General features: G+C 42.5%; 1 protein-coding gene and 1 non-coding gene across 7 annotated transcripts; one reads left to right on the top strand and one right to left on the bottom strand.

The window, feature by feature from the left end:
• Positions 1 to 21,869: 21,869 nt before the first annotated feature.
• On the top strand, positions 21,870 to 25,745 carry LOC123188770 (transcription factor PHYTOCHROME INTERACTING FACTOR-LIKE 13). Of its 6 annotated transcripts, none has more exons than XR_006495196.1 (9): positions 21,870 to 22,131; positions 22,217 to 22,604; positions 22,724 to 22,822; positions 22,897 to 22,962; positions 23,062 to 23,127; positions 23,215 to 23,496; positions 23,608 to 23,735; positions 24,807 to 24,913; positions 25,003 to 25,745. XR_006495196.1 is itself a non-coding variant. In XM_044601014.1 (8 exons), the coding sequence occupies exons 1-7, from the start codon at positions 22,085 to 22,087 to the stop codon at positions 23,701 to 23,703; spliced, it is 1,044 nt and encodes a 347-aa protein (XP_044456949.1). In that variant the 5' UTR covers positions 21,870 to 22,084; the 3' UTR covers positions 23,704 to 23,735; positions 25,003 to 25,745. The 6 variants fall into 6 exon arrangements, 3 of the variants coding, with proteins under 3 accessions (XP_044456949.1, XP_044456948.1, XP_044456947.1); XR_006495194.1 differs by having other exon boundaries at positions 23,575 to 23,735; XR_006495193.1 differs by having other exon boundaries at positions 23,215 to 23,510.
• A 375-nt stretch (positions 25,746 to 26,120) lies between these two features.
• TRNAV-AAC (transfer RNA valine (anticodon AAC)) lies at positions 26,121 to 26,194 on the bottom strand. Its single transcript has one exon. It is a non-coding gene; the product is annotated as a tRNA-Val (tRNA).
• Between the last annotated feature and the right edge of the window lie 45,895 nt (positions 26,195 to 72,089).

Raw genomic sequence — 72,089 nt, 5'->3', positions numbered from 1 at the left:
ATATGAGGAGAAACTTGTCAAAAATCTCGAGTTTGCCAGTCGAGTTACTCGCAGCAAGGTTATCAAGTTTTGCAAAGTTCAGTGGAGCCACCATACCGAGGATTAAGCCACCTGGGAAAGAGAGGATGATCTATGCAAGGACCACCCACACCTATTTTCTAGCCAACCCGAATCTCGAGGGCGAGATTCATCTTAAGGGGGGTAGGTTTGTAACATCCCAAATTTCCAATTTGGAATGTTATACATAGGTCATTCATGCATACCATATTTTATTGCATTTCGTGTTGCGATCCTGGAAATTCTAAGCAACTCAAGGACCTACAAAGAGAGTTGGGGATTTTACCGTTTTCATATTTGAATTTTGTCAAATATCGCAACAAGGATCATTTTGGTTTTAATAATTTCTCTCTCCGAAAATATTTCATATTAAAAATATATGAGAGGCGATAATATGACTTCTCCAAAATAAATGAAATATTGGAGGAAAAATACTAAAAATCAAATAATGAGTTTTATTTGGATTTTATCACTATTTTATTTGAATTAGGAAAAATACGTGTTTTTCAAAATTGCATTAGAGGCCCAAATAAATGTTCACTTTGTCTGGAATATTCTTAGAGGACCGTGAAAATTTATTTTGGGATTTTTGGAGTCCGTTTAGTATTTCTTTCATTAGTTTTTCTGCGCCAGGATTTTTTTTTAAAAAGGTAACCGACTAACCGGGCGTGTCCGGCTAGGACACTTCGCCCGGCCGGCTTTAAAAGCCGAGGCCCGCGACCCCGACAGCCCAAGCCGCGCCGCGCCCCGCCGAACCCTAGCATCGCCCGCCTCCCGTCGCCACCCCGCCATTCCGCGCCGCCGCCGCCGACCTCGCCGGAGGTAGCCGCTGCCGTCGCCGCCGTTCGTCGGTTTCTCAGAAAACCGTTCGGTTTTTTCTAGATCTCGTTTTTTTATATAGATCGGTTCATCCAGTTTTCCGTCGGTTTATTTATTTAGCGGGTGTTCGTCCGTATGTTCGTTTTAACGAACGCTGTTCGTCCGTTAGCCACAGACAGCGAACGTTCGTTCGTTAGCCTGTTCGTCAGTTTTTTCTTTTTCCAGGGTTTTTCCGTGATTATTTCGATCACGATTTCTGTCATGATCTTTGTTTTAGTTTATCTTTTCGCTCGTTTATTCAAATCAGGTGAAACAAGCGCCTAGGTCTTTGTCTTGAAGCCCTCTTTCTGTTTAACCAACTTGAACAGGATTTTGACACAGTAAAATTTGACTTTAGTCCAGATTTGTAATCGGATCTTGTTTCTTTCGCAGTTTGAGTTTCGTTGCTTCGTTTGATTTGATTCTTTTTGCAAACCCAAGTTCTTCAGTTGAACTTTCTGGTTAGATCTTCTTATTTGAGTTTTACCCATGCATCTTTGCTTGATTGCTTATGTATGCTATTGCTTGTTTGCGACAGAACACCCGGAGTGCGAAGCTTGCTACTACGAGTCACTAGGTTTTCCGGATCGTCAGCAAGGCAAGTAACACATTGATCATACTCTTTCATACCCAGTTTTTATGCATTACTTACAATCCTCAAACACTGCATGATTAGGATGTGATTAACATGTGGGTATTGGGAAGTAATTGATGAGGTAGAACCTATTACCTGTTTCATTATCAAACCCTTGGGAGTTACTTCTACGTTATGCTTATAACGCTATGCTATGCTAGTAGACGTGGGTTGGGTTTGAGTGTATCCATGATAGATGTGAGTTTGTTAATTAATGGTTCAATTCTAAGGTGGCAACTTTAATACACATCTGGGTGGATTGTTGGTTTTGGGCACCTGGGGTTATACCAGTGTTGTCCTAGGAGATCCCGGGGTTATACCGTGTGATCCTCCTATGGTCCGCCACCCAGGCTCAAAGGGATCATAAGATTATTCATGCTAGAAACTTCCGTGTGCAGCCACAAGCTACTATGGGCTCTAGCATAGTGGAGTAAGTTGCATGACCTCTTTCAGTGGTAGGCTAGCAGATGTAGGGGATGTAGGTTGGTACTGTCTACCCGGGGTTAGAGTTAATGCTTGTGAAAAATTGTGTCTCGGTCATCCGTTTTTCAAACACCAAGTAGTGCGAGAAATCCAATGGAGGAGATCGAGTCTTGTGGGGAGAAGTGCACAAACCTCTGCAGAGTGTACAAACTAATCATGGTTAGCCGTGTCCCCGGTTATGGACAACTTGAGTATCTGGTTCTTGGATTATCATATGGATCTCATCACTCTAAATTAATCTGTTGGGTTGATTATTACTTTTAATTGGGATTGAGATGGGGGTACCATTCTCAATGTTTCTACTACCATGATAGTTAAATAAAATATATTCCTTTGTTGTAGGGAAAAAATGGCTTTTCGCAAAAACATTATAACCATAGAGCCTCCACCAGCCAAATATGCATGTAGTGATAGTATTTATCTGTTCATTGCTCTACTGTGTTATATTGCCAGCATATTCCATGTGCTGGTCCATTTTCGGGTTGCAACATATCATGTTGCAGACTTTTCAGACGAGGAGTAAGATGTCATAGGTCGTTTGTCATGCACTCAGCTATGTCGTTGGAGTTGATGGACTCACTCTATCTTCCAAGCCTTCCGTTGTTATCGTTTTTAGATGGCCTTAAGCCATATTTATTGTAATAAGTTCTCTTTTGAGACATTCGATGTAATAAGTGTGTGATTGCTACTCTGTTATAAATCCTTCGAGTACTGTGTGTGTCAGCATTACCGATCTAGGGATGACACTGAACATAGAGACTTGACCATCTGAGGTCAGGTCACTACATATTGACTCATGACGATCTGGAAATACAAGTTGCATATTTCCTAATAGTGTGAATGTGACCACTGATACGTCTCCAACATATCTATAATTTTTGATTGCTCCATGCTATTATATTATCTATTTTGGATGTTAATGGGCTTTATTTTACACTTTTATATTCTTTTTGGAACTAACCTATTAACCTGAGGCCCAGCCCGAATTGCTTTTTTTTGCCAATTTCAGTGTTTCGTAGAAAAGGAATATCAAACGGAGTCCAAACGGAATGAAACCTTCGGGAGCGTTATTTTTGGAAAAAACTGTTGGGGAACGTAGCAGAAATTCAAAATTTTCTACGCATCACCAAGATCAATCTATGGAGTAATCTAGCAACGAGGGGAAGGAGAGTGCATCTGCATACCCTTGTAGATCGCTAAGCGGAAGCGTTCAAGTGAACGGGGTTGATGGAGTCGTACTCGTCGTGATCCAAATCACCGATGATCCTAGTGCCGAACGGACGGCACCTCCGTGTTCAACACACGTACAGCCCGGTGACGTCTCCTACGCCTTGATCTAGCAAGGGGAGAAGGAGAGGTTGGGGAAGACTCCATCCAGTAGTAGGACGACGGTGTGGTGGTGGTAGAGGAGCGTGGTACTCCAGCAGGGCTTCTCCAAGCACCGCAAGAGACGAGGAGGGAGAAGGGTAGGGCTGCGCCAAGAAGGAGATTGAATCGTGTCTCTGGCAGCCCAAAATCTCAAGTATATATAGGGGGAGGGGAGGGGCTGCACCCCCACCTAGGTTTCCACCCCTAGGGGTGGCGGCCAGCCCTAGATCCCATCTAGGGGGGCGGCCAAGGGGGGAGAGAGGGGGCGCACCACTAGGTGGGCCTTAGGCCCATCTGAGCCTAGGGTTTGCCCCCTTCCACTCTCCCTTGCGCCTTGGGCCTTGGTGGGAGGGCGCACCAGCCCACCTGGGGCTGGTCCCCTCCCACACTTGGCCCATGCAGCCCTCTGGGGCTGGTGGCCCCACTTGGTGGACCCCCGGACCCCTCCGGTGGTCCCGGTACATTATCGATAAAACCCGAAACTTTTCCGGCGACCAAAACAGGACTTCCCATATATAAATCATTACCTTCGGTCCATTCCGGAACTCCTCGTGACGTCCGGGATCTCATCCGGGTCTCCGAACAACATTCGGTAACCGCGTACATACTTTCCCTATAACCCTAGTGTCATCGAACCTTAACTGTGTAGACCCTACGGGTTCGGGAACCATGCAGACATGGCCGAGACAACTCTCCGGTCAATAACCAACAGCGGGATCTGGATACCCATGCTGGCTCCCACATGCTCCATGATGATCTCATCGGATGAACCACGATGTCAAGAATTCGATCAATCCCGTATACAATTCCCTTTGTCTAGCGGCATTGTACTTGCCCGAGATTCGATCGTCGGTATCCCGATACCTTGTTCAATCTCGTTACCGACAAGTCTCTTTACTCGTTCCATAACACATCATCCCGTGATCAACTCCTTGATCACATTGTGCACATTATGATGATGATGTCCTACCGAGTGGGCCCAGAGATACCTCTCCGTCACACGGAGTGACAAATCCCAGTCTCGATTCATGCCAACCCAACAGACACTTTCGGAGATACCCGTAATGCACCTTTATAGCCACCCAGTTACGTTGTGACGTTTGGCACACCCAAAGTATTCCTACGGTATCCGGGAGTTGCACGATCTCATGGTCTAAGGAAATGATACTTGACATTAGAAAAGCTTTAGCATGCGAACTACACGATCTTGTGCTATGCTTAGGATTGGGTCTTGTCCATCACATCATTCTTCTAATGATGTGATCCCGTTATCAATGACATCCAATGTCCATGATCAGGAAACCATAACCATCTATTGATCAACGAGCTAGTCAACTAGAGGCTTACTAGGGACATGGTGTTGTCTATGTATCCACACATGTATCTGAGTTTCCTATCAATACAATTCTAGCATGGATAATAAACAATTATCATGAACAAGGAAATATAATAATAACTAATTTATTATTGCCTCTAGGGCATATTTCCAACAGTCTCCCACTTGCACTAGAGTCAATAATCCAGTTCACATCGCTATGTGATTAACACTCAAGGTCACATCCCCATGTGACTAACACCCAAAGATTTTACTAGAGTCAATAATCTAGTTCACATTACCATGTGATTAACACTCGATGAGTTCTGGGTTTGATCATGTTATGCTTGTGAGAGATGTTATAGTCAACGGGTCCGAATCTTTCAGATCCGTGTGTGCTTTACAAATCTCTATGTCATCTCCCAGATGCAGCTACCACGTTCTATTTGGAGCTATTCCAAATAACTGTTCTACTATAAAAATCCAGTTTACTACTCAGAATAATCTGGATTAGTGTCAAAGTTTGCATCAGTGTAACCCTTTACGACGAACTCTTTTACCACCTCCATAATCGAGAAAATTCCTTAGTCCACTAGTTACTAAGGATAACTTTGACCGCTGTCCTGTGATCCATTCTTGGATCACTCTTGTACCCCTTGACTGACTCATGGCAAGGCACACTTCAGGTGCAGTACACAGCATAGCATACTATAGAGCCTACGTCTAAAGCATAGGGGACGACCTTCGTCCTTTCTCTCTATTCTGCCGCGGTCAGGTTTCGAGTCTTACTCAATGTTCACAACTTATAACACAGCCAAGAACTCCTTCTTTGTCGATCCATTTTGAACTCCTTCAAAATCTTGTCATGGTATGTATTCATTTGAAAGTACCATTAAGCGTTTTGATCTATCCTTATAGATCTTGATGCTCAATGTTCAAGTAGCTTAATCCAGGCTTTCCATTGAAAAACACTTTCCAAATAACCCTATATGCTTTCTAGAAATTCTACGTCATTTCTGATCAACAATATGTCAACAACATATATTCATCGGAAATTCTATAGTGCTCCCACTCACTTCTTTGGAAATACAAGTTTCTCATAAACTTTGTATAAACCCAAAATCTTTGATCATCATCAAAGCGTATATTCCAACTCCGAGATGCTTACTCCAGTCCTTAGAAGGATTGCTAGAGCTTTGCATACTTGTTAGAATCTTTCAGGATTGTTAAAACCTTCTGGTTGTATCACATACAACCTTTCCTCAAAAAAAAATCGTCGAGGAAACAATGTTTTGACATCCTATCTGCAAGATTTCATAAATAATGCAGTAATCGCTAATATAATTCCAACAGACTCTTAGCATCGCTACGAGTGAAAGTCTCATCGTAGTCAACTCCTTGAACTTGTCAGAAAACATCTTAACGACAAGTCGAGCTTTCTTAATGGTGATACTTACCATCATTGTCCGTCTTCCTTTTAAAATCCATATGTACCTAACAGCCTTACGACCATCAAGTAGTTCTTCCAAAGTCTACACTTTGTTTTCATATATGGATCCTCTCTCGGATTATATGGCCTCGAGCCATTTTGGAATCCAGGCCCACCATCGCTTCTCCATAGCTCGTAGGTTCATTGTTGTCTAGCAACATGACTTCCAAGGCAGGATTACGTACCACTCTGAAGTAGTACGCATCCTTGTCATCCCACGAGGTTTGGTAGTGACTTGATCTGAAGTTTCATGATCACTATCATAAGCTTCCACTTCAATTGGTGTAGGTGCCACAGGAACAACTCCCTGTGCCCTGCCACACACTAGTTGAAGAGACGGTTCAATAACCTCATCAAGTCTCCACCATCCTCCCACTCAATTCTTTCGAGAGAAACTTTTTCCTCGAGAAAGGACCCGATTCTAGAAACAATCCCTTATTGCTTTCGGATCTGAGACAGGAGGTATACCCAACTGTTTTGGGTGTCCTATGAAGATGCATTTATCCGCTTTGGGTTCGAGCTTATCAGCCTGAAACTTTTTCACATAAGCGTCGTAGCCCCAAACTTTTAAGAAATGACAGCTTATACGGTGTCATCTCATCGGAATTACGTGGTGCCCTATTTAAAGTGAATGTGGTTGTCTCTAATGCCTAACCCATAAACTATCATGGTAATTCGATAAGAGACATCATGGTATGCATCATATCCAATAGGGTGCAGTTATGATGTTCGGACACACCATCACACTATGGTGTTCTAGGTTGTATTAGTTGTGAAACAATTTCCACAATGTCTTAATTCTGTGCCAAACTCGTAATTCAGATATTCATCTCTATGATCATATCATAGATATTTTATCCTCTTGTCACGACGATCTTTCAACTTCACCCTGAAATTACTTGAACCTTTCAATAATTCAGACTCGTGATTCATCAAGTAAATATACTCAACATCTACTCAAATCATCTGTGAAGTAAGAACATAACGATATCCACTACACGCCTCAGCACTCATTGGACTGCACACATCAAAATATATTACTTCCAACAAGTTGCTTTCTAGTTCCATTTTACTGAAAACGAGGCTTTCAGTCATTTTGCCCATGTGGTATGATTTGCATGTCTCAAGTGATTCAAAATCAAGTGAGTCCAAACGGTCCATTTGCATGGAGTTTCTTCATGCATATACACCAATAGACATGGTTCGCATGTCTCAAACTTTTCAAAACGAGTGAGCCCAAAGATCCATCAACATGGAGCTTCTTCATGCGTTTTATACCGATATGACTTACGTGGCAGTGCCACAAGTAGGTGGTACTATCATTACTATCTTATATCTTTTGGCATGAACATGTGTATCACTACGATCGAGATTCAATAAACCATTCATTTTAGGTGCAAGACCATTGAAGGTATTATTCAAATAAACAGAGTAACCATTATTCTCCTTAAATGAATAACCGTATTGCGATAGACATAATCCAATCATGTCTATGCTCAACGCAAACACCAATATCGATGGTAGAGGGAGCGTGCGATGCTTGATCACATCAAGCTTGGAAAAACTTCCAACACATATTGCCAGCTCACCTTTAGCTAGTCTCCGTTTACTCCGCAGCCTTTTATTTCGAGTTTACTAACATTTAGCAAATGAACCGGTATCTAATACCATGTGCTACTAGGAGTACTAGTAAAGTACACATTAACACAATGTATATCCAATATACTTCTATCGACCTTGCCAGCCTTCTCATCTACCAAGTATCTAGGGTAATTCTGCTCCAGTGGCTGTTCCCCTTATTACAGAAGCACTTAGTCTCGGGTTTGGGTTCAACCTTGGGTTTCTTCACTAGAGCAGCAGCTGATTTGCCGTTTCATGAAGTATCCCGTTTTCCCTTGCCCTTCTTGAAACTAGTGGTTTCACCAACCATCAACAATTGATGCTCCTTCTTGATTTCTACTTTTATGGTGTCAAACATCGTGAATATCTCAAGGATCATCATATATGTCCCTGATATATTATAGTTCATCACGAAGCTCTAGCAGCTTGGTGGTAATGACTTCGGAGAAACATCACTATCTCATCTGGAAGATCAACTCCCACTCGATTCAAATGATTGTTGTACTCAGACAATCTGAGCACAAGATCAACAATTGAGCTTTTCTCCCTTAGTTTGCAGGCTAAGAAAATCGTTGGAGGTTTTATACCTCTTGACGTGGGCACGAGCCTGAAATCCCAATTTCAGCCCTCGAAACATCTCATATGTTTCGCGACGTTTCAAAATGTCTTCGGTACCTCAACTCTAAACCGTTTAACTGAACTATCACGTAGTTATCAAAATGTGTATGTCAGATGTTCGCAACATCCACAGACGACATTCGAGGCTCAGCACACTGAGCGGTGCATTAAGGACATAAGCCTTCTATGAAGCAATGAGGACAATCCTCAGTTTACGGACCTAGTCTGCATAATTGCTACTATGAACTTTCAACTAAATTTTCTCTACGAACATATCTAAATAGTAGAACTAAAGCGCGAGCTACGACATAATTTGCGAAGACCTTTTGACTATGTTCAGGATAATTAAGTTCATCTTATGAACTCCCACTTAGATAGACATCCCTCTAGTCATCTAAGTGATTACATGATCCGAGTCAACTAGGCCGTGTCCGATCATCACGTGAGACGGACTAGTCATCATCGGTGAACATCTTCATGTTGATCGTATCTATCATACGACTCATGCTCGACCTTTCGGTCCTCCGTGTTCCGAGGCCATGTCTGTACATGCTAGGCTCGTCAAGTCAACCTAAGTGTTTCGCATGTGTCCCGAGGCCATGTTTGTACATGCTAGGCTCGTCAACACCCGTTGTATTCGAACGTTAGAATCTATCACACCCGATCATCACGTGGTGCTTCGAAACGATGAACTTTCGCAACGGTGCACAGTTAGGGGGAACACTTTCTTGAAATTTTAATGAGGGATCATCATATTTACTATCGTCGTTCTAAGCAAATAAGATGCAAAAACATGATAAACATCACATGCAATCAAAAAGTGACATGATATGGCCAATATCATTTTGCTCCTTTTGATCTCCATCTTCGGGGCTCCATGATCATCGTTGTCACCGGCATGACACCATGATCTCCATCATCATGATCTCCATCATCGTGTCTTCATGAAGTTGTCTCGCCAACTATTACTTCTACTACTACAGCTAACAGTTAGCAATAAAGTAAAGTAATTACATGACGTTTATATTGACACGCAGGTCATAAATAAATTAAGACAACTCCTATGGCTCCTGCCGGTTGTCATACTCATCGACATGCAAGTCGTGATTCCTATTACAAGAACATGATCATCTCATACATCACATATATCATTCATCACATCCTTTGGCCATATCACATCACAAAACACTTGCTGCAAAAACAAGTTAGATGTCCTCTAATTGTTGTTGCAAGTTTTTACGTGGCTGCTATAGGTTTCTAGCAAGAACGTTTCTTACGTACGCCAAAACCACAACGTGAATTGCCAATTTCTATTTACCCTTCATAAGGACCCTGTTCATCGAATCCGATCCGACTAAAGTGGGAAAGACAGACACCCGCCAGCCACCTTATGCAACTAGTGCATGTCAGTCGGTGGAAACAGTCTCACGTAAGAGTACGTGTAAGGTCGGTCCGGGCCGCTTCACCCCACGATGCCGCCGAATCAAGATAAGACTAGTAACGGCAAGATAATTGACAATGTCGATGCCCACAACTACTTTGTGTTATACTAGTGCATAGTAACTACGCATAGACCTAGCTCATGATGCCACTGTTGGGGAACGTAGCAGAAATTCAAAATTTTCTATGCATCACCAAGATCAATCTATGGAGTAATCTAGCAACGAGGGGAAGGAGAGTGCATCTACATACCCTTGTAGATCGCTAAGCGGAAGCGTTCAAGTGAACGGGGTTGATGGAGTCGTACTCATCGTGATCCAAATCACCAATGATCCTAGTGCCGAACGGACGGCACCTCCATGTTCAACACACGTACAGCCCGGTGACGTCTCCTACGCCCTGATCCAGCAAGGGGAGAAGGAGAGGTTGGGGAAGACTCCATCCAGCAGCAGCACGACGGCGTGGTGGTGGTGGAGGAGTGTGGTACTCTAGCAGGGCTTCGCCAAGCACTTCAAGAGACGAGGAGGGAGAAGGGTAGGGCTGCGCCAAGAAGGAGATTGAATCGTGTCTCTGGCAGCCCAAAACCTCAAGTATATATAGGGGGAGGGGAGGGGCTGTGCCCCCACCTAGGTTTCCACCCCTAGGGGTGGCGGCCAGCCCTAGATCCCATCTAGGGGGGCGGCCAAGGGGGGAGAGAGGGGGCGCACCACTAGGTGGGCCTTAGGCCCATCTGAGCCTAGGGTTTGCCCCCTTCCACTCTCCCTTGCGCCTTGGGCCTTGGTGGGGGGCGCACCAGCCCACCTGGGGCTGATCCCCTCCCACACTTGGCCCATGCAGCCCTCCGGGGCTGGTGGCCCCACTTGGTGGACCCCCGGACCCCTCCGGTGGTCCCGGTACATTACCGATAAAACCTGAAACTTTTCCGGTGACCAAAACAGGACTTCCCATATATAAATCTTTACCTCCGGTCCATTCCAGAACTCCTCGTGACATCCGGGATCTCATCTGGGACTCCGAACAACATTCGGTAACCGCGTACATACTTTCCCTATAACCCTAGCGTCATCGAACCTTAAGTGTGTAGACCCTACGGGTTCGGGAACCATGCAGACATGGCCGAGACAACTCTCCGGTCAATAACCAACAGCGGGATCTGGATACCCATGCTGGCTCCCACATGCTCCACGATGATCTCATCGAATGAACCACGATGTCGAGGATTCGATCAATCCCGTATACAATTCCCTTTGTCTAGCGGTATTGTACTTGCCCGAGATTTGATCGTCGGTATCCTGATACCTTGTTCAATCTCGTTACCGGCAAGTCTCTTTACTCGTTCCGTAACACATCATCCCGTGATCAACTCCTTGATCACATTGTGCACATTATGATAATGATGTCCTACCGAGTGGGCCCAGAGATACCTCTCCGTCACACGGAGTGACAAATCCCAGTCTCGATTCGTGCCAACCCAACAGACACTTTCGGAGATACCCGTAATGCACCTTTATAGCCACCCAATTACGTTGTGACGTTTGGCACACCCAAAGTATTCCTACGGTATCCGGGAGTTGCACAATCTCATGGTCTAAGGAAATGATACTTGACATTAGAAAAGCTTTAGCATGCGAACTACACGATCTTGTGCTATGCTTAGGATTGAGTCTTGTCCATCACATCATTCTTCTAATGATGTGATCCCGTTATCAATGACATCCAATGTCCATGGTCAGGAAACCGTAACCATCTATTGATCAACGAGCTAGTCAACTAGAGGCTTACTAGGGACATGGTGTTGTCTATGTATCCACACATGTATCTGAGTTTCCTATCAATACAATTCTAGCATGGATAATAAACGATTATCATGAACAAGGAAATATAATAATAACTAATTTATTATTGCCTCTAGGGCATATTTCCAACAAAAACATGATCTAGGGGACTTGGAGTGGATGTCAAGAAACAATCGAGGAGGCCACGAGGCAGGGGCGCGCCTACCCCCCTGGGCGCGCCCTCCACCCTCGTGGGCCCATCGTTGCTCCACCGACCTACTTCTTCCTCCTATATATATCTACGTACCCCACAAACATCCAGGAGCACCACGAAAACCTAATTCAACCACCACAACCTTCTGTACCCAAGAGATCCCATCTTGGGGCCTTTTCCGGAGCTCCGCCGGAGGGGGCATTGATCACGGAGCGCCTCTACATCAACTCCATGGCCCCTCCGATGATGTATGAGTAGTTTACTTCAGACCTTCGGGTCCATAGCTAGTAGCTAGATGGCTTTTTCTCTCTCTCTTTGGATCTCAAAACAAAGTTCTCCTCGATCTTCTGGGAGATCTATTCGATGTAACTCTTTTTGCAGTGTGTTTGTCGAGATCCGATGAATTGTGGGTTGATGATCAAGTCTATCTATGAACAATATTTGAATCTTCTCTGAATTCTTTTATGTATGATTGATTATCTTTGCAAGTCTCTTCAAATTATCAGTTTGGTTTGGCCTACTAGATTGATCTTTCTTGCAATGGGAGAAGTGCTTAGCTTTGGGTTCAATCTTGCGGTGCTCGATCCCAGTGACAGAAAGGGAAACGACACGTATTGTATTGTTGCCATCGAGGATAAAAAGATGGGGTTTATATCATATTGCATGAGTTTATCCCTCTACATCATGTCATCTTGCTTAAGGCATTACTCTGTTCTTATGAACTTAATACTCTAGATGCATGCTGGATAGCGGTCGATGTGTGGAGTAATAGTAGTAGGTGCAGGAAGGAGTCGGTCGACTTGTCACGGACGTGATGCCTATATACATGATCATACCTAGATATTCTCATAATTATTCGCTTTTCTATCAATTGCTCGATAGTAATTTGTTCACCCACCATAATATTTATGCTATCTTGAGAGAAGCCACTAGTGAAACCTATGGCCCCTGGGTCTATTCTCCATCATACAAGTTTCCAATCTATTTTATTTTGCAATCTTTACTTTCAATCTATATCATAAAAATACCAAAAATATTTATCTTATTATTATTATCTCTATCAGATCTCACTCTTGCAAGTGGCCGTGAAGGGATTGACAACCCCTTTATCGCGTTGGTTGCGAGGTTCTTATTTGTTTGTGTAGGTACGAGGTGACTCGTGCATGGTCTCCTACTAGATTGATACCTTGGTTCTCAAAAACTGAGGGAAATACTTACGCTGCTTTGCTGCATCACCCTTTCCTCTTCAACGGAAAACCAACGCATGCTCAAGAGGTAGCAAGAAGGATTTCTGGCGCCGTTGCCAGGGAGATCTATGCCAAGTCAAGACATACCAAGTACCCATCACAACTCTTATCCTTCGCATTACATTATTTGCCATTTGCCTCTCGTTTTCCTCTCCCCCACTTCACCCTTGCCGTTTTATTCGCCCTCTTTTTCTGTTCCCCTTCTCTTTTCGCTTGCCTCTTGTTGCTTGTTGCCCTTATGGCTTTACCAAAAGGAGTTGATCCTCACCTTAGAAGGTTGGAAGAAATCGAAAACAACGTTAGAAGTTGTATGTCCTTGAAGTTTGAGCATAATAATTTCTTTAGAAACGAGCTTAAAGAACAAAAAAGTTTTATCGGTTTCATGAATAAAGAGCTCGATGATATGTCTAAGGAATTTTATGGTTTGAAATCTCAGCTTGCTCATGTTGAAAAATTAATTGCTAAAATCTCGGATAAGTAGGCCACCTTAGTTAATAAGATGGCCGCTAAACCGGAAAGTTTTCATGATAATAAAGATGATGATCTAAAAGTGATTGATGTGTCCCCAATTAAATCCTTGTTTTGCAATATGAATATTGATAATGATGGGCTGAAGATGAGTCAACTTTAGTTAGAAGGCGTCCCAATGATTCAGAGTTTTTAGATCTTGATGCAAAATTGATAAAAGTGGGATTGAAGAGGTTAAAACTTTAAATAGAAATGAACCCACTATCTTGGATTTTAAGGAATTTAATTATGATAATTGCTCTTTGATAGATTGTATTTCCTTGTTGCAATCCATGCTAAATTCTCCTCATGCTTATAGTCAAAATAAAGCTTTTACTAAACATATCGTTGATGCTTTGATGCAATCTTATGAAGAAAAACTTGAGTTGGAAGTTTCTATCTCTAGAAAACTTTATGATGAGTGGGAACCTACAATTAAAATTAAAATTAAAGATCATGAATGCTATGCTTTGTGTGATTTGGGTGCTACTATTTCCACGATCCCAAAAACTTTGTATGATTTGCTAGGTTTCCGTGAATTTGATGATTGTTCTTTAAACTTGCACCTTGCGGATTCCACTATTAAGAAACCTATGGGAAAGATTAATGATGTTATTATTGTTCCAAATAGTAATTGTGTGCCCATAGATTTCATTGTTCTTGATATAGATTGCAATCCTTCATGTCCTATTATTCTTGGTAGACCTTTCCTTAGAACGATTGGTGCAATTATTGATATGAAGAAAGGGAATATTAGATTCCAATTTCCGTTAAGGATAGGCATGGAACACTTCCCTAGAAAGAAAATTAAATTACCATATGAATCTATTATGAGAGCCACTTATGGATTGCCTACCAAAGATGGCAATACCTAGATCTATCTTCGCTTTTATGCCTAGCTAGGGGCGTTAAACGATAGCGCTTGTTGGGGGGCAACCCAATTTTATTTTTATTCCTTGATTTTAGTTCCTATTTAGTAATAAATAATTTATCTAGACTCTGTTTTTGTTATGTTTTTTGTGTTTAACTAGTGTTTGTGCCAAGTAGAACCGTTGGGAAGACTTGGGGAAAGTCTTTTTGATCTTGCTGTAAAAAACAGAAACTTTAGCGCTCACGAGAATTGCTGCCATTTTTTATTGGGGAGTGATATTTAGTTAATTCTTTTTGCAGATGATTAAAAGATAAATTCCTCACGTCCAGAAATTTATTTTAGAAATTTTGGGGTTCCAGAAGTTTGCATTAGTTACAGATTACTACAGACTGTTCTGTTTTTGACAGATTCTGTTTTTCGTGTGTTGTTTGCTTATTTTGATGAATCTATGGCTGGTAATGGAGTTTATAAACCATATAAAAGTTGTAATACAGTAGGTTTAACACCAACATGAATAAAAAATGAGTTTATTACAGTACCTTGAAGTGGTGTTTTGTTTTCTTTCGCTAACGGAGCTCACGAAGATTTTCTTTTAAGTTTTGTGTTGTGAAGTTTTCAAGTTTTGGGTAAAGATGTGATGGATTATGGAACAAGGAGTGGCAAGAGGTTAAGATTGGGGATGCCCAAGGCACCCCAAGGTAAATCAAAGGACACCAAAAAGCCTGAGCTTGGGGATGCCCTGGAAGGCATTCGCTCTTTTGTCTTCGTTCATCGATAACTTTACTTGGAGCTATTTTTTTATTCACCACATGATATGTGTTTTGTTTGGAGCATCTTGTATGATTTGAGTATTTGATTTTTAGTTTACCACAATAATCCTTGCTGTACACACCTTTTGAGAGAGACACACATGAATCGGAATTTATTAGAATACTCTATGTGCTTCACTTATATCTTTTGAGCTATATAGTTTTTGCTCTAGTGCTTCACTTATATCTTTTAGAGCATGGTGGTGGTTTCATTTTATAGAAATAATTGATCTCTCATGCTTCATTTATATTATTTTGAGAGTCCTTTAGAACAACATGGTAATTTGCTTTTAGGAATAATAAAAACTTTCATATAAGTGCATTGAATACTATGAGAAGTTTGATACTTGATAATTGTTTTGAGATATGGAGATGGTGATATTAGAGTTATGCTAGTTGAGTAGTTGTGAATTTGATAAATACTTTTGTTGAAGTTTGTGATTCCCGTAGCATGCACGTATGGTGAACCGTTATGTGATGAAGTCGGAGCATGATTTATTTATTGATTGCCTTCCTTATGAGTGGCGGTTGGGGACGAGCGATGGTCTTTTCCTACCAATCTATCCCCCTAGGAGCATGCGCGTAGTACTTTGTTTCGATAACTAATAGATTTTTGCAATAAGTATGTGAGTTCTTTATGACTAATGTTGAGTCCATGGATTATACGCATCCTCATCCTTCCACATTTGCTAGCCTCTCTATTACCGCACACTTTTCGCGGGTATTATACACCCACCATATACCTTCCTCAAAACAGCCACCGTACCTACCTATTATGGTATTTCATAGCCATTCCGAGATATATTGCCATGCAACTTTACACCGTTCCGTTTGTTATGACACGCTTCATCATTGTCATATTGCATTGCATGATCATGTAGTTGACATCATATTTGTGGCAAAGACACCTCTCTTAATTTCCATACATGTCACTCTTGATTCATTGCACATCCCGGTACACCGCCGGAGGCATTCACATAGAGTCATATTTTGTTCTAATTCTTGAGTTGTAAGTAAAAAGAAGTGTGGTGATCATCATTATTAGAGCATTGTCCTAGTGAGGAAAGGATGATGGAGACTATGATTCCCCACAAGTCGGGATGAGACTCTGGACGAAAAAAAGAGAGAAAAAAGGCCAAAAAAAGAAAGAAGGCCCAAATAAAAAAAGAAAAAAAATGAGAGAAAAAGAGAGAAGGGACAATGTTACCATCCTTTTTCCACACTTGTGCTTCAAAGTAGCACCATGATCTTCATAATAGAGAGTCTCCTATGTGGTCACTTGCATAAACTAGTGGGAATTTTACATTATAGAACTTGGCTTGTATATTCCAATGATAGGCTTCCTCAAATTGCCCTAGGTCTTTGTGATCAAGCGAGTTGGATGCACACCCACTTAGTTACTTTTGTTGAGCTTTCATACACTTATAGCCCTAGTGCATCCGTTGCATGGCAATCCCTACTCACTCACATTGATATCTATTGATGGGCATCTCCATAGCCCGTTGATATGCCTAGTTGAGGTGAGATTATCTTCTCTTTTTTGTCTTCTCCACAACCACCATTCTATTCCACCATAGTGCTATGTCCATGGCTCATGCTCATGTATTGCGTGAAAGTTGAAAAAGTTTGAGAACATCAAAAGTATGACACAATTGCTTGGCTTGTCATCGGGGTTGTGCATGATTTAATATTTTGTGTGATGAAGATAGAGCATAACTAGACTATATGATTTTGTAGGGATAACTTTCTTTGGCCATGTTATTTTGAGAAGAAATGATTGCTTAGTTAGTATGCTTGAAGTATTATTATTTTTATGTCAATATTAAACTTTTATCTTGAATCTTTTGGATATGAACATTCATGCCACAATAAATAAAATTACATTGAAAAATATGTTAGGAAGCACTCCACATCAAAAATTCCGTTTTTATCATTTACCTACTCGAGGACGAGCAGGAATTAAGCTTGGGGATGCTTGATACGTCTCCAACGTATCTCTAATTTTTGATTGTTCCATGCTATTATATTATCTGTTTTGGATGTTAATGGGCTTTATTTTACACTTTTATATTATTTTTGGGATTAACCTATTAACCGGAGGCCCAACCCAAATTGTTGTTTTTTTGCCTATTTCAGTGTTTCTAGAAAAGGAATATCAAACGTAGTCCAAACGGAATAAAACCTTCGGGAGCGTTATTTTTGGAACAAACGTGATCCAGGGGACTTGGAGTGGACGTCAAGAAACAATCGAGGAGGCCACGAGGCAGGGGGCGCGCCTACCCCCTAGGCGCTCCCTCCACCCTCATGGGCCCCTCATTGCTCCACCGACCTACTTCTTCCTCCTATATATATCTACGTACTCCGCAAACATCTAGGAGCACCATGAAAACCTAATTCCACCGCTACAACCTTCTGTACCCAAAAGATCCCATCTTGGGGTCTTTTCCGGAGCTCCGCCGGAGGGGGCATTGATCACGGAGGGCCTCTACATCAACTCCATGGCCCCTCCAATGATGTGTGAGTAGTTTACTTCAGACCTTCGGGTCCATAGCTAGTAGCTAGATGGCTTCTTCTCTCTCTTTGGATCTCAATGCATAGTTCTCCTCGATCTTCTTGGAGATCTATTCTATGTAACTCTTTTTGCGGTGTTTTTTTCGAGATCCGATGAATTGTGGGTTTATGATCAAGTCTATCTATGAACAATATTTGAATCTTCTCTGAATTCTTTTATGTATGATTGGTTATCTTTGCAAGTCTCTTCGAGTTATCAGTTCGGTTTGGCCTACTAGATTGATCTTCCTTGCAATGGGAGAAGTGCTTAGCTTTGGGTTCAATCTTGCGGTGCTCGATCCTAGTGACAGAAAGGGAAATGACACGTATTGTATTGTTGCCATCGAGGATAAAAAGATGGGGTTTATATCATATTGCATGAGTTTATCCCTCTACATCATGTCATCTTACTTAAGGCGTTACTCTGTTCTTATAAACTTAATACTCTAGATGCATGTTGGATAGCGGTCGATGTGTGGAGTAATAGTAGTAGATGCAGGAAGGAGTCGGTCTACTTGTCACGGACGTGATGCCTATATACATGATCATACCTAGATATTCCCATAATTATTCGCTTTTCTATCAATTGCTCGACAGTAATTTGTTCACCCACCGTAATACTTATGCTATCTTGAGAGAAGCCACTAGTGAAACCTATGGCCCCCGGGTCTATTCTCCATCATACAAGTTTCCAATCTATTTTATTTTGCGATCTTTACTTTCAATCTATATCATAAAAATACCAAAAATATTTATCTTATTATTATTATCTATATCAGATCTCATTCTTGCAAGTGGCCGTGAAGGGATTGACAACCCATTTATCGCGTTGGTTGCGAGGCTCTTATTTGTTTGTGTAGGTACGAGGTGACTCGCACATGGTCTCCTACTGAATTGATACTTTGGTTCTAAAAAACTGAGGGAAATACTTACGCTGATTTGCTGGATCACCCTTTCCTCTTCAAGGGAAAACCAACGTATGCTCAAGAGGTAGCAACCACACATGTTGTTGTAGTGTATTTGAATGATGCTCTCTCTCTCTGTGTGTGTGTCCTTAGTGGGTCTTTGGTACATGCATATCATTGTGAAGTGGGGATTTGAGGTATTACGGCGAAAAAAGCTATCTATCACCTTAGTGGATTGTTGGTACGAAGAATATTAGGGACCCCAAGAGTTTTAAGCCCCGTCCATGGGGAGACCCTTAATCATTGTCGCCTCAGCGACATGCATAAGGATGGTGGTTGCATGCGTGATACGGAGCTGCCACGGTATGTAAATGTCTTCATTTGGCTCCGCCTATACGCAAAGACATATAACATGGCTTTCATATCAAACCAACAGTTGTGTACCTACGCTACTATCTTAAATACTAGTAGTGATGAATCTGACCCCCCCCCCCCCCGAACGCCTTTATTACTGGAGCACATGTTAGCTTAGTCTTGTTTCTTTTTATTACTATTTTACCTTTCTATTCGTAGTTACTTAATTCCATTATTTACCATTTCTCCAGCAATCGATAAAGTAAACCATTTCCAAACTACGCTATGAGTGCGAACATAACTGCGCACATGGCAATGTAGTTGCGGGGCTAGTAGTTGCTTTCCTTGGCTCTCTTGGGTTCGATATAAAACTGGGTTGAAAATACTCCCCGAGAATTATGCTTGTCAACTAGTCATGTGCACTTGCAGGACATCGATGCCCATAGACCATGTAACCTTGCCCATGAGCTTCTACTCGCTTTCCTGATCGTGCCTTCAAAAGGAAATGACGAGTGATGTCGTGAACTGATGCCTATGCCACCATCTTCTCTGCTTTCGATGATGGGCTGCTGCCCATCAATCTCCTCCGATGAAAGATCTTTGTCTTCCTTGACGACGTGCACAGATATGCCATGGTGGTCTTTGCCAACCTAAGCCTTTTTGAGAATTCATGCATCCTTGGAGCTATCACGCCAAGCTGGCTTACTTCCGCCCTACCGCTTCAATTTCTATCTCTTTTAACAGAAGGAGCGCCTGAAGGCGCCATTCATTGAACTTTCATACACATCTTACATCATGGATACAGAATCCATTGTTTACAAAGTTGCTCAAAGCTAGCAATACTAGGCATTGCATACCCCTATGAGCTAGCTAATACGGTACATGATAGGAGGTATAGTAGAAAGCTTTTTCAGCGAGTCTTTTGCACAGTTACGAGCAACACCATTCAAATCTCCTTTGACATGATACACCTTTAACACGAGGGCCCTAGAACAAAGTATTCTACCATCTGTGAACGGATTTCCCAATGTCTCGGGTTTGAATATATTTCACTGGAAGCCGCAATTCTTGCAAGTACCTGATTGTCTGTTGAAATGGTGGCCTAATGTAGCTGAAGTATTTTTGCGATTTCCGAAACAAACAAAAGCGCCTTGGCATCAGTCGGAAGAGGAGAGCTCACAAGATCGTTGCTGCCCATGATCATGACATTGGTTTTAAGTTGTGTTTGTCCATTGCAAATGTATATGCCTATTCCTGCAGTAGGCTGGAGAGAGGGATGTTTTCATGTTGCATGTGTAAATATGTTTAAACCTACAAGATTCAAAGTCAATTTTGATTGTGCTTCCAAGAGGTTGAGACGAGATTAGGTTTATATTGAGATCATGCGCATCCTTGTTTTTGTCCGTGGCTGGCTGACCAACGAAACATGTAGCTCTGGGCTCTACTTGAAACCTTTTCATTATAGCTTGAACGGCTTGATGCACAACACTTACTCGTGGGAAGTACACATATACTGTTATGAAAAATACACTACAATACGTGAAAGTACACTTGGCATCAAAATGTTTGATAAAGGCTATCAACAATGGATCTAGTTTGTGAGGATGAAAGTGATTCATAGTTTGGAAGCTCAGTTTGAAAGGTACTTCACTGAAGTTCCAATCCTGAAAGGCCGTCCATCAAGACAGGGGAAAATCTTACCAAATGGATGTAAGGCGTCTGCCTTATTATGGTATATACGACTATGTAGAAATGATTTTGTTTTTAAGGACTAAAATTAATCTCCTCTACAAGCTATTGTTTGTTGTACGTATTGTCTTCATATGTGTCTACGCTACATCAAACTGTGTATCAACCGCTGTTCAACACGAGATGGCTAGAGAGGTTACAATATAATTTCTAGACCAGACCTATCACCTCCCTCACATAGACAAAGTGTCGCTGACTAAAACTTTATTATTGTTGATATTCGGTTTTTTTATCGGATAGTTCGTGTGTTAATGATAGATATGCAGAGGTCAGATGTTGTCAATCATGATTGTGTCCGCTAGATGCTATATATTTTTTAATTAATATAGAAGCTTCTTTTATCATAGTAGGAAAACACAAGTAGAGCAAGTGTGTTTTTAACACAGTACAAATGCAAGCGCTCATATACATGCGCATACACCCCTATGAGCACCTCTGAATGACTGAGCCGACATATCATCTTAAAAATTATGAAGTCACCGTAGGCACCTCGTCGTCGACAGAGACATCTCCTCCCACTGAATGCTCATCACCGAAATTCCTGAAATAATCCAGGAATAAATGCGAGCACCAGGACTTGAACCCTGGTGGACAGGGGATACCACAGTCCCTCTAACCATTTAAGCACAGGTTGGTTCGCACAGGTGGACAGGGGATATCACAGTGTTTGTAATCGTCGCTAGGTGGTTCATAGACCTGGTTGTAATTTTTGTTACCTTTTGTGTTCTCTGTACTGCCATGATTAATGAATAGATTGAAAATTTCTCTAAAAAAATAGAGCATGGAACAACAAAACAAGTAGAGCATGTGTTGTTCCACGTATCGCCATGGAATACCACGCGAGACAATGGGGTACGTTTTCGCCGGTGGTTACCTTTTTGTGAAAAAAAACTATACGTTATTATTTCTGTATTTTTTCTATTGATTTTTGATTTTCATGTTCAGTCTCTCCACCCTTGGAGCAAATACAGTATTTTTCTTGGTGGCTGCCGCAGATTCACAGTCACACGGCCGACAACGATGTCAACGGATCCTCCCCTCCATACAAACGAAGCACAACTCTTCTCTTTCTCCTCTCCTTTTATTATTCCCGAGAAAATCCAACCCAGCTAGACTAGCCCACCCTCCACAGCTCTTCTCCTTGTCTCCACAACACAGCTTGGCTCTCCGCCGGTTTCTGCTCAAGTGGAGAGGCCCGTCAGCTCGATCGGCTCCAGGATCATGGACGACGGCGCAAGACCGGCGCCCAACCACAAGAGGCACCTCCCGTAATTCACCAGCTGCTCTGCCCAATTGATTTGTTTCTTTTCTTGTGTGCTTGTTGTTCCTTGTGAGAGCCTTCTCGTGGCGCAGACTGCAGGAGGCGGGCGGCGAGCTCGTGGAGCTGCTGTGGCAGGACGGGGCCATCGTAGCGCAGGCGCAGGCCCAGACGCCGCACCGGCGGTGCCCCCAGAGCGGCGCGGCCAGCGGCGTCACCGCGGAGGATGCGTCCGCGTGGTTGATCCCGGACGGCGGCGGCGGCGGCAGGGACCTGTACTCGCACCTCTGGCACGGCGTCGCCGACGGGGACGCGGGCGCGCTCGTGGCGGGGAGCGGCGCCGGGACGAGCTTCTGCGGGAGCAACGCGGTGACGGCGCCGGCGCTGCTGCCGTCGCCGGAGGAGGAGCCGGGCTCGTCCTCGGCGGGAGGCCAAGCGCTACTGTCTAAGAGGGGAAGGGACGAACTGGGTAGCCGCCGCGAGGTTCTCTTCCTTTTCCCCTCTACCTCGTCGGCGGAGACGGCGACATTGCTAAGCACTTATTAAGTTTGTGTATAGTCTCGGCTGAACCGGTGACGGAGGGAATATTATGATGTTTGCAGGATGCCGACGACTGTGAGGCCGTCAATGAGACCCGGCCGCAGCGGCCGGCGGCAAAGCGAAGGACTCGTGCTGCCGAGGTCCATAACCAATCAGAGCGGGTAAAGCCCTGACGACTCGCCCATTCCAGTGTTGATCTGTTCCAAACCAGTCTTGTGATATTTCTGTCTTGCAGAAAAGAAGGGATCGGATCAACGAAAAGATGAAAGCATTGCAAGAACTCGTACCCCATTGCAACAAGGTATCAGAGAAGTTTCTGCGTTAGTACTTGTGTTCTTGAATCATTGTTACATTTGTAGTTTGGTGTGGATGGTTGATCCTAGCTAAAAATTAATTGCAGAGCGACAAGGCGTCCATCCTAGACGAAGCAATCGAGTACTTAAAGTCTCTGCAACTGCAAGTTCAGGTTCAAATTTCAAAATCACACCCTGAATTTCTAATTTCTCCTCAATCAAGCACGGTACTCGACTGACTGCCGTTGGCTTCGGTTCAGATCATGTGGATGGCTACTGGGATGGCGCCCATGATGTACCCTGGTGCTCACCAACTCATGCCGCCGATGGCCATGGGCTTGAACTCAGCGTGCATGCCCGCGGCGCAGAGCCTTAGCCAGCTGCAAAGAGTAGCACCGTTTATGAACCATCATCTCCCAAATCAAATGCCTAGGGTCCAATCTCCAGCTATGGATTCCCTCAATGTGGGAAACAATGGTGTCTGTGGTGAGCCAAGAAACCCTTTCCTGCATCCAGGCAACACACTAACAGCAGCATCTCAGGTTACTACAACACAGTTAGTCTCCTCCTGATCTATCAGACTTTTACTCCTGTTAGCTTACGGTGTCGATTCCTCACAGCTGCCTGATATGTTTCCCTATGCATCTCAAAAGGCACAACAAAACCAGAATCATCAGTTACTGCCTAACACTGACATGCCAGCTTCAGGACCCTGCTCGCCATCTTTTGCTGACGGAACTGGAACATAAGACCAGGCAGTTTCAAGCAAGATGATTTACTGGTCAGTATAATGTTATTTTTTATCTTTTTTTACGTAATATTTTTTTTACCAATTAACTGAAACTCCAATAGGCATGTACATATCAGTAGATGAATCTCCCAGTAATACAAAGTTTGCTATCGGTAAACTGAAACTCCAATAGGCATGTAGATCGGTAAATAATGTGCAGGCATGATTTTTATTGAGTTATCTATGAAATGTACTACATGCTGTCATTTTTTCCCACGCTTAAGCGCATGCACTTGGCGTATGGAACCTACCGAATTGCCGTCGCCGGATGGAACGGTTCTTGATATTTTGTTCCCCTTTGGCACCTTCCGGGTCCTGTCCAATCAGTAGATTAACTCTGATCGCGGCGGTTGTACATCCGTTTCACTCTTTCGCTGCTACATTCAATAGACTTTTTTGTCAGATTTGAAAAACAAGTCCCACTAGTTCACAAACAATTGGGTTGGGCATCGCTCTCTTGATGCAGACGGGACAAGGAATGCAACAAGGACTTGCATGAGATCAGCAACTACTGAAAATACTACTAGTAATACCCAGATGAGATCCTTGATATTATCCCAACAAGCAATTTATGCAGTGTTATTGCCGAAAATTATCGTCATGATACAGGATCATTGGACCGATGTAGAGGCTAATGATATACTAGTTTCAGATAACCCAGGACCTGTAGGACCTTATGTACTAATCAAGTTCTTTGGTTTATTTAGATTGATATCTTTATTTAGAGGCTAATAATATACTCTCTCTGTTTCAAATTAGTTGAAGTTCTAGGTTTGTCCTAAGTAAAGACGTCTTTAAGTTTTACCAAGTTCATAGAAAAAATATATCGACGCCAAATTAGTTTCAGTAGATTCTCTATAAAATATATTTTCGTACTATATATATATTTGATTTTGTAGATCTTAGCAGATTTTTCCATAGACTTGGTCAAACTTTAAAAAGTTTGACTTAGGACAACCCTAGAACTTCAATTAATTTGGAATGGAGGGAATACTTGCTCAGATATCCCAGGGCATCTAGGACCTTGTATACTAATCAAGTTCTATACTTTACTTTTTTTAGATTGGTCATCTATCTATATGATAATATAAGATGCCAAGGAAACACAGACATGTCTGCCACATCCCCAACCAACGGCCAGAATAACTCGCAGGAAGCAATAAAATACTGTATGACGATGCTAAGTTTAGCTCTTTCTTTCTTTCTTTTCCTTATCATCTTTGGCATGTTGCTGAATTTTTGTGTAATGACCAACCAGGGGGGGTGGATACAGGAGGTCAGAGCAAAATGGTCCTAGAAGAACAAGATATGATATGATACCAAGACGCTGTGTGCTGTAAGGCCAGGGGAAGATCATGCAACACTGAGCCTTCGTGGCACCACTAAGCAACCAACACGTATGGGCCCGAGATCATGCTGATAGCAGATACTATTCTTATCTGGAGAATAGTCTTGAGCATCAGCTTTCTGTTTATGGAAGGATTTGGTCCATGGGAGATGAACTTGGGCTTGACAGGGACAACAAAGATGCTTCTGCTGATATGCTGCAGATCTGGAGATGACATTGTTGGAGCCAGCATCCGCACAGGGATACAACTTGGGCAGTTCTGTTCGGCTTTCCACCGATGTAACTCCACTGGTGAGACCTAATAGGACTGTCCTGTTGACCTGCGGTCGACGATTGAGCTATCGATATAAACAAGGGCAGGCAGGAACTTGTGCTTTTCGGACACCATTGTAGATCAGGTTTGCATATGCCTTTGAGAATTCAGACAAGTGGCACATGAAGATCATTCTTCATTGTTCATCAGGATTGCGAGATTATCGGCTTATTTTGTGTGTCGCCCACCTTTTCGCCTTACCCTTAACCCTGGAAAGATTGTACCACATGTGGTGATGCCCTGTTACAAGTTCATCAGGACTGTGACGGTCATCATCCGTTTCGTCACAGAGTAATTAGTCTCTGAAATTATCAATGCAGCTGCATCTTTATTGTGCTAATTATGATTCAGCTTCAGTCGCCGTCAGTCGAGACTGGGACTTTGCTTTGCATTTATACGTCGAGATTTGGCTGTCATGCTCAAGTATTTATGCGTACTGCAGCGATTGATGTAGATGCTTGGCAATTTGGAGGACAGATATACACATTCTCTGCGTTTTGCTCTTGTTTGCATATATTTTTCTGTGGACAGCTGCAGATATAAATATCCAGTAAATCCTAGCTGGTCAAAATTTCCAACTTATGAAAAAGCAAAAAAAATAAATGGCTTCGCCGCGTTTGCAGATATTTTTCTGTCGACAATTGCACATATGAATATCTAGTAATAGCAGCTCAAAATTTCCCAGTTATGAAAAAGAAAAGCCAAAAAGAATAATTGGCTTCGCCCGGGTTTGAACCGGAGACCTTCAGTGTGTTAGACTGACGTGATAACCAACTACACCACGAAACCTCTTGCAGTATGTTTACATATTGAACATTTATGATGTAAGTATGCTCAGTTGATGAACCAAACAAACGGCGAAGGCGAAGATGAGAAGCGAAAGAGAAGGAGCATCGAGGAGAATGGACGTTCTGAACACACCGACCTCTGATGACTTCCACGCGGGATCCGAGGCCAAAAGTACTCCCTCCATAAAAAAATATAAAAGCATTTTAGATCACTACTCGCTTTTACATTTCTTTACAAGACAAGCGTGGAATACTATTCAGCGCCTTAAGCGTCACTTAACTTACAATATAATCCTGCTCAGTGTCTTAAGCATCACTTAACTTACTATATAAATGGGTAGGAAGATAGTGGTATCCCTAGCCCATCAGGTTCCAGTTCTGGTGTTCACATTTTTATGAATTTATTTCAGGATGACGTTTCTGTCAATTATGAGGCACCTTTGATGACTTCGTAAATCTCAAGATGATATGCCGGTTTAGTCTCTCGAAGATGCTCATAAAAATAGAGTGTGCATCATAGAGGTGAGCACTTGCATCTGTATTGTGTTCAAAAAAAACATGGAGTATAAATGGTACATGATGCCTGAAGTGGTCACAATGGGCCGGCCCATCTAAGGTAGTCCTAGTGGAGAAGCGCATCCTAGTTTTGGGAAGCTTTTGGTCGTTTCTTTTTCTTTTCTTTGTTTCAGTTTTTGGACTAGCTTTTGTTCGGTTTTGAGGGGTGTTTTTCATATAATTTTTGTTCAAACACGCGAACTTCTTTCAAATTCGCGTTTTTTATTTTTGTGAACTTATTTTCAAATTAGCAAAAAAAAATAAAATTTTGCTGACTTTTAGTTTCATGGATTTTTAAAAGTCCTAGTTTTTTTTTCAAATTTATGATTGTTTTTAAATTTTGTGAAGTTTTATTTCAAATTCATGAACTTCTTCAAATCCATGATTTTAAAAAATTTATCAACTTTTTCAAATTGAAAGAATTTGTTTGAATTTTTTTCAAACTCATGACTTTTTTTTAATTTTGAAGACTTCTCTAAAAGGCCAATGGTCGATGGAGCCCTGGATAGCGGTTAATAGTTGTCGTGTAAAACTGGGAGCCGAGTGAACCGGGAACTAATGAACTGAGCGAACCAACAACCGAACGAGAGCTCGCCTTGTTTATTGGGTAGGCCCACAAGCGAGAGGCATGTAAGCGCTCATTCCACAACTGGTGCATAGTAATGCACCAAGAGCATGGTTAATAGTATAGCCAACTACCGGCTATATGAAGTTGTCATGTCACATATAGTCGACCTAATAGCCAACACGTATAGTAGCAAGTTGCTAAGTAGTACTTTATTAATACATGGTCCATCTTACATCCTCACATTGTTTCTTGGAGCCCGTGCTACAGCTAACTGTTAATCTGCAGCCCGCTTCTCTTCTCTCTCATCCAACTCAACAAAAATACAATAGTTTAATCTTTACAGCCTGCTGACTGTACCTTATTATACTTGCTCTTAGGAGCACTCCAATAGAATACATAGCAATACACTGCGTGCATAGCCTTGATAGGACCACTATAATCAATTCTCTCACAAGGCATGCATGGGCCACACCTTGTCTGATGCCTCTTTTTCGGTGCTGATCGGTGGGCCGTGATGATAGAGAAAAATGAGTGCCTAGTCCAACCATAAGGGCTCTCTCAATGCATCCTCTCTTAGCATGATATCATAGGGGTATTAACTTAAGAGACAACTAGCCCAATGCACTGCTTCTTAGGGGTTGTATCTAAATTTAATGATGCCTCCTTCCCTGGCCCTCGTGTCGTCCTCCCGAGGGCGACTTGGGAGGGGGGCGACTAGGGTTCGAACGCCGCCACCCCTCCCTCCCCGCCTTTACCCTCACTGCCACCAGAGACTAACGCCGGGGAAGCCCGTGTGAACACCGATGAAGGTGATGGCGGGGCTCTCATCGCTCGGTTTCATACAGAGGGTTGCGGACGCCGCCGCGGAGGCCCTGGGTGGAGAGGCACAAGTGTCTTGCACATGCCATCCACGGTAGCTGGTGGCCAGAGCTATCGGCCGCGCGCGGCGAGGTCTTGGTAGGCGACGGTCGTGGCACGTTTCCTCCTCCGGGTGTATGCTCTAGATTTTAAGGTTCGGCAGCGCCTCTCCCCTCAGATCGACTCCTCCTCGCTTTCCTCAACGGCCATAGGTCGTGATTGTTGGTCTTCAAGCAGATGAGGTGCAGGTGGTGTAGGTTGGATCCCGGGGGGAACCCCTGTCTAGTTGGTCCGGCCACGACAGCGGCGACGCCCAAGGGCACTGTTTTCCTTCCTGGAGGAACGGCCGAGGACCCCTCTGTCCCACCCCAGACCATCCTCCGGAGTGGAAGCTCAAAATCCAATAGATTTGGCGGTGATGGCTTCATCCGCATCGTGTGCTCCTTGGAGACGCCGCCTGGGGTAGGCTGGTCTGGTGGAGTGGGCCCGGGGTGTGGAGCTGTTGGCGGCGTTGAGGTTTGAGGAACAGTGGTTTGCGATAATTTTCTACAGGTGGTGTCTTCTTCGTTGGCATACCAATGAGCCACCTTTCACCTCCCTGGTGGAAGGGGATAGACACTACTGCAGGAAGGTCCTAAGACGACACATGTATCGGAGACCATTCAACCAAACCGTGTGCAGTGCACAAATCACAAACGGTAACAAAATATACTCGTGTGCCAGAAAACAAAACATGTGCGATGGCTCATCCATGGGACACGATTTTGGTAGGCAAACTGTGTGCAATGACAGAACATGGGAAATTGTCCTTCTGCATGTGCGATAAGTTACTGTAATGCAGACCATTCCGGATTTGTAATTGTGGGCATTGATTGGCAAACACTTTTTAAAACGAAGTGTGTGCAATGACTTAAAGCATAGCACACTTCCGACTTCAAGATTATGTGTGTGTGATGAGTTTAAAGGTACATCGATGGGTTTTGAAGGACACTTGTGTGCGATAATTCTAGACAACACATACAACTTTTTGTTGCAAATTGTGTGCTCTACACGGCACACAATTGAAGAAACTAACTATGTGCGATCGTGTGAAAGATCACTGTCGATTCCGTATTAGTAGTCGTTTGCGATTAGATCAAAAGGGGAAAACATGTCAAATTGGTAACTAAATCAAGTGCGTTACGTATTAAGGTCGAAATATATAATAGCTAGAGAGAATCAACATAAGGAATTAATACGAGAGAACGGCAGCAGAGATATACAGTCTGCTTTAGTCCTTTCTCTTCTTGTCATTTTTGAATGGCCCCGTGACATCATCTTCGCGAGGATGCTTCTTGACGTTGGCCGTTGGCTTTTTGTTGTCGTTCATGTCCTCGCCCTCGTCCTTCTCATTCCACCATTCCTCCTCATCATCATCGTCATCGTCATCATCTTCCTCATCCTTCAGCGGCTCCTTGTCTGTTTGGTCATCGTCCGGCGAATCGAGCGGCGGCATCCCTTCCATGAACCGGATATAAACGAGGATAGGGCTCGACGCCAGACTCATGGAAGTCAAGTGCGAAGATCCCGATGTTGACCTTAGAGCGGGCGCCAGACTAGCGGAATTGTCGTCCTCGCTGTCGCTAGCGGAGAACGACATGGTTGCTCTAAGTACAAACCGCGAGAAAGCGAGATTGCAAAGTGTGTGTATAAGTGTGTAGTGGCAGGGGCGGCCGGCCGGGATGATGAAGATGGTGGCAACTGAAGTGGGGGATGAAGAAAAGAGCAATGGTAATTGAAGCGGGGGACTAACGGATTATATTGGTGCTGGAAGGTGGTTAGAATTCTGATATAATCAACCGCAATTATTAGTACCCCATCATCTAAATTCTTGTGGTTGCGCAGTTCTCAGTGTTATAATTACGCACACAGGTTGGAGCGTTCAAATGCGTGCAATATGCCAAATGTTTTCACACGATACATTTTAGCAATTCAGACAGTTCGCTAAATACATTATTTCAACTATGCACACGCTTATATGAAACACAACGTGTGTGAAACTAGAATTTAACATAGGACAGTTGGCAAGCAAGAGATGATCTATGCTTATTGATGTGTAGCCCATAATAATCAAACAAAAACCCTATTCATCATTGTAACCAGTGCATAAAAGATGGCTAATGCAACAACTACAACCACACATGCTAGTTCCTTCTTGTCTCTTGCTTTTATCTGTTGCCTATGATTGATTCTTTATTGCTTCATCGTAGTGATCATACACTCCAGATCAGTCAGTTTCTTCTTCAGCTTTACGTTATCTTCTGCAAGCTTGGTGATAACACTCCAAGCCGTACCATTGCATTCATCATCCAATATCCATGTGAATGTTCAATATTCAAGATCAATGGGGGCATTAATAACTCAACTTAAAGGGTGTTTTTATCATTTATGCCACTAGTTGTGTCCCACTACTCAATTTTGCCATTAGAAGTTACAACTGCTAAAAAATGCCATTGTTCCGTGAGATGGTGGAACCCACAAGTATAGGGGATCGCGACAGTCTTTGAGGGTAGTATTTCATCCAAATTTATTGATTCGACATAAGGGGAGCCAAAGAATATTTATGAGCCTTAGCAATTGAGTTGTCAATTTAACCACACCTGAAAATTTTACCTATGCAACAAAGTGTTTAGTAACACAGTAGTATGATAGTTTTGATAGTAGTAGCAATAGTAGCAATGGTAACAAAAACAGTAACAATAGAAGTTTGTGATGATTGTAACAGCAGCAACAACGAAAGTAACTTAGCAAAACTAGTATGAGAAATGCGTAGGCATTGGATTAGCGATGGATATTTGTGTTGGATGATATTCATCATATAACAGTCACAACCTAGAGCGATACACAATAGCTCAAATTCATCAATGTAATGTAGGCATGTATTCTGTATATAGTCATACGTGCTTATAATAAGAACTTGCATGACATATTTTTTCCTACCCTCCCGTGGCAGTTGTGTTGGGGAACACAGTAATTTCAAAAAAATTCCTACGCACACGCAAGATCATGGTGTTGCATAGCAACGAGAGGGGAGAGTATTGTCTACATACCCTCGTAGACGTAAGCGGAATCGTTATGACAACGCGGTTGATGTAGTCGTACGTCTTCACGATCGACCGATCCTAGTACCGAAAGTACGGCACCTCTGCGATCTGCACACGTTCAGCTCGGTGACATCCCACGAACTCACGATCCAGCAGAGTGTCGAGGGAGAGCTTTATCAGCACGATGGCGTGATGACGGTGATGATGATGCTACCGGAACAGGGCTAAGCACCGCTACGATATGACCGAGATGGATTATGGTGGAGGGGGGCACCGCACACGGCTAAGAGATCAATGATTAACTTGTGTGTCTATGGGGGTGTCCACTGGCCACGTATATATAGGATGGAGGGAGGAGGAGGCCGGCCCTCATAGGGCGCGCCCAAAGTGCGGAGTCCTACTAGGACTCCCTAGTCCTAGTAGGATTCCACCTCCTACATGGAATAGGAAAAAGGGAAGGGAGAAGGAGAAGGAAGGAAGGAAACATCCCCTTTCCCTAGTCCAATTCGGACCAGTCCTTGGGGAAGGGACGCGGCCACACTTGAGGCCTTTCTCTCCTTTCCCTTATGGCCATTAAGGCCGAATATGAATTCCCCTAACTCTCCGGTACTCCGAAAAATATCCGAATCACTCAGAACCTTTCCGATGTCCGAATATAGCCGTCCAATATATCGATCTTTATGTCCTGACTGTTTCGAGACTCCTCGTCATGTCCCCGATCTCATCCGAGACTCCGAACAAACTTCGGTCATCAAATCACATAACTCATCATACAAATCATCACAGAACGTTAAGCGTGCGGACCCTACGGGTTCAAGAACTATGTAGAAATGACCGAGACATATCTCCGATCAATAACCAATAGCGGAACCTGGATGCTCATATTGGATCCTACCTATTCTATAAAGATCTTTATCGGTCAAACCGCATAACAACATACGTTGTTCCCTTTGTCATCGGTATGTTACTTGCCCGAGATTCGATCGTCGGTATCTCAATACCTAGTTCAATCTCGTTACCGGCAAGTCTCTTTACTCGTTCCGTAATCCAACATCCCGTAACTAACTCATTAGTCACATTGCTTGCAAGGCTTATAGTGATGTGCATTACCGAGAGGGCCCAGAGATACCTCTCCGATACACGGAGTGACAAATCCTAATCTCGATCTATGCCAACTCAACAAACACAATCGGAGACACCTGTAGAGCATCTTTATAATCACCCAGTTACGTTGTGACGTTTGATAGCACACAAGGTGTTCCTCCGGTATTCGGGAGTTGCATAATCTCATAGTGAGAGGAACATGTATAAGTTATGAAGAAAGCAGTAGCAATAAAAATGAACGATCATTATGCTAAGCTAACGGATGGGTCTTGTCCATCACATCATTCTCTAATGATGTGATCCCGTTCATCAAATGACAACACATGTCCATGGCTAGGAAACTTAACCATCTTTGATTAACGAGCTAGTCAAGTAGAGGCATACTAGGGACACTCTGTTTGTCTATGTATTCACACATGTACTAAGTTTCCGGTTAATACAATTCTAGCATGAATAATAAACATTTATCATGATATAAGGAAATATAAATAACAACTTTATTATTGCCTCTAGGGCATATTTCCTTCAGTCTCCCACTTGCACTAGAGTCAATAATCTAGTTCACATCGTCATGTGATTTAACACCAATAGTTCACATCTTTATGTGATTAGTTCACATCTCCATGTGACTAACACCCAAAGGGTTTACTAGAGTCAATAATCTAGTTCACATCGCTATGTGATTAACACCCAAAGAGTGATCATGTTTTGCTTGTGAGAGAAATTTAGTCAACGGGTCTGCCACATTCAGAGCCGTATGTATTTTGCAAATTTTCTATGTCTACAATGCTTTGCATGGAGCTACTCTAGCTAATTGCTCCCACTTTCGATATGTATCTAGATCGAGACTTAGAGTCATCCAGATCGGTGTCAAAGCTTGCATCGACGTAACTCTTTACGACGAACTCTTTGTCACCTCCATAACCGAGAAACATTTCCTTATTCCACTAAGGATATTTTTGACCGCTGTCCAGTGATCCACTCCTGGATCACTATTGTACCCTCTTGCCAAACTTATGGTGAGGTACACAATAGGTCTGGTACACAGCATAGCATACTTTATAGAACCTATGACTGAGGCATAGGGAATGACTTTTCGTTCTCTTTCTATTTTGTGCCGTGGTCGGGTTTTGAGTCTTTACTCAACTTCACACCTTGCAACACAGGCAAGAACTCCTTCTTTGACTTTTCCATTTTGAACTACTTCAAAATCTTGTCAAGGTATGTACTCATTGAAAATATATCAAGCGTCTTGATCTATCTCTATAGATCTTGATGCTCAATATGTAAGTAGCTTCATCGAGGTCTTTCTTTGAAAAACTCTTTTCAAACACTCCTTTATGCTTTCCAGAAAATTCTACATTATTTCCGATCAACAATATGTCATTCACATATACTTATCAGAAATGTTGTAGTGCTCCCACTCACTTTCTTGTAAATACAGGCTTCACCGCAAGTCTGTATAAAACCATATGCTTTGATCACTTTATCAAAGTATATATTCCAACTCCGAGATGCTTGCACCAGTCCATAGATGGATCGCTGGAGCTTGCACACTTTGTTAGCACCTTTAGGATTGACAAAACCTTCTTGTTGCATCATATACAACTCTTCTTTAAGAAATCCATTAAGGAATGCAGTTTTGACATCCATTTGCCAGATTTCATAAAATGTGGCAATTGCTAACATGATTCGGACAGACTTAAGCATCGCTACGAGTGAGAAAATCTCATCGTAGTCAACATCTTGAACTTGTCGAAAACCTTTTGCGACAATTCGAGCTTTGTAGATAGTAACACTACTATCAGTGTCCGTCTTCCTCTTGAAAATCCATTTATTCTTAATGGCTCACCGATCAACGGGCAAGTCAATCAAAGTCCATACTTTGTTCTAATACATGGATCTCATCTCAGATTTCATGGCTTCAAGCCATTTCGCGGAATCTGGGCTCATCATCGCTTCCTCATAGTTCGTAGGTTCGTCATGGTCAAGTAACATGACCTCCAGAACAGGATTACCGTACCACTCTGGTGCGGAACGTATTCTGGTTGACCTACGAGGTTCGGTAGTAACTTGATCTGAAGTTTCATGATCATCATCATTAACTTCCTCACTAATTGGTGTAGGAATCACTAGAACTGATTTCTGTGATGAACTACTTTCCAATTCGGGAGAAGGTACAATTACCTCATCAAGTTTTACATTCCTCCCAATCACTTCTTTCGAGAGAAACTTCTTCTCTAGAAAGGATCCATTCTTAGCAACGAATATCTTGCCTTCGGATCTGTGATAGAAGGTGTACCCAACAGTTTCCTTTGGGTATCCTATGAAGACGCATTTCTCCGATTTGGGTTCGAGCTTATCAGGTTGAAACTTTTTCACATAAGCATCATAGCCCCAAACTTTAAGAAACGACAGCTTAGGTTTCTTGCTAAACCACAGTTCATATGGTGTCGTCTCAACGGATTTAGATGGTGCCCTATTTAACGTGAATGCAGCTGTCTCTAATGCATAACCCCAAAACGATAGTGATAAATCGGTAAGAGACATCATAGATTGCACCATATCTAATAAAGTACGGTTATGACGTTCGGACACACCATTACGCTGTGGTGTTCCAGGTGGCGTGAGTTGCGAAACTATTCCGCATTGTTTCAAATGAAGACCAAACTCGTAACTCAAATATTCTCCTCCACGATCAGATCGCAGAAACTTTATTTTCTTGTTACGATGATTTTCCACTTCACTCTGAAATTCTTTGAACTTTTCAAATGTTTCAGACTTATGTTTCATCAAGTAGATATACCCATATCTGCTCAAATCATCTGTGAAGATCAGAAAATAACGATACCCGCCGCGAGCCTCAACACTCATCGGATTGCATACATCAGTATGTATTATTTCCAATAAGTCAGTTGCTTGCTCCATTGTTCCGGAGAACGGAGTTTTAGTCATCTTGCCCACGAGGCATGGTTCGCAAGCATCAAATGATTCATAATCAAGTGATTCCAAAAGCCCATCAGCATGGAGTTTCTTCATGCGCTTTACACCAATATGACCTAAACGGCAGTGCCACATATAAGTTGCACTATCATTATTAACTTTGCATCTTTTGGCTTCAATATTATGAATATGTGTATTACTACGATCGAGATTCAATAAACCATTCACCTTGGGTGTATGACCTCAGAAGGTTTTATTCATGTAAACAGAATAACAATTATCCTTGACTTAAATGAATAACCGTATTGCAATAAACATGATCCAATCATATTATGCTCTACGCAAACACCAAATAACATTTATTTTAGGTTCAACACTAATCCCGAAGGTAAAGGGAGTGTGCGATGGTGATCTTATCAACCTTGGAATCACTTCCAACTCACATCATCACCTCGCCCTTAACTAGTCTCTGTTTATTTTGCAACTCCCGTTTCGAGTTACTACTCTTAGTAACTGAACCAGTATCAAATACTGAGGTGTTGTTATAAACACTAGTAAAGTACACATCAATAACATGTATATCAAATATATACTTTTGTTCACTTTGCCATCCTTCTTATCCGCCAAGTATCTAGGGCAGTTCCACTTCCAGTGACCATTTCTTTTGCAATAGAAGCACTCAGTTCCAGGCTTGGGTCTAGCTTTGAGCTTCTTCATGGGAGCAGCAACTTGCTTGCTATTCTTCTTTGAAGTTCCTCTTTCTTTCCCTTTGCCCTTTTTCTTGAAACTAGTGGTCTTGTTAACCATCAACACTTGATGCTATTTCTTGATTTCTACCTTCGCCGATTTCAGCATCGCGAAGAGCTTGGGAATTACTTTCGTTATCCCTTGCATATTATAGTTCATCACTAAGTTCTAGTAACTTGGTGATAGTGACTAGAGAACTTTGTCAATTACTATCTTATCTGGAAGATTAACTCCCACTTGATTCAAGCAATTGTAGTACCCAGACAATCTGAGCACATGCTCACTAGTTGAGCTATTCTCCTCCATCTTGTAGGCAAAGTACTGTCAGAGGTCTTCTACCTCTCGACACGGGCATGAGTATGAAATACCAATTTCAACTCTTAGAACATCTTATATGCTCTGTGGCGTTCAAAACATTTTTGAAGTCCCGGTTCTAAGCCGTAAAGCATGGTACACTAAACTATCAAGTAGTCATCATACCGAGCTTTACCAAACGTTCATAACGTCTGTATCTGCTCCTGCAATAGGTCCGTCACCTAGCGGTGCATCAAGGACATAATTCTTCTGTGCAGCAATGAGGATAATCCTCAGATCACGGACCTAGTCCGCATCATTGCTACTATCATCTTTCAACATAGTTTTTCTCTAGGAACATATCAAAAATAAACGGGGAGCTACATCGCGAGCTATTGATCTACAACATAGTTATGCAAATACTATCAGGACTAAGTTCATGATAAATTAAAGTTCAATTAATCATATTACTTAAGAACTCCCACTTAGATAGACATCCCTCTAGTCATCTAAATGATCACGTGATCCAAATCAACTAAACCATGTCCGATCATCACGTGAGATGGAGTAGTTTTCAATGGTGAACATCACTATGTTGATCATATCTACTATATGATTCACGCTCGACCTTTCGGTCTCCAGTGTTCCGAGGCCATATCTGCATATGCTAGGCTCGTCAAGTTTAACCCGAGTATTCCGCGTGTGCAAAACTGGCTTGCACCCGTTGTATGTGAACGTAGAGCTAATCACACCCGATCATCATGTGGTGTCTCGGCACGACGAACTGTCGCAACGGTGCATACTCAGGGAGAACACTTATACCTTGAAATTTAGTGAGAGATCATCTTATAATGCTACCGCCGAACTAAGAAAAATAAGATACATAAAGGATAAACATCACATGCAATCAAAATATGTGACATGATATGGCCATCATCATCTTGTGCCTTTGATCTCCATCTCCAAAACACCGTCATGGTGTCTATCGTCACCGGCATGACACCATGATCTCCATCATCTTGATCTCTATCAACGTGTCGCCACATGGTCGTCACACCAACTATTGCTTTTGCAACTATTACTATCGCATAGCGATAAAGTAAAGCAATTATATGGCGCTTGCATCTTATGCAATAAAGAGACAACCATAAGGCTCCTGCCAGTTGCCAAACTTTAACAAAACATTATCATCTCATAAAACAATTTATATCTCATCATGTCTTGACCATATCACATCACAACATGCCCTGCAAAAACAAGTTAGACATCCTCTACTTTGTTGTTGCAAGTTTTACGTGGCTGCTACAGGCTGAGCAAGAACCGTTCTTACCTACGCATCAAAAAACCACAACGCGGTATAGTGATTGCTTTTTGATCTTCAGAAAGAACCCTGTTCATTGAATCCGATTCAACTAAAGTTGGAGCAACAGACACCCACTAGCCACCTGTCTGCGAAGCACGTCGGTAGAACCAGTCTCGTGTAAGCGTACGCGTAATGTCGGTCTGAGCGGCTTCATCCAACAATACCGCGGAATCAAGAATGAACTAGTGACGGCAAGCAATATGTATATACTCACGCCCACAACTCCTTTGTGTTCTACTCGTGCATATAACATCTACGCATAGATCATGGTGATGCATAGCAACGAGAGGGGAGAGTATTGTCTACGTACCCTCATAGACCATAAGCGGAAGAGTTATGACAACACGGTTGATGTAGTCGTACGTCTTCACGATCGACTGATCCTAGTACCGAAAGTATGACACCTCCACGATCTGCACATGTTCAGCTCGGTGACGTCCCACAAACTCATGATCCAGCAGAGTGTCAAGGGAGAGCTTTGTCAGCACGACGGCGTGATGATGGTGATGATGATGCTACCGGAACAGGGTTTCGCCTAAGCACCGCTACGATATGACCGAGGTGGTTTATGGTGGAGGGGGGCACCGCACACGACCAAGAGATCAATGATAAACTTGTGTGTCTATGGGGTGCCCCCTGGCCACGTATATAAAGGATGGAGGGAGGAGGAGGCCGGCCCTCATAGGGCGTGCCCAAAGTGCGGAGTCCTACTAGGACTCCCTAGTCCTAGTAGGATTCCACCTCCTACATGGAATAGGAAAAAGGGAAGGGAGAAGGAGAAGGAAGGAAGGGGGCGCCCCCTTTCCCTAGTCCAATTCGGACCAGTCCATGGGGAAGGGGCGCGGCCACACTTGAGGCCTTTCTCTCCTTTCCCGTATGGCCCATTAAGGCCCAATATGAATTCCCGTAACTCTCTGGTACTCCAAAAAATACCCGAATCACTCGGAACCTTTACGATGTCCGAATATAGCCTTCCAATATATCGATCTTTACGTCTCGACCATTTAGAGACTCCTCGGCATGTCCCTGATCTCATCCGGGACTCCGAACAAACTTCGGTCATCAAATCACATAACTCATAATACAAATCGTCACAGAACATTAAGCGTGCGGACCCTACGGATCTGAGAACTATGTAGACATGACCAAGACATATCTCCGGTCAATAACCAATAGCGGAACATGGATGCTCATATTGGCTCCTACATATTCTACGAAGATCTTTATCGGTCAAACCACATAACAACATATGTTGTTCCCTTTGTCATCGGTATGTTACTTGCCCGAGATTTGATCGTCGGTATCTTAATACCTAGTTCAATCTTGTTACCGGGAAGTATCTTTACTCGTTCCGTAATGCAACATCCCGTAACTAACTCATTAGTCACATTGCTTGCAAGGCTTATAGTGATGTGCATTACCGAGAGGGCCCAGAGATACCTCTCCGATACACGGAGTGACAAATCCTAATCTCGATCTATGCCAACTCAACAAACACCATCGGAGAAACCTGTAGAGCATCTTTATAATCACCCATTTACATTGTGACGTTTGATAGCACACAAGGTGTTCCTCCGGTATTCGGGAGTTGCATAATCTCATAGTGAGAGGAACATGTATAAGTTATGAAGAAAGCAGTAGCAATAAAAATGAACGATCATTATGCTAAGCTAACGGATTGGTCTTATCCATCACATCATTCTTTAATGATGTGACCCCATTCATCAAATGACAACACATGTCCATGGCTAGGAAACTTGACCATCTTTGATTAACGAGCTAGTCAAGTAGAGGCATACTAGGGACACTCTGTTTGTCTATGTATTCACACATGTACTAAGTTTCCGGTTAATACAATTCTAGCATTAATAATAAACATTTATCATGATATAAGGAAATATAAATAACAATTTTATTATTGCCTCTAGGGCATATTTCCTTCAAGTGGGGTCCATAAGGAAATCTAAGGGATATTAAGGCATCCTTTTAATAGAGAACCGGAACAAAGAATTAACATATGGTGAATACATGAACTATTCATACTACGGTAATCACCAGAAAGAATCCCAATTATTTTCACCTTAGGGTATGTGGATCATAACACGTAATAGGTGCATACAACTTGCAAGATAGGATCAAGAACTCAAATATATTCATGAAATCATAAAGGGTTCAGATATGAGATCATAAAACTCGAGCCCTAGTGATTAGAATTAAGCATAACAAACTCATAGCAACATCAATCTCAGAACACGGTCGATACTATGGATCAAGCCCTAACAAATTGACTCGATTACATGACAAATCTCATCCAACTCCATCACCATCCAGCAAGCCCGCAAAGGAATTACTCACTCCCGATGGTGGGCATCATGGAACTATTGATGGAGAAAGATTGATGGTGATGATGGCGACACATTCCACCCCTGGAGCCCCGAACGGACTCCAGATCAATCCTCCCGATGAAGAACAGGAGGTGGTGGCGGCTCTGTATCATAAAACGCGATGATTCCTTATCTTTGATTTTTTTCTCTCCGTGAGATGGCACTTATGGAGTTGGACTTAGGGCACATGGAGGCTTCAGGGGCCCACAAGCTCACTAGGCGCGCCCTAGGGGGTGGGCGCGCCCCCTGAGCTTGTGGCTCCTGGGTTGCCCCCCTCAAGTAGTTCTCTTCTCCAATATTTTCTTTATATTCTGAAAATATTCTTCGTAACTTTTCATCCCAATCTAAGAACTTTTATCTCTACACAAAAATAACACCTTGTCAATTTTGCTAAAAATAGCGTTAGTCCGGTTTAGTTCCATTCAAATCATACAAATTAGAGTCCAAAATAAGAACAAAAGTGTTTGAAAAAATAGATACGTTTGGGATGTATTGATGTCTACTATGCAACTTTTATTCTTGTAGACACGTGTTGGGCCTCCAAGCGCAGAGTTTTGTAGGACAATAGCAATTTTCCCTCAAGTAGATGACCTAAGGTTTATCAATCCATGGGAGGCGTAGGATGAAGATAGTCTCTCTCAAACAACCCTGCAACCAAATAATAAAAAGTCTCTTGTGTCCCCAACACACCAAACACAATGGTAATTTGTATAGGTGCACTACTTCAGCGAAAAGATGGTGATAAAGGTGTAGTAATGATAGTAGAAATTGTTTTTTGTACTAGGAACAATAAAAAACATCAAGGTATCAATTGATAAAACGTAGCACAAACGGTATTGCAATGCTTGAAAATGTGGCCTAGGGGTCATACTTTCACTAGTGCAATCTCTCAACAATGCTAATATAATTGGATCATATAACCATCCCTCAACGTGCGATGAAGAATCACTCCAAAATTCCTATCTAGTGGAGAACATAAGAAGAAATTGTTTGTAGCTATTCTTTCTGATCGATCTATCCAAGAGTTCCTACTAAAATAACACCAAGTTATTCTTTCCGATCGATCTATCAAGAGTTCGTACTAAAATAACACTAAGTTATTCTTTCTGATTGATCTTTCAAGAGTTCGTACTAAAATAACACCAAAGCAAATTCAGATTCATAATACTCAATCCAACACAAAGAACCTCAAAGAGTGCCCCAAGATTTCTACCATAGAAACAAAAGACGAGAACGTGCATCAATCCCTATGCATATATTACCCCAATGTCACCTCGGGAATCGATGAGTTGAGTGCCAAAACACATATCAAGTGAATCAATATGATACCCCATTGTCACCACGAGTATTCATACGCAAGACATACATAAAGTGCTTGTTTCTTGAAAAAAAGATGCATAGCATTATTCTAAATAACAACAAGCAAATCCTAACAAAATAAAATGATGCTCCAAGTAAAACTCATATCATGTGACGAATGAAGACATAGTTCCAAGTGAGGTTACCGATAATGTTGAAGACAAAAGAGGGGATGCCTTCTAGGCCATCCCCAAGCTTAGTTACTTAGATATTCCTTAAATATTACCTTGGGGTGCCTTGGGCATCCCCAATCTTAGGGTCTTGTCACTCTTTATTCTCCTCATATTGACATCTCACCCAAAACTTGAAAACTTCAGTCACACGAAACTTAACGGAACTTTGTGAGATAGGTTAGTATGATAAAGAGCAAACCATTTCACTTTTGGTACTGTCAAAGACAAGATTCATAATTGTTCTCACACAATTTCTACTGTAGCATATCATTTCCACAATTTATATTGAGAAACATAAGCCATAGAAACTAGAAAACAAGCAAACTATGCATTGAAAATAGAATCTGTCAAAAACAGAACAGTCTGTAGTAATCTGTACTACGACAATACTTCTGCTACTCCAAAAATTCTTAAAAAATAGGAAATCTTGGGTAATTTGTCTATTAATATTTTTCAAAAAGAATCATCATTTTATCACGCTTCTGTTAAACATGAGATTTGTTTTCCCGAGCGCAGAAGTTTCTGTTTTTCAGCAGGGTCAAATCAACTATCACCGTAAGCCATCCCAAAGGTCTTACTTGACACTTTATTGAAACAGAAGCAATAAAACATGATTACTAAAGTAGTCTAATCATGTGAACACACAAAAAAAGTAGGTAAAAGTGTTGGGTTGTCTCCCAACAAACGCTTTTCTTTAATGCCTTTTAGCTAGGCATGATGATTTCAATGATGCTCACGTAAAAGATAAGAATTGAAACACAAAGAGAGCATCATGAAGCATATGACTAGCACATTTAAGTATAACCCACTTCCTATGCATAGGGATTTTGTGAGCAAACAACTTATGGGAACATGAATCAACTAGCATAGGAAGGCAAAACAAGCATAACTTCAAAACTTTCAACACATAGAGAGGAAACTTCATATTATTGCAATTCCTATATGCATAAGTTCCTCCCTCATAATAATTTTCAGTAGAATAATGAAGAAATTCAACAATATAACCATCACATAAAGCATTCTTTTCATGATTCACAAGCATAGAGAACTTATTACTTTCCACATAAGCAAATTTCTTCTCATCAATAGTAGTGGGAGCAAACTCAACAAAATAACTATCATGAGAGTGAAAATTAAAATCATGATGACAAGTTTCATGGTTATCATTATTCTTTATAGCATACATGTCATCACCATAATCATCATAGATAGCAACTTGTTGTCATAATCAATTGCAACCTGCTCCAAAATAGTGGATTCATAATTAACTAAAGTCACGACCTCTCCAAATCCACTTTCATCAATATAATCATCATAAATAGGAGGCATGCAATCATCATAATAAATTTTCTCATCAAAACTGGGGGGACTAAAAATATCATATTCATCAAACATAGCATCCCCAAGCCTATGGCTTTGCATATCATTAGCATCATGGATATTCAAATAATTCATACTAACAACATTGCAGTCATGCTCATCATTCAAATATTTTGTGCCAAACATTTTATTGACTTCTTCTTCTAACAATTGAGCACAATTTTCTGAACCATCATTTTCAAGAAATATATTATAAAGATGATCAATAATATGATGCAACCTAAATTCCATTTTTATGTAGTTTTGTTTTATAAACCAAACTAGTGATAAAACAAGAAACTACAAAGATTCAATTGCAAGATCTAAAGATATACCTTCACGCACTCACCTCCCCAACAATGGTGCTAGAAAAGAGCTTGATGTCTACAACACAACTTTATTCTTGGAGACACGGGTTGGGTCTCCAAGCGCAGAGTTTTGTAGGACAATAGCAAATTTCCCTCAAGTGGATGACCTAAGGTTTATCAATCCGTAGGAGGCGTAGGATGAAGATAGTCTCTCTCAAACAACCCTGCAACCAAATAATAAAAAGTCTCTTGTGTCCCCAACACACCAAATACAATGGTAATTTGTATAGGTGCACTAGTTCGGCGAAGAGATGGTGATAAAGATGTAGTAATGATAGTAGAAATTGATTTTTGTAGTAGGAACAATAAAAACAGCAAGGTATCAATTGATAAAACGGAGCACAAACGGTATTGCAATGCTGGAAAATGAGGCCTAGGGTCCATACTTTCGCTAGTGCAATCTCTCAACAATGCTAATATAATTGGATCATATAACCATCCCTCAACGTGCGATGAAGAATCACTCCAAAGTTCCTATCTAGTGGAGAACATAAGAAGAAATTGTTTTTAGCTATTCTTTTCGATCGATCTATCCAAGAGTTCATACTAAAATAACACCAAGTTATTCTTTCCGATTGATCTATCAAGAGTTCGTACTAAAATAACACCAAAGAAAATTCAGATTCATAATACTCAATCCAACACAAAGAACCTCAAAGAGTGCCCCAAGATTTCTACCAGAGAAACAAAAGACGAGAATGTGCATCCACCCCTTTGCATAGATTACCCCAATGTCACCTCGGGAATCCACGAGTTGAGTGCCAAAACACATATCAAGTGAATCAATATGATACCCCATTATTACCACGAGTATTCATATGCAAGACATACATCAAGTGCTCTCAAATCCATAAAAGTATTCAATCCGATAAGAACAAAATCTCAAAGGGAAAACTCAATTCATCACAACAAGATAGAGAGGGGAAAACACCATATGATCCAACTATATTAACAAAGCCCGCAATACATCAAGATCATGATATCTCAAGAACATGAGAGAGAGAGAGATTAAACACATTGCTACTGGTACAAACCCTCAGCCCCGAGGGTGGACTACTCCCTCCTCATCGCGGTGGCCGCCGGGATGATGAAGATGGCCACCGGTGATGATTCCCCCCACCGGCAGGGTGCCGGAACGGGGTCTAGATTGGTTTTCGGTGGCTATGGAGGCTTGCGGCGGTGGAACTTCTCATCTAGGTTAACCCCGAGGGTTTTCAGAATATTTGTGATTTTGTAGGGTAAAGAGGGGGTGCAGGAGGCCACCAAGGTGGGAACAAGCCACCTAGGCGTGCTTGGGCCCCCATGTGCGCCATGGTGGGTTGTACGCCCCTCGGGGCTGAAGGAAATATGCCCTAGAGGCAATAATAAAGTTATTATTTATTTCCTTATAATCATGATAAATGTTTATTATTCATGCTAGAATTGTATTAACCGGAAACATAATACATGTGTGAATAAATAGACAAACAAAGTGTCACTAGTACGCCTCTACTTGACTAGCTCGTTAATCAAAGATGGTTATGTTTCCTAACCATGAACAATGAGTTGTTATTTGATTAACGAGGTCACATCATTAGTTGAATGATCTGATTGACATGACCCATTCCATTAGCTTAGCACCCGATCGTTTAGTATGTTGCTATTGCTTTCTTCATGACTTATACATGTTCCTATAACTATGAGATTATGCAACTCCCGTTTACCGAAGGAACACTTTGGGTACTACCAAACGTCACAACGTAACTGGGTGATTATAAAGGAGTTCTACAGGTGTCTCCAATGGTACATGTTGGGTTGGCGTATTTCGAGATTAGGTTTTGTCACTCCGATTGTCGGAGAGGTATCTCTGGGCCCTCTCGGTAATGCACATCACATAAGCCTTGCAAGCATTACAACTAATATGGTAGTTGTGAGATGATGTATTACGGAACGAGTAAAGAGACTTGCCGGTAACGAGATTGAACTAGGTATTGGATACCGACGATCGAATCTCGGGCAAGTAACATACCAATGACAAAGGGAACAACGTATGTTGTTATGCGGTCTGACCGATAAAGATATTCGTAGAATATGTAGGAGCCAATATGGGCATCCAGGTCCCGCTATTGGTTATTGACCGGAGACGTGTCTCGGTCATGTCTACATTGTTCTCGAACCGTAGGGTCCGCACGCTTAACGTTACGATGACAGTTATTATGAGTTTATGCATTTTGATGTACCGAAGGTTGTTCGGAGTCCCGGATGTGATCACGGACATGACGAGGAGTCTCGAAATGGTCGAGACATAAAGATTGATATATTGGAAGCCTATGTTTGGACATCGGAAGTGTTCCGGGTGAAATCAGGATTTTACCGGATTACCGGGAGGTTACCGGAACCCCCCGGGAGTCATATGGGCCTTATTGGGCCTTAGTGGAAAGGTGAAAGGGCTGCCCATAAGGGCTGTGCGCCTCCCCCATCCCCTAGTCCTATTAGGACTAGGAGAGGTGGTCGGCCACCCCTCTCCCTCTTTCCCCCTTGGGAATCCTAGTTGGAATAGGATTGGGGGGGGGGAGTCCTACTCCCGGTAGGAGTAGGACTCCTCCTGCGCCCTCCTCCTGGCCGGCGCACCTCTTCCCCTTGGCTCCTTTATATACGGAGGCAGGGGGCACCTCTAGACACACAAGTTGATCATTGAGATCGTTCCTTAGCCCTGTGCGGTGCCCCCTGCCACCATATTCCACCTCGATCATATCGTTGTAGTGCTTAGGCAAAGCCCTGCGTCGGTAATACATCAAGATCGTCACCACACCGTCGTGCTGACAGAACTCCTCCCTGAAGCTTTGCTGGATCGGAGCCCGGGGATCGTCATCGAGCTGTACGTGTGCTAAGAACTCGGAGGTGCCGGAGTAACGGTGCTTGGATCGGTTGGATCAGGAAGAAGACGTACGACTACTTCCTCTACGTTGTGTTAACGCTTCCGTTGCGATCTACAAGGGTACGTAGATCATACTCTCCCCTTGTTGCTATGCATCACCATGATCTTGCGTGTGCGTAGGAAAATTTTGAAATTACTACGTTCCCCAACAGTGGCATCCGAGCCGAGGTTTTATGGTTTGATGTTATTTGCACGAGTAGAACACAAGTGAGTTGTGGACGATACAAGTCATACTGCCTACCAGCATGTCATACTTTGGTTCGGCGGTATTGTTGGACGAGACGACCCGGACCAACCTTACGCGTACGCTTATGCGAGACCGGTTCCCTCGACGTGCTTTGCACATAGATGGCTTGCGGGCGACTGTCTCTCCAACTTTAGTTGAACCGAGTGTGGCTACGCCCGGTCCTTGCGAAGGTTAAAACGGAGTCTATTTGACAAACTATCATTGTGGTTTTGATGCGTAGGTGAGATTGGTTCTTGCTTAAAGCCCGTAGCAGCCACGTAAAACTTGCAACAACAAAGTAGAGGACGTCTAACTTGTTTTTGCAGGGCATGTTGTGATGTGATATGGTCAAGGCATGATGCTAAATTTTATTGTATGAGATGATCATGTTTTATAACCAAGTTATCGGCAACTGGCAGGAGCCATATGGTTGTCGCTTTATTGTATGCAATGCAATCGCGATGTAATGCTTTACTTTATCACTAAACGGTAGCCGTGGAAGCATAAGATTGGCGAGACAACAACGATGCTATGATGGAGATCAAGGTGTCGCGCCGGTGACGATGGTGATCATGACGGTGCTTCGGAGATGGAGATCACAGGCACAAGATGATGATGGCCATATCATATCACTTATATTGATTGCATGTGATGCTTATCTTTATATGCATCTTATCTTGCTTTGATTGACGGTAGCATTATAAGATGATCTCTCACTAAATTATCAAGAAGTGTTCTCCCTGAGTATGCACCGTTGCGAAAGTTCTTCGTGCTGAGACACCACGTGATGATCGGGTGTGATAGGCTCTACGTTCAAATACAACGGGTGCAAAACAGTTGCACACGCGGAATACTCAGGTTATACTTTGCGAGCCAAGCATATACAGATATGGCCTCAGAACACGGAGACCGAAAGGTCGAGCGTGAATCATATAGTAGATATGATCAACATAATGATGTTCACCAATGAAACTACTCCATCTCACGTGATGATCGGACATGGTTTAGTTGATTTGGATCACGTGATCACTTAGAGGATTAGAGGGATGTCTATCTAAGTGGGAGTTCTTAAGTAATATGATTAATTGAACTTAAATTTATCATGAACTTAGTACCTGATAGTATCTTGCTTATTTATGTTGATTGTAGATAGATGGCTCGTGCTGTTGTTCCGTTGAATTTTAATGCGTTCCTTGAGAAAGCAAAGTTGAAAGATGATGGTAGCAATTACACAGACTGGGTCCGTAACTTGAGGATTATCCTCATTGCTGCACAGAAGAATTACGTCCTGGAAGCACCGCTGGGTGCCAGGCCTGCTGCTGGAGCAACACCAGATGTTATGAACGTCTGGCAGAGCAAAGCTGATGACTACTCGATAGTTCAGTGTGCCATGCTTTACGGCTTAGAATCGGGACTTCAACGATGTTTTGAACGTCATGGAGCATATGAGATGTTTCAGGAGTTGAAGTTAATATTTCAAGCAAATGCCCGGATTGAGAGATATGAAGTCTCCAATAAGTTCTATAGCTGCAAGATGGAAGAGAACAGTTCTGTCAGTGAGCATATACTCAAAATGTCTGGGTATAATAATCACTTGATTCAATTGGGAGTTAATCTTCCAGATGATTGCGTCATTGACAGAATTCTCCAATCACTGCCACCAAGCTACAAGAGCTTCGTGATGAACTATAATATGCAAGGGATGAACAAGACTATTCCCGAGCTCTTCGCAATGCTGAAAGCTGCGGAGGTAGAAATCAAAAAGGAGCATCAAGTGTTGATGGTTAACAAAACCACTAGTTTCAAGAAAAAGGGCAAAGGGAAGAAGAAGGGGAACTTCAAGAAGAACGGCAAGCAAGTTGCTGCTCAAGAGAAGAAACCCAAGTCTGGACCTAAGCCTGAAACTGAGTGCTTCTACTGCAAGCAGACTGGTCACTGGAAGCGGAACTGCCCAAAGTATTTGGCGGATAAGAAGGATGGCAAGGTGAACAAAGGTATATATGATATACATGTTATTGATGTGTACCTTACTAATGCTCGCAGTAGCACCTAGGTATTTGATACTAGTTCTGTTGCTAATATTTGCAACTCGAAACAGGGGCTACGGATTAAGCGAAGATTGGCTAAGGGCGAGGTGACGATGCGCGTGGGAAACGGTTCCAAAGTCGATGTGATTGCGGTCGGCACGCTACCTCTACATCTACCTTCGGGATTAGTATTAGACCTAAATAATTGTTATTTAGTGCCAGCGTTAAGCATGAACATTATATCTGGATCTTGTTTGATGCGAGACGGTTATTCATTTAAATCAGAGAATAATGGTTGTTCTATTTATATGAGTAATATCTTTTATGGTCACGCACCCTTGAAGAGTGGTCTATTCTTATTGAATCTCGAGAGTAGTGATACACATATTCATAATGTTGAAGCCAAAAGATGCAGAGTTGATAACGATGGTGCAACTTATTTGTGGCACTGCCGTTTAGGTCATATCGGTGTAAAGCGCATGAAGAAACTCCATACTGATGGACTTTTGGAACCACTTGATTATGAATCACTTGGTACTTGCGAACCGTGCCTCATGGGCAAGATGACTAAAACACCGTTCTCCGGTACTATGGAGAGAGCAACAGATTTGTTGGAAATCATACATACAGATGTATGTGGTCCGATGAATATTGAGGCTCGTGGCAGATATCGTTATTTTCTCACCTTCACGGATGATTTAAGCAGATATGGTTATATCTACTTAATGAAACATAAGTCTGAAACATTTGAAAAGTTCAAAGAATTTCAGAGTGAAGTGGAAAATCATTGTAACAAGAAAATAAAGTTTCTACGATCTGATCGTGGAGGAGAATATTTGAGTTACGAGTTTGGTGTACATTTGAAAAATTGTGGAATAGTTTCGCAACTCACGCCACCCGGAACACCACAGCGTAATGGTGTGTCCGAACGTCGTAATCGTACTTTACTAGATATGGTGCGATCTATGATGTCTCTTACTGATTTACCGCTATCATTTTGGGGATACGCTCTAGAGACGGCCGCATTCACGTTAAACAGGGCACCATCAAAATCCGTTGAGACGACGCCTTATGAACTATGGTTTGGCAAGAAACCAAAGTTGTCGTTTCTGAAAGTTTGGGGCTGCAATGCTTATGTGAAAAAGCTTCAACCTGATAAGCTCGAACCCAAATCGGAGAAATGTGTCTTCATAGGATATCCAAAGGAAACTATTGGATACACCTTCTATCACAGATTCGAAGGCAAGACTTTTGTTGCTAAATTCGGAAACTTTCTTGAGAAGGAGTTTCTCTCGAAAGAAGTGAGTGGGAGGAAAGTAGAACTTGACGAGGTAACTGTACCTGCTCCCTTGTTGGAAAATAGTACGTCATAGAAAACTGTTTCTACGACACCTACACCAATAAGTGAGGAAGTTAATGATAATGATCATGAAACTTCAGAACAAGATACTACTGAACCTCGTAGATCAACCATAGTAAGATCCGCACCAAAGTGGTACGGTAATCCAGTTCTGGAAGTCATGCTACTAGATCATGATGAACCTACGAACTATGAAGAAGCGATGGTGAGCCCAGATTCCGCAAAGTGGCTTGAAGCCATGAAATCTGAGATGGGATCCATGTATGAGAACAAAGTATGGACTTTGGTTGACTTGCCCGATGATCGGCAAGCAATTGAGAATAAATGGATCTTCAAGAAAAAGACTGACGCTGACGGTAATGTTACTGTCTATAAAGCTCGACTTGTCGCAAAAGGTTTTTGACAAGTTCAAGGGGTTGACTACAATGAGACCTTCTCACCCGTAGCGATGCTTAAGTCTGTCCGAATCATGTTAGCAATTGCCGCATTTTATAATTATGAAATTTGGTAGATGGATGTCAAAACTGCATTCCTGAATGGATTTCTGGAAGAAGAGTTGTATATGATGCAACCAGAAGGTTTTGTTGATCCAAAGGGAGCTAACAAAGTGTGCAAGCTCCAGCGATCCATTTATGGACTGGTGCAAGCCTCTCGGAGTTGGAATAAACGCTTTGATAGTGTGATTAAAGCATTTGGGTTTATACAGACTTTTGGAGAAGCCTGTATTTACAAGAAAGTGAGTGGGAGCTCTGTAGCATTTCTGATATTATATGTGGATGACATATTATTGATTGGAAATGATATAGAATTTCTGGATAGCATAAAGGGATACTTGAATAAGAGTTTTTCAATGAAAGACCTCGGTGAAGCTGCTTACATATTAGGCATAAAGATCTATAGAGATAGATCAAGACGCTTAATTGGACTTTCACAAAGCACATACCTTGACAAGATTTTGAAAAAGTTCAAAATGGATCAAGCAAAGAAAGGGTTCTTGCCTGTGTTACAAGGTGTGAAGTTGAGTCAGACTCAATGCCCGACCACTGCAGAAGATAGAGAGAAAATGAAAGATGTTCCCTATGCTTCAGCCATAGGCTCTATCATGTATGCAATGCTGTGTACCAGACCTGATGTGTGCCTTGCTATAAGTTTAGCAGGGAGGTACCAAAGTAATCCAGGAGTGGATCACTGGACAGCGGTCAAGAACATCCTGAAATACCTGAAAAGGACTAAGGATATGTTTCTCGTATATGGAGGTGACAAAGAGCTCACCGTAAAAGGTTACGTTGATGCAAGCTTTGACACTGATCCGGACGATTCTAAATCGCAAACCGGATACATGTTTACATTGAACGGTGGAGCTGTCAGTTGGTGCAGTTCTAAACAAAGCGTCGTAGCGGGATCTACATGTGAAGCGGAGTGCATAGCTGCTTCGGAAGCAGCAAACGAAGGAGTCTGGATGAAGGAGTTCATATCCGATCTAGGTGTCATACCTAGTGCATCGGGTCCAATGAAAATCTTTTGTGACAATACTGGTGCAATTGCCTTGGCAAAGGAATCCAGATTTCACAAAAGGACCAAGCACATCAAGAGACGCTTCAACTCCATCCGGGATCTAGTCCAGGTGGGAGACATAGAGATTTGCAAGATACATACGGATCTGAATGTTGCAGACCCGTTGACTAAGCCTCTTCCACGAGCAAAACTTGATCAGCACCAAGGCTCCATGGGTGTTAGAATCATTACAGTGCAATCTAGATTATTGACTCTAGTGCAAGTGGGAGACTGAAGGAAATATGCCCTAGAGGAAATAATAAAGTTATTATTTATTTCCTTATAATCATGATAAATGTTTATTATTCATGCTAGAATTGTATTAACCGGAAACATAATACATGTGTGAATAAATAGACAAACAAAGTGTCACTAGTATGCCTGTACTTGACTAGCTCGTTAATCAAAGATGGTTATGTTTCCTAACCATGAACAATGAGTTGTTATTTGATTAACGAGGTCACATCATTAGTTGAATGATCTGATTGACATGACCCATTCCATTAGCTTAGCACCCGATCGTTTAGTATGTTGCTATTGCTTTCTTCATGACTTATACATGTTCCTATAACTATGAGATTATGCAACTCCCGTTTACCGGAGGAACACTTTGGGTACTACCAAACGTCACAACGTAACTGGGTGATTATAAAGGAGTTCTACAGGTGTCTCCAATGGTACATGTTGGGTTGGCGTATTTCGAGATTAGGTTTTGTCACTCCGATTGTCGGAGAGGTATCTCTGGGCCCTCTCGGTAATGCACATCACATAAGCCTTGCAAGCATTACAACTAATATGGTAGTTGTGAGATGATGTATTACGGAACGAGTAAAGAGACTTGCCGGTAACGAGATTGAACTAGGTATTGGATACCGACGATCGAATCTCGGGCAAGTAACATACCAATGACAAAGGGAACAATGTATGTTGTTATGCGGTCTGACCGATAAAGATCTTCGTAGAATATGTAGGAGCCAATATGGGCATCCAGGTCCCGCTATTGGTTATTGACCGGAGACGTGTCTCGGTCATGTCTACATTGTTCTCGAACCGTAGGGTCCGCACGCTTAACGTTACGATGATAGTTATTATGAGTTTATGCATTTTGATGTACCGAAGGTTGTTCGGAGTCCCGGATGTGATCACGGACATGACGAGGAGTCTCGAAATGGTCGAGACATAAAGATTGATATATTGGAAGCCTATGTTTGGACATCGGAAGTGTTCCGGGTGAAATCAGAATTTTACCGGATTACCGGGAGGTTACCGGAACCCCCCGGGAGTCATATGGGCCTTATTGGGCCTTAGTGGAAAGGTGAAAGGGCTGCCCATAAGGGCTGCGTGCCTCCCCCCTCCCCTAGTCCTATTAGGACTAGGAGAGGTGGCCGGCCACCCCTCTCCCTCTTTCCCCCTTGGGAATCCTAGTTGGAATAGGATTGGGGGGAGTCCTACTCCCGGTAGGAGTAGGACTCCTCCTGCGCCCTCCTCCTGGCCGGCGCACCTCTTCCCCTTGGCTCCTTTATATACGGAGGCAGGGGGGCACCTCTAGACACACAAGTTGATCATTGAGATCATTCCTTAGCCGTGTGCGGTGCCCCCTGCCACCATATTCCACCTCGATCATATCGTTGTAGTGCTTAGGAGAAGCCCTGCGTCGGTAATACATCAAGATCGTCACCATGCTGTCATGCTGACAGAACTCCTCCCCGAAGCTTTGCTGGATCGGAGCCTGGGGATCGTCATCGAGCTGTACGTGTGCTAAGAACTCGGAGGTGCCGGAGTAACGGTGCTTGGATCGGTTGGATCGGGAAGAAGACGTACGACTACTTCCTCTACGTTGTGTCAACGCTTCCGTTGCGATCTACAAGGGTACGTAGATCATACTCTCCCCTCGTTGCTATGCATCACCATGATCTTGCGTGTGCGTAGGAAAATTTTGAAATTACTACGTTCCCCAACAGGGGCACCCCCAGGTGCTTCTCTGGCCCATCCTGGGTGTTCCGGTCCATAAAAAATTCTCCAAAAAGTTTCATGGTGTTTGGACTCCGTTTGATATTGATTTCCTATGATGTAAAAAATAAGCAAAAAACAACAACTGGCACTGTGCACTAGGTCAATAGGTTAGTCCCAAAAATGATATAAAGTTTCTATAAAATGATTGTAAAACATCCAAGAATGATAAAATATCAGCATGAATATTTCATAAATTATAGATATGTTGGAGATGTATCATGTATCAACTCCCCCAAGCTTAAGTCATTGCTTGTCCTCAAGCAATTTAGTTGACAAACTGAACATGATAAAGAAACAAATTTACAAACTTTTTTTGTTCTTATTGTTGTATATATGCTTAACTAGTGTCCAAGTTGTCAGCAAAGATTATGAACTAACCAAGTGAATGATAACACTTAGGTCTCATATTTACTCATACAATAATATAACCAACTAGCGAGCAATAATAAGATATCTTGGATGCCAACAATTTTCAAAACAATCATAATATAATCTGATAACATGGTATCTCGCTAGCCCTTTCTGATACCGCAAAACATAAATGCAGAGCACCTATGAAGTTCAAGCAACGACTAAACATTGCAATTCATGGTAGACGAGATCCAGTCATGTCACATCCAACATTAACTATACTCAATGCATAAGAATAACAATAGTGCTCTCCAAATTGGTGCTTGAATGAGAAGGTGATGACTCAACAATAAAAGTAAACAACATAAAAGTAAATAGATAGGCCCTCCGCAAAGGGAAGCATGAAGGTGCCAGAGCTCAAAGCTTAAAACATAGATGAATATATTTTGGGAGGTATGCTTTTCCTATCAACGATACGATCGAGGATTTTCAATATCTTCCATGCTAAAAAAATTATCAGCGGTTCCCAAACAAAAAGGTAAAGTTTACTCCCCCTCAACCAATAAACACAAGTCGTGGCTAGCCGAATTCACAGGTGCCCTCCATACAATCAACTTTCCGGGGGATTTTGTTTCATTATATTTTTCTTTATTTTGATTAAGGAACCGGGCATCCCAATTACCATGCTCTCTCGTGCAATGACAAGTGAGTAAACACCCATCATGGGAATAACCCTGTTAGCATGGAAGATACTGACCCTCCATGTCGCTCCATGAGAGGTACATGCACACAAAATAGATGATTATTTGAATAATTAGAGATGAAACATGCAAATTTACTTGAAACGGCAGAGTAATACCACATACAGGTAGATATAGTGGACTCGTCTGGAACAACTTTGGTTTAAGGATTTGGATGTACAAGCAGTATTCCCACTTAGTACATGCGAAGGCTAGCAAATATATTGAGAAGTGACCAACTAGATGAAGGAAATATGCCCTAGAGGCAATAATAAAGTTGTTATTTATATTTACTTATATCATGATAAATGTTTATTATTCATGCTAAAATTGTATTAACCAGAAACTTGATACATGTGTGAATACATAGACAAAACAAAGTGTCCCTAGTATGCCTCTACTTGACTAGCTCATTAATCAAAGATGGTTAAGTTTCCTAACCATAGACATGTGTTGTCATTTGATGAACGGGATCACATTATTAGGGGAATGATGTGATGGACAAGACCCATCTGTTAGCTTAGCATAATGATCGTTAAGTTTTATTGCTATTGCTTTCTTCATGACTTATACATATTCCTCTGACTATGAGATTATGCAACTCCCGAATACCGGAGGAACACCTTGTGTGCTATCAAACGTCACAACGTAACTGGGTGATTATAAAGATGCTCTACAAGTGTCTCCGAAGGTGTTTGTTGGGTTGGCATAGATCAATATTAGGATTTGTCACTCCGACTACCGGAGAGGTATCTCTAGGCCCTCTCGGTAATGCACATCACAATAAGACTTGCAAGCAATGTGACTAATGAGTTAGTTGCGGGATGATGCATTATAGAACGAGTAAAGAGACTTGTTGGTAACAAGATTGAAATAGGTATGAGGATACCGACAATCGAATCTTGGGCAAGTAACATACCAATGACAAAGGGAATAACGTATGTTGTTATTGCGGTTTGACCGATAAAAGATCTTCGTAGAATATGTAGGAACCAATATGAGCATCCAGGTTCCGCTATTGGTTATTGACCGGAGATGTGTCTTGGTCATGTCTGCATAGTGCTCGCACCCGTAGGGTCCGCAAGCTTAACGTTCGATGACAATTTGTATTATGAGTTATGTGTTTGGTGACCGAAGTTTGTTTGGAGTCCTGGATGAGGTCACGGACATGACGAGGAGTCTCGAAATGGTCGAGAGGTAAATATTGACATATTGGACGATGATATTCGGACACAGAAATGGTTTTGGAAAGGTTCGGGTATATTTCGGAGTACCGAGGGTTACCGGAACCCCTCGGAGAATTATTGGGCCTACATGGGCCTTAGTGCAGAGAGAGGGGAGCCTGCAAGGGTTGCCCCCCATGGGAGTATGAATTGGACTAGGGGAGGGGGCGGCACCCCCTCTCCCTCTCCCTCTCCTTCCTTTTCCCCTCCGATGAGAAAGGAAAAAGGCAGGGGGGGAATCCTACTAGGAGTGGAGTCCTAGTAAGACTCCCCCCATGGTGCGCCCCTTGGTGGCCATCCTCCTCCTTTCCTCCTTTATATACGGGGGTAGGGGGCACCCCATAACACATCAATTGTTCTCTTAGCCGTGTGCGGTGCCCCCCTCCATAGTTTACTCCTCCAGTCATAGCGTCGTAGTGCTTAGGCGAAGCCCTGCGCGGATCACATCACCATCACCGTCCCCACACTATCGTGGTGATGAAACTCTCCCTCGACCCTCTGCTGGATCAAGAGTTCGAGGGACATCATCGAGCTGAACGTGTGCTGAACTCGGAGGTGCCGTACATTCGGTACTAGATCGGTTGGATCGTGAAGACGTTCGACTACATCAACTGCGTTAACCTAACGCTTCCTCTTTCGGTCTACGTGGGTACATAGACAAACTCTCCCCCTCTCGTTGCTATGCATCTCCTAGATAGATCTTGCATGATCGTAGGAGTTTTTTTGAAATTGCATGCTACGTTCCCCAACAGTGGCATCCGAACCAGGTCTATGCGTAGATGATATGCACGAGTAGAACACAAAGAGTTGTGGGCGATAATAGTCATACTGCTTACCACCAACGTCTTATTTTGATTCGGCGATATTGTTGGATGAAGCGGCCCGGACCAACCTTACATGAACACGTTCATGAGACTGGTTCCACCGACAGACATGCAACTTGTTTTGCATAAAGGTGGTTGGTGGGTGTCTGTTTCTCCAACTTTAGTTGAATCAAATTTGACTACGGCTGGTCCTTGTTGAATGTTTAAACATCACACTTGACGAAAAATCGTTGTGGTTTTGATGCGTAGGTAAGAACGGTTCTTGCTAGAAGCCCGTAGCAGCCATGTAAAACTTGCAACAACAAAGTAGAGGACGTCTATCTTGTTTTTGCAGGGCATGTTGTGATGTGATATGGTCAAGACATGATGTGATATATGTTTTTGTATGAGATGATGATGTTTTGTAAAAGTTATCGGCAACTGGCAGGAGCCTTATGGTTGTCGCTTTATTTTATGAAATGCAATCACCATGTAATTGCTTTACTTTATCACTATGCGGTAGCGATAGTTGTAGAAGCAATAGTTGGCGAGACGACAGCGACGCTACGATGGAGATCAAGGTGTCAAGCCGGTGACGATGGAGATCATGACAATACTTTGGATATGGAGATCAAAGGCACAAGATGATGATGTCCATATCATGTCACATATTTTGATTGCTTGTGATGTTTATCTTTTATGCATCTTATTTTTCTTAGTACGGCGATAGCATTATAAGATGATCCCTCACTAAACTTCAAGGTATAAGTGTTGTCCCTGAGTATGCACCGTTGCTACAATTCGTCGTGCCGAGACACCACGTGATGATCGGGTGCGATAAGCTCTCTGTTCACATACAATGGGTGTAAGACAGTTTTGCACGTGCAAAATACTCAGGTTAAACTTGACGAGCCTAACATATGCAGATATGGCCTCGAAACATTGATACCGAAAGGTCGAACGTGAATCATATAGTAGATATGATCAACATAGAGATGTTCACCACTAAAAACTACTCCATCTCATGTGATGATCGGACATGGTTTAGTTGATATGGATCACATGATCATTTAGATGACTAGAGGGATGTATATCTAAGTGCGAGTTCTTAAGTAATATGATTAATTAAACTTTAATTTATCATGAACTTAGTCCCGGTAGTTTTTGCATATCTATGTTCTTGTAGATTAATGGCCCGTGCTACCGTTCCCTTGAATTTTAATGCGTTCCTAGAGAAAGCTAAGTTGAAAGATGATGGTAGCAACTACACACTTGCTGCACAGAAGAATTACGTCCTGGAAGCACCACTATGTGCAAGGCCCGCTGCAGGAGCAACTCCGAACGTTATGAACGTCTGACAGACTAAAGCTGATGACTAGTCGATAGTTCAATGTGACATGCTTTACGGCTTAGAATCGGGACTTCAAAGATGTTTTGAACATCATGGAGCATATGAGATGTTCCAAGAGTTGAAGTTAATATTTCAAGCAAATGCCCGAATTGAGAGATTTGAAGTCTCCAACAAGTTCTATAGCTGCAATGTAGCGATCCGACCTCAAATGGTCAAATCTCTGTGCATAAGTGTCATCCCTGGATCGGTAATGCTGACACACACAATACTCGAGGATTTATAACAGAGTGCAATCACACACTTATTACATCGAATATCTCAAAAGAGAACTTATTACAATAATATGGCCGAAGGCCGTCTAAATAAGGTAACATCGGAAGCTTCAAGGTAAATGAGTCCATCAACTCCAACGGCATAGCTGAGTGCACGACAACAACCTAGCGCACCTTACTCTTCGTCTGAAAACTCTGCAACATAATACGTTGCAGCCTGTGTAGGTCAGCACATGGAATATGCTGGCAAGATAACACTATAGAGCAATGAACAAGTAACTGCTATAACTATATGCATATATGGCTGGTGGAGGCTCTATGGTTATCATTTGCAGAAAGCTAGTTTTTCCCTACAATAAAGGAATAAATTTTATTTAACTACCAAGTTTGTTGAAAACATTGATAATGGTAACCCCATCTCAATCCCGAATTAATAGTCAATAACCCAACAAATTAATTAAGTAGAGTGATGAGATCAACATAATAATTCAAGCACCAGATACTCAAGATGTCCATAACCGGTGACATGACTAATCATGATTAGTTTGTACACTCTACATAGGTTTGCGTACTTTTCCCCACAAGACTCGATCTCCTCCGTTGGATTTCTCACACTACATGATGTTTGAGAAATGGATGACCGAGACACAGTCTTTCAGAAGCGTTGGCTCGTTACGACGGGTAGATAGTACCACCTACATCCCCTACATCTGCTAGTCTACCATTGTAAGAGATCACACAACATACTCAACTATGCCATAGCCCATAATGGCTTGTCGTTGCACACGAAAGTTTCCAGCATGAATAACATAATGACCCCTTTGAGCCTGGGAGGCAAACCATAGGAAAAAACACACGGATACCTCAGGATTCTCCTTGGACAACACTGGATCCCCCAGGTGCCCACAAACTGATCCACCTAGATGTGTGTTAAAGTAGCCACCTTAAGTTAAACCTTAGTTAACAATAATCTCTCACATCTGTCGTGAATTCTCTGAAAACCAAACCACGTCTAAGAGCATAGCATAGTAGTATAAGCATAACATAGCAAGTACCCAGGGTTTGAACAAAGGATAATAGGTTCTACCTCATCAACTACTTCCCAATACCCACATGTAATCAAGCCCTAACCATGTAGTGTTTGGGGATTGAAAGTAATGCATAAAAACTGGGTAATGAAGGGGTATGATCAAAGTCTTACTTGCCTTTCTGATGATCTGAAAACCCTAGTGACTCGTACTAGCAAGCCTCACACTCCGAAAACTCTATCGTAAACAAACAATAGCATACATAAGCACTCAAGCATAAGATGCAAGGGTAAATCTCAAGTGAAAAGATCTAAACTGAAAGTTCAACTGAAGAGCTTCGATTTGCAAAAAAAATCACTCGAATCGGAGCTACAAAACTCAAACTGCGATCAAAAGAAGTTCAAATTCAAATCTGCTTGAAATCAAATTTTAAATTGTCAAAATCATGTTCAAGTTGTTTATCTGGAAAGAGGGGAACAAGACGAAGATTTTGGCGTTAGCTTCACTGGATTTGGACAAATGAGCAAAAAGTAATGAGGGTTTGAAGATCAGGGACTAATTTGTGATAAAAGTATTCGTGGATAGGTCCCTGACCGAAAAATAAAATAAAAAGAAAAAACCTAATGAATGAACGTTCACTAACAGGAACAAATGAACGAAAATGTTCGCTACCGTGGATTAACGGACGAAGGTCTGCTAATTAGAACCGATCGGAAAAACCGAGAAAACCCTAACCCTGAAAATAAACAAAAAGAAAACCAAGGAAAACCGAATAGTTTTCTTACCGGTTAACCGGAGAAAAACGACAATGAGGTCAACGACAAGCTCCGGCGCGGCTCCGGCGGTCTCGAAGGGCGGGGCGACATTAGTGGCGAGGCGATGTGGCGGCGGCAGCGCGAGGCAGCGGTAGCGACGGAAGGCAGCAGCGGCTGCGGCGGCGGGGTTCGGCGGCGGGTGGTGCAGAGGAGGCGGCGGGGGCAATGGCGAGCCACCCGCCGCCGACAAGGCCCGAGGGAGGGGGGCTTGCGCGAGGGGCAATGGCAGCGGCGCGGAGTCCGGCGCCAGCACAGGCGATGAAGGCGGCGCGACAGCTGGGCCTGGCTCGGTTGGGCCTTTGGCTCAGTCGGGCGAAGAGACACTTTTTCTTAAAAGAATCATCAAAAGAAAAATCCTAAGAAAATATAAAATAAATTCTAAATATACCAGAAACAATTTTCACCGTCTAAACCTAATATTTAGGACAAAGTGAACATTTTTTGGCCTAAAATGCAATTTTCAAAAATGCATATTTTTCTAATTCAAATAAAATACAATAAAACTAATAATTTGATTTTAAAATGTAGCGACCAGACCTCAAACAGTCTGATCTCTGTGCATCAGTGTCATCCCTGGATCGCTAATGCTGACACGCACAATGCTTGAGGATTTATAACAGAGTAGCAATCACACACTTATTATATCGAATGTCTCAAAAGTGAACTTATTACAATAAATATGGCTTAAGACCATCTAAAATGATAACAGCGGAAGGCTTGGAAGATAAAGTGAGTCCATCAACTCCAACAGCATCACTGAGTGAAAGACAACGACCTAAGGCTCGTTACTCGTCGTCTGAAAAGTCTGCAACATGAACGCTGCAGCCCGAAACGGGTTAGCACATGGAATATGCTAGCAAGGTAACACAAGAGTAATGGATAGAATAAATGCTATCACTACATGCATATTTGGCTAGTGGAGGCTGTATGGTTAATATGTTTTTGCGAGAAGCCAATTTTTCCCTACAACAAAGGAATAAATTTTATTTAACTAACATGGTAGTTGTTAAACATTGAGAAGGTTCCTCCAACTCAATCCCAATTAAACATCATCATTAAACCCAATCAAATTATATTAAGAGTGATGAGATCAACATGATAATCCAAGAACCAGATACTCAAGATGTCCATAACTGGGGACAGGGCTAACCATGATTAGTTTATACACTCTGCAGAGGTTTGCGCACGTTTCCCCACAAGACTCGAATACATCCATGGTCGGAGATTCGAGACACAGTCTTTCTGAAGCATTAACTCTCTACTCTGGATAGACCGTACCACCTACAACCCACTACATCGGCTAGTCTACCTCTTCGAGAGCTTCACGCAACTTACTCAACTATTCCAGAGCCCATAATGGCTTGTGGCTACACACGGAAGTTTCTAGCATGAATAATCTTATGATCCCTTTGAGCCTGGGTGGCGGGTCGTAGGATGATCACATGGGTCCTCCGGGATATCCTAGGACAACACTGGGTTCTCCAGGTGCCCACAAACAATCCACCTAGATGTGTATTTAAGTTGCCACCTTAAGTTGAACCATTAATTAACAACGCACATCTGTCATGAAAACACTCAAACCCAAACCACGTCTACGAGCATAGTATAGCAATATAAGCAACGTAGAAGTAACTCCCATAGGTTTGATAATAACAGGTGAATAGGTACTACCTCATCTACTTCCCCAAAACCCACAATTTAATCAGATCCTAACCATGCAATTGTTTGAGGATTGACCTAATGCTATAAAATTGGGAAGGGTATGATCAAAGTGTTACTTGCTTTGCTAATGATCCGTGAAACCTAGAGACTCGTAGTAGCACGCTTCGCACTCCGGGTACTCTATTGCAAACAAACAAGCATACAATAAGCACTCAACTAGAAGCACGGGTAAAACTCAAATAAGAAGTCTAACCAGAAAATTCAACTTAAGAACTCCGGTTTGCAAAAAGAATCAAACCAAACGAAGCAACGAAACTCAAACTGCGAAAGAAACAAGATCCGTTTACTAATCTGGACTTAAGTCAAATTTCACAGTAGCAAAAACTTGTTCAAGTTGGTTCAACAGAAAGAGGGCTTCGAAATGAAGATCTAGGCGCTTGAATTTCCTGATTCCGATAAACGAGCGAAAAGTTATACTAGAACGAAGATTAGGGCAGGAATCACGATCGCAAATTATCGCGGAAAAATCCTGGAAAAAGAAAACTGAGGAATAGGCTAACGAACGAACGTTCATTGTCTGCGGCTAATGAGTGAAAACCGTTCGTTAAAACGAATGTACGAATGGGCGTTCGCTAAATAAATAAACTAGGAAAAAAAATTAAAACCGATTTAAATCTAGGGTTTCGAAAAAAACCGATCGGTTTTCCGAAGAAAACCGGCGGCGGCGGCTACCTCGTCGGCAGTGGGATCGGTGGCGATGGCGGCGAGCGGCTCTGGCAGCGTTGCTCTGGCGGGTCGGCGAGGCGGCGGCGGGACGGCGGCGGGGTCGACGGCGTGCTGCGGGAGGCGGGCGGCGGCATGCGGCGCTGGCAGCGGCGGCGTGCAGTGGCGGCGGGAGCGGGGCTAGGGTTTGGGGCGACTTGGGCTGGGGCGGCTCGGCTCCTCGGGCTTTAAAGGCCGTCCGGGCTAGTGTCCCAGGTGGACACGACCCGGTTAGGTCGGTTTGACTTTTAAAAAAAAAAAATTCCGCGCAGGAAAAGAAAGAAAAGAAATACTAAACGGACTCTAAAAATCCTAAAATATTTTTTCCCCGTCCTCTAAAAATCTAGCGGACAAGGTGAACATTTATTTGGGCCTCTAATGCAATTTTAAAAAACACAAATTGTTTCTAACTCAAATAAAATAGAGATAAAACTCCGAACAAAAACTTATTTTATTTTAATATTAAATCTCCAATATTTCTTTATTTTGAGGAAGTCATTTTATCCCCTCTCTTTTATTTTCATAAAAGAAATATTCGAAGAGAAAATAATTAAAATCAAACGATCATCTTTTTCAAAATTTGAGAAAACTCAAATATGAAAATAACGAAATCCCCAACTCTTTGTGGGTCCTTGAGTTGCGTAGAATTTCTAGGATCGAGCCAAAATGCAATAAAATATGATATGCAATGATGGTCTAATGTATAACATTCCAAATTGAGAATTTGGGATGTTACAAACCTACCCCCCTTAAGATGAATCTCGCCCTCGAGATTCGGGTTGGCTAGAAAATAGGTGAGGGTGATCTTTCCGTAGGTCTTCCTGTCGTTCCCAGGTGGTTTCCTCCTCGGTATGGTGGCTCCATTGAACTTTGCAGAACTTTATAACCTTACTGCGCGTGACTCGGCTAGCAAACTCAAGAATCTTGACTGGTTTCTCCTCGTAGGTCAAATCGGCATCCAACTGAATCTCTTCCAGTGGCACTGTATATCTCTCAGAGGAATATCAACCATCTCTGCGTGGCACTTCTTCAACTAAGAAACATGGAGCACATAGTGAACTCCTAACAATCCTTTGGGAAATTCCAACTTGTAAGCAACTTCTCCCATACGTTCCAAAACTTTGTATGGTCCCACAAAATGTGGCGCTAACTTTCCCTTAACTCCAAAACGCTTCACTCCTCGAAGTGGTGATACTCGAAGATACACTCTGTCTCCAACTTCGTAAACTGTCTCCTTGTGTTTAGAATCCGCATAGCCCTTCTGCCTAGACTGGGCTACCTTGAGTCTACCGCGTATCAACTTAACCTTCTCTTCAGACTCTTTGATCAAATCTGGTCCAAACAATTGACGGCTCCAACTTCATCCCACAACAATGGTGTCCTGCACCTCCTTCCGTACAATGCTTCAAAAGGGGTCATCTTCAAACTGGCTTGATAGCTGTTGTTGTAAGAGAACTCTACATAAGGCAAGTTGTCGTCCCAACTAGATCCATAGTCTAATGCACAAGCTCTCAACATGTCTTCCAGAATCTGATTGACTCTCTCAGTCTGTCCATCCGTCTGTGGGTGAAAGACTGTACTGAACTCTAGCCTGGTTCCCAAAGTCTCATGCAACTGATTCCATAACTTTGAGGTAAACTGGGTCCCTCTATCTGATACAATGGTCCTCAAAACTCCATGCAGACATACGATCCTGGTCATGTATATCTTCGCCAACTTAGCACTGGTGTAGGTGGTCTTCACTGGGATGAAATGAGCTACCTTCGTCAAATGATTGACTACAACCCATATCAAGTCATAGCCTGGACGAGTCCTGGGTAATCCCATGATAAAGTCCATGCCTAGTTTATCCCACTTCCATTCGAGTATCGGCAATGGTTGTAACAATCCAGCTGGCTTCTGATGTTCTGCCTTCACTCTCTGACATACATCACAAACTGCTACATACTCCGCAATGTCCTTTTTCATTCCTGTAAGTGCATCTAGTGCCACCCCTAGTTGGTTTTGGAGTATTGATGACAAACCTGGTTGAGGGACTAATGTGTTTGTGAGAATTACAGGATAACACAGGTAGTAGTCCCTCATTGATTCGGTTTACCTACCGGAGATGACCCCTAAAAATGTATGAAGACATTGAAGACAAAGGTGGTATGTGAAGATATTCACATTGAAGACTATGACAAGAGAAGACATCGTGTGGAGACTATGGAGCACGAAGACTTAGTTGTTTCGTTGTTTCCTTTTCTTGTTTGTTGAGTCATAGGAACCACCGTACTATTAAGTGTGGTCCCAGTGAACAAAGTCAGAGTGACTGAAGTGACGCTTAACCAAAATCCTATGTCTTCGAGCGAAGACAATGAGAGCGAATCTTATCCAGAGCTGGATGAGTCAACTTTACTTGTAGCCCAGTAAAGTTGCCGTGTGTGTTTGAAATCTGACCGTTGGAACACGTGTCAGTTCCTTAGTGACCCAGGGTCATTTCGGACAAAACAGGTCGGGTTGCCTAGTGGCTATAAATAGCCCACCCCCTACACCATAAATTGGTGGCTGCTCAGAGTTAGTGCACAACTTTTGTCGTTTGAGAGCAACCCACCTCCGAAGCCTTTGAGAGAAAAATCCTTGCGAGGACAAAGCCCTAAACACCCAGAGCCAAAGAGTGTTAGGCATCACTTAAGTCTTCCTGTCTGTGTGATCTGAAGACTTGTTACACTTGAGGACTGTGAATCCTCCAGCCGGTTAGGCGTCGCATTCTGAGCGTCCAAGAGTCATTGTGGATCACGGTGAACGAAGTCTGTGAAGGTTTGGAAGTCTACCTTGAAGACTTACCTGAGTGATTGGGCGAGGACTGGGTGTCCTTAGCTCAAGGGGAATAAGATGAATACACGGTCTTCTAAGTTGAATCTCAGCCTCCCTAACCAGACGTACAGTTGTCACAACAACTGGAACTGGTCCAACAAATCCTTGTCTTCACCAAGCAACTGGTTCTATCCTTCCCATCTCTTTATTTACAGTTGGTCCTTGTGAAGTCATTGCCTGTTTGCATTATCTATTTGTCTTCACTGTGTGACTGTTTGTCCTTATTGGCTTCATACTATCTTCCATCCTGATCCATCTGCCTAGCTGCTATTAGTCTTCTTGCTTTCACTTCATTGAATACTTGACTATGGCTTGCCTAGTGTAGTCTACCTTCCACTGCATGTTTATAGGTTCATTTCTATCGTTTGTCTTCAAAACTTCCATGTTTTGAAGACTTTCATAAAAACCGCCTATTCACCCCCCCTCTAGTCGATAACTAGCACTTTCAATTGGTATCAGAGCAAGGTACTCCCTTATTCTGTGTGATTTAGTTTAACCGCATGGAGTTTTAGCTATGTCGACTGCAGGGATAATCAAAGTCTCCGCTGTGTGCCCCGTCTTTGATGGAACTGAATATCCCTACTGGAAGAATAAGATGTGTATGCATCTTGAAGCCATTGATGTTGACCTCTGGTATGTCATCAAGAATGGCGTTCCCAAGACTGGTGAAGGTGTCATCCCTGCTGATGTCAAGAAGTTCGTTCAACTGGATTCTACTGCCAAGGACTTCATCTGTGGTCATCTGACCAAAGGACAGTATGGCCGTGTGAGTGCTCTAGAAACATCGAAGCTAGTCTGGGACTGGTTCTCCAAGGTTAACGAAGGCGTCTCAACCCAGAGAGATCAAAGGATCAGTGTCCTTTGCAACCTCTTCAAGCGCTTCAAGAGAAACGATAATGAGAATGTTCAGCTCACGTTTGATCGCCTCACTAGCATCACAAATGAGCTTCAAGATCTCGGCGCTACTGAGATCACCAAGCATGAAATCGTCAAGACGCTCCTGAGGTCACTTGATAGCTCGTTTAACACCCTAGCCCTGCTGATTCAAGAACGCCCTGACTTCAAGACACTCGATCCGTCTGACATACTTGGAAGGCTCAACACACATGCGTTTTAGCTTTCTGAGAAAAGAGATATCTACGGTCCCAACTATGGCCGAACTCGCGCCTTGAAGGCAATAGCTGTTTCCTCATCTGAAGAAGAATCTGACTGCAGTTCTGATGATCCTGAAGATATTGGAAAGGAGCTTGCTATGCTAGTGAATAAGTTCCAGAAGTTCACTAGGAATAAAGGCTTCAGAAAGTCTTCACGATCCAGCTCAAGGAATGATGAAGCTTCTACTCATGACTACAAGAAGAGAACATGCCACAAGTGCAAGAAACCTGGTCACTACATCTCTGAGTGTCCACAGTGGGACAATGAGAACAACAACAAGAAGAAGAGCAAGGAATATGATTCTGATGACAAGAAGAAGAAGAAATACTCAAATTCTTCTTCCAAGTCTTCCTCAAAGTCTTCATCACACAAGAAGAGCTCATCTGGCAAGGCTCGTGCATTTGTTGACAAGGAAATGGATTCAGAGGAGGAGTATGCTTCTGAGGAGGCGGAGGTGGAGTCTGAGGAGGAGTCTGACTCTGGTGTTGCAAGTCTGGCTACAGCCTACGTTGCCAAGTCCATCTTCAACACTGAAGATAATGGTTCCATCACCCGCGTTGATGACAAGGACAACTCCGCTCCCACCTATTGCTTCATGGCACGTGGTGCCAAGGTGAACTCATGCAATGCTCACTATCAAACATCCAGTGAAGATGACTCTGATTGTGATTCCAAACCTAGCTACAAATCACTTGCTAAAATTGCAACTGAACAACAGAAAGCTATGGAACATATTCAAAAACTGTTAGACAAAAGCGATCACCTGTTGGATGCGGAAATGACTCGATCTCAGTCCTTAATTGAAGACATAAAAAATCTTCATGTTAAGTATGAGGAACTTGAAAGTTGTCATGAAACGCTCTCAACAACTCATGAAAAGCTTTCCTATGATTATCTTCAAAGGAAGCAAGAACTTGAGAAATTGAGAGCAATTCATGAAGATCTTCAAAAGGAAAACGAGTCACTTCGCGCTCAACAGATCAGTCCCACTCAGGAAGGATTTGAACCACCATGTCTAAAATGCCTTGAGCGTGATAACGCTACTTCTGTTGCTGAATGTTCTACTGTTGCAATATCTTCAACTGTTGATGTGGTAACTAACCCCTCTACTGAGGATGCCACTGCTATTGCTGATGAAAATGCTAGGTTGAAGACATTGCTTGAAATAGGGATGTACAAATGTCTCAAAGGCATCAGACACTATGTGATGTCCTCAAAAGGAAGATTCTAAACTGAAACCCTAGGAAAGAGGGTGTTGGGTTCGAAAGGAAATGAATGCTGATGGCTCTTACTGGAAGCCTGAGCAGTACCCCAAAACCACATGGGTTGCTGCAAAGGAACCTTCAGTGGATCCATCCACCCTATCTGGCTTCACTTGTGCTAATCCTATTATCATTGATGAATCCTTTGATGCAAACTATAAACTGTTTAAGAATCAGAATGGTGAAGTGTTTGCCAGGTATATTGGTACTAACTGCAGGAATGGGCCACCTATGAAGAAAGTCTGGGTGCCCAAAAGGTGTCTAGAGAATCTTCCTGTGAATGTCGTCATGACACCACAAGGGAAGAAGACAAATCCTAGACCACATGCTTCATATGGCCCAAAGGCTTCATACAGACTGAGGACTCACCTGAGTCGCACTAACACAAATGTTTTGCAGGGAAATCATAACCATGCCTATGAATATGAGCGTGTTTCATCAAACCGCCATGTTCATAAGACCAAGAACTACTCTGCTTATTCTTATGAGTATTATTCACCTCCTGCAAAACTATTTGCCAGGGCTTCAAAGCCAAAGTTCTCAGATGCCGCACTTAGACTTATTGCTTCGAAGCCACCCCTAAAGATGTGGGTGGCTAAGAAAGCTTAACTCTCTTTTGCAGGGAAAGGTCTCCAGCCGAAAATCAAATGCATATGAAGCTATTGCTGGGGACCTAAAACATCTTGTGGGGCACAAGATAAAATGCTCAAATGACCTTATTATGTATTTCATTTCTGAGTCTCTTAACATGCATCCTATCAGTGCTAACCTGGGTTTGAGCTTTCATAATTCGCTTGCTCGTAAAATGCTTATGCTTCACAATACTCTTCATGAAGCTTATCCCCCTAACTGTTCTGTAGGGTATGGCACCAACTGCTTCAGAATGGATCATCGATAGTGGATGCACTAATCATATGCCTGGTGATCAAAGTCTTCTCATGGACTCAACCTTACGTCCATCTGAGAAGAGTCACATCACATTTGCTGACACTGGTAAAAGCAAGGTATTGGGTCTAGGTAGAGTTGCAATCTCAAAGGATCAACACATGGATAAAGTGATGCTTGTTGAATCCCTTGGTTTCAACTTAATGTCTGTCTCAATGCTTTAGATTTGAACATGATTGTGATATTTGGAAAATATCGTTGCCTTGTTCTAATGGAATCTGACAAGTCTCTAGTCTTTGAAGGATATCGGCAAGATGATTTGTACATGGTAGATTTCTCAGCAGGACCACAGCTTGCCGTGTGTCTTCTTGGAAAAGCTTCAGAGTGTTGGCTCTAGCATCGGAGGCTAGGTCATGCTGGCATGAGGAACTTGCATACTCTCGCAAAGAAGAAGCACGTCATAGGCATCAAGTTCAAGAAGGATCACTTATGCGGTGCCTACGAAGCTGGAAAGATGATGAGGGCCAAGCATCCCTCGAAGACAATCATGACAACGACTCAACCCTTCGAACTGCTACACATGGACCTATTCGGCCTTACTCACTACTCTACTCTAACTACTACTGCTTGTCTCTATGGCTTCGTCATTGTTGATGATTATTCAAGATATACATGGGTACACATAATCCTCTACAAGACTGAAGTGCAGGATGCCTTCAGACACTTCGCCAATCGAGCCATGAACAACTATGGCATCAAGATCAAGCACATCAGAAGTGAAAATGGCACTGAATTCAAGAACACCGGCCTCGACACTTATCTTGATACATTGGGCATCACTCATGAGTTCTCAGCTCCGTACACACCGCAGCAGAATGGCATCGTGGAATGCAAGAATAGAACACTCATTGAGATGGCTCGGACGATGCTCGATGAATACAAGACACCAAGAAAGTTTTGGCCTGAAGCTATTGATACTGCATGCCATGTCATCAACCGTGTTTATCTTCACAAGCTTCTGAAGAAAACATCCTATGAACTCCTCACTGGTAAGAAGCCAAATGTCAGTTACTTCAGAGTATTTGGTGCTAGGTGCTGGATCAAGGATCCACATTACACTTCAAAATTTGCACCGAAAGCACATGAAGGTTTTATGCTTGGTTACGGAAAGGATTCGCACTCCTAGAGAGTCTTCAACCTCTTTCACTATGAAGTGGTTGAAACTTTGGATGTGCGGTTCGATGAGACTAACAGCTCGCAAAGAGAGCACCTGCCAAATGTGCTAGATGAAATTCCACCTAGTGAATCCATCAAGCTTATGGGAACTGGAGAAATCATACCATCTAAAGTACAGCCTGAAGAGGAACTTATCATTTCTACACCTAATCAACCTGAAGACAATGCTCACCCTAAAGACAATCCTTCAAACGATGACAATGATCAGCAAGAGCAAAATCTTCGTCCAATTCATCCTCGTGTTGCAAATGAAGTACATATTGAGAAGATAATTGATAGCATCAATGCACCTGGTCCACTCACTCGTTCAAGGGCAACACAGCTAGCGGATTTCTATGGGCACTTTGCATTTGTCTCAATATCTGAACCCAAGAAAGTTGATGAAGCCTTCATGGAACCTGAATGGATTCAAGCCATGAAAGAAGAGCTTCAACAGTTCGAGCTGAATAATGTATGGGAACTGGTCAAGCGTCCTGATCCTCATAAACACGATATCATAGGCACTAAATGGATATCGCAACAAGCAAGATGAGCATGGTCAAGTTTTCAGAAACAAGGCTCGTCTCGTTCCTCAAGGATACACTCAAGTTGAAGGAATTGACTTCGATGAAACATTTGCTCATGTGGCTAGGCTTGAAGCTATTCACATACTGCTAGCCTATGCAAATCATCATAACATCCTTCTGTATCAAATGGATGTGAAGAGTGCCTTTGTCAATGTTAAGATTGAAGAAGAAGTGTATGTTGCACAACCGCCTGGTTTTGAAGATCCAAAACATCCTGACATGATTTACAAGCTCAACAAGGCATTGTATGGCCTCAAACAAGCCCCTCGTGCTTGGTATGACACACTCAAAGACTTCCTGAAGAGCAAAGGCTTCAAACTTGGTTCCCTGGATCCCACACTCTTCACGAAGACATATGATGGTGAACTGTTTGTGTGCCAAATATATGTGGATGACATTATCTTCGACTGTACTAACCAAAAATACAGTGATGAGTTTGTACACATGATGCAAGAGGAATATCATATGTCCATGATGGGTGAGCTGAAGTTCTTCCTTGGTCTTCATATACGGCAGCAACGCAACGACATCTTCATATCTCAAGAGAAATACCTCAAAGATTGCCTGAAGAAGTTTGGAATGCAAGACTGCAAAGGTTATACGACGCCAATGCCAACCAAAAGTCATCTAGGTCCTAACGCCAATGGTAAAGAGTTCGATCAAAAGGTATACCGCTCCATGATCAGTTCTTTGCTTTATTTATGTGCATCTAGGCCAGATATCATGCTTAGTGTTTGCATGTCTGCCCGATTCCAAGCGGCACCGAAGGAATCGCATCACTTAGCTATGAAGCAAATTCTTCGATATTTGGCTTACACCCCAACACTAGGATTATGGTATCCAAAGGGCTCAGAGTTTGATCTAGTTGGATTCTCGGATGCTGATTATGCTGGTGACAAGGTGGATCGCAAGTCTACATTAGGCACATGTCACTTTTTGGGACAATCACTTGTCTGTTGGTCTTCAAAGAAGCAGAACTGTGTATCTCTCTCCACTACTGAATCTGAATACATTGCTTCTGGATCTTGCTGCGCTCAGCTTCTATGGATGAAGCAAACACTCAAAGACTATGGCATCCATCTGAAGCAAGTAGCACTCTACTGCGACAATGAAAGCGCCATCAAGATTGCCAACAACCTAGTTCAACACTCGAAGACAAAGAACATTCAGATCCGTCATCACTTTCTCCAAGATCATGTCATGAAGGAAGATATTGATATCATTCACGTCAACACTGAAGAGCAACTGGCAGATATATTCACAAAGCCCTTGGATGAGAAAAGGTTTGCAAGTTGCGGTGTGAGCTAAATATCTTGGAATCCTCAAATGTCATGTGATCAGGCACACATCGTAACACTTATGCATGTTGATGACTTAGATGTGAAACACACGAAGTAACGTATATCTTCAATTAATGAAGACTTACACTCTAAGTGTGAATACATTAACGTGGAATTTGACTTTGGAGCGCCACGATAATTGTGCGCCGTGTCTGGGTCTAATACTTCCTATACGGTGGCTAACGCCACCACCAAATTCTTCTGTTTGAAGTGTTTGTCTCATGGCGTTACATTTGCTATGTCTTCGCATTTGTTTTGTCTTCAAATTTCAACATGTCCTCGTGTTTATCTTCACTATGTTGATTTGGTTGTATTCTGATATGTACATATATTA

This window comes from Triticum aestivum, chromosome 2A (assembly GCF_018294505.1).
Source record: "Triticum aestivum cultivar Chinese Spring chromosome 2A, IWGSC CS RefSeq v2.1, whole genome shotgun sequence".
NCBI classification, from domain to species: domain Eukaryota; kingdom Viridiplantae; phylum Streptophyta; class Magnoliopsida; order Poales; family Poaceae; genus Triticum; species Triticum aestivum.
This window is presented reverse-complemented; position numbering and strand designations above follow the sequence as displayed.

What these genes read in the sequence shown, in the direction of transcription:
- LOC123188770 (XM_044601012.1), top strand. Translation starts at nt 22,085, where the DNA reads ATGGACGACGGCGCAAGACCGGCGCCCAACCACAAGAGGCACCTCCC. An exon ending in AACCACAAGAGGCACCTCCC is followed by an intron (nt 22,132 to 22,216) that starts GTAATTCACCAG and finishes CTCGTGGCGCAG; the next exon opens with ACTGCAGGAGGCGGGCGGCG. An exon ending in AACTGGGTAGCCGCCGCGAG is followed by an intron (nt 22,605 to 22,723) that starts GTTCTCTTCCTT and finishes TGATGTTTGCAG; the next exon opens with GATGCCGACGACTGTGAGGC.